Raw genomic sequence first — 62991 nt, forward strand, 5'->3', positions numbered from 1 at the left:
CCTCCTCTCCAGACCATCTCAATATATTATTTCCCTCTAAGTATGTAATAACGAAAATATTTTGTTCGCGCAATACAAAAAGAAACTATTTCGCTAAAACGAAGCAATGGTGATAAGAAAAAACAGAAGACAACACAAAGTTTTGTTGGGAATCGAACCACGACCTGCTATTTACAAAGCAGACGCTTTACCTCAGAGCCAACATACTACGTTGATTTGTCTTTGTTCTATTACTCTTAACATACAAAGCACATAACAAGGCAGATCAAGCCAAATCAACAACATGACAACATAGCATTCAAGATTGCGACTTTTCCAATAATTTCTTCACATAAACTACACTACATCCTTAATAATATAGCAAAACCTGACTTTCCTACCGTGAGCACAACTTACAATTTTCATGGTTACAAACATTTGAACCGCCATATTGAATCGAAGATGACGACTTTTCCCACATCTCCGATTTTTTCCCTTACTTACGCTGCAATCTACACATATCAACGCAATTTCGTGTTTCCACCATATCTACAAGTTGTCTAGAATTAGACGCCTCCCTTAAACATTCCTAGCACTTTCTTACACCGAAGGTGACTATTTTTTCAAGTTTAAGCACGGATTCGTAAACTATGCATCAGAATAAACATCAGCCTGAAATTTCGACGTTCTTGCAACAGCCATTACAAATTTCACGTTTTCTCGATTTGCACCGCGAAACGAAAAATAATTTTAATGATATTTTTTCTAACACAAACTACGTTAATATTTATTTTTACAAAATTAATATTTACAAAAAGAATAGGTTGCAAAATAAATATTGAATAGTGGTGGCAAACTAACCACATAAGATATTATTTTCAGCCGACACATCTGGTAACGCTGACTTTTATCCGCTGTCTTTCTGTGAAATAAGATAAAGAGATGGTTGTCACACTGTATTTTATTGTTGTTATTCCAGCTATAATATGTTGATACGCAAGTTTTGCGTTGACTGATACGGCATATTGTCTATTATTATATTTATGTTTGTATGTCTAAAGTTACCTTAAATGTGGGTAATGCAGACACAAGAGACAAATACTGTAAATACGGTGTTCTATTTACATCCAGATTACAAGTATCAGGTAAAGTTATGCAAACCAGCAAGATCTGCAGATATATTCCCTCCATGTCTACAGTTCCCACTGGCCTAATGGGAGATTTGTGTTTTATGTCAGTTAGTAATATGAAGCTGTTATATTCGTGTAAGTTATATATTGTTTTTGAATATATAAAGACCTATAATGAGTGATTGAAATTTTGCAAAATTATAATACTAAAAGGAAGAAAAAACAAATCATCTTTATCGACTCTTTTTGGTTGACTCCAAATTCACTTCTTTTCATAAACATTTAATAAACAAATGACAAGCTGAAATTGCAGATCTATTGTTGCTAGATACCAAAGGTAATCACATACCCGGGTTTATTTCCTTATTATGAGATACTTATAACATATTGCGTTTTTGTCATAAATTTAAAACCTCATTTATTTTTAGGATCCATATTACAATGAAACCAACATAATAAACTGAATGCGAAATATAATACTATGGTAAAAATTTATTACATATACGTTTAGACGTCTTGATGAAACTTGGCAAAATATGAATCTCAGTATAGATAGAAAAAATATTACAGAATTTGCACCTTTTGCTCCTTGTCAGTGGGCACATTATAAATAGAGCTTCATATTTCTAATTTGAATAACTCTGAGATATTCAATTTTGGCATAAATTTTCAGCTTACTTTCTCATTAGTATATGATTTTTAATCAAAGAAATATAATGTACACGCAGTTTGAGTCAAATGACAATATTCGAGTCGTAGGTAGGTAACATAACATCACGTAGATTCAATTGTATAAATGTGCTACGAAGTTCCTTTGTTACCACCAAAAGTGTGATAATTCTGCGGTACTAATCATAATAGACATGGGTTATATTCCGAAACGTACCAAGAGGCAATGTGTTACAGTTTGAAAGTTATAAAATGTTATTTATCATGGAAGAAGATTGTGTAAATAATTTGAGACCCGACAAGAATCAATATCTACTAATAAATGTAATAATAACTTAAATTATTTTGTTTCTCTGAACACTTGCTATAATGGTAGATTTAAAATAATTACTTCTCTTTCGGTCAATATTTTCATTACATGATTGAATCATTGGATGATTGAAATTTTCAAACCAACATTCTACGTTTGCCCCTCAGTTTCCATAATGCAGTCTGTGCATTCATTTATGTTGAATTCGACAAACCATTTAACTTACCAAATGTAGCTCCTGTCTTATTCATACACATGTCACGATATTCTATGAACTCTTTCCAATAAGATTCAACTTCCAGTATTCTGTTCTCAACTGCTGATAATTCCAGATTCATTGTTGCTGACTCATCTGTCTTTTTAATGTTCTCAGCCGCCAGTAGTTGTGGACTTTGCGTTGTACCCTGCGATAATATAATAATGAAATTATTAATAATAAAACTAACAATTTTGAGAATCTTTTTAATTATTATATTATTATTATATTAGAAGAAGTTAATTATAATGAATTTGTTAAATAAAGCGTAAAATTATGTCAAATACCATATCATTTCCAGTGGTTTCTCGTTTAAAATAGTATTCATACAAGCATAGCTGCAATAAATAAGTCCAAGCTACATTGCAATCTTATAGCATATTCGAAACGGAAAAAAGTAATCTCGAAGCTAACTTTTCAATTAAACATTAATATCGGCAGAAATTTGCTAACGTAAATCATCGAGCATTTATCTCACAAACTATGTTGCTACTAAAAGTTTAGGCTACCCTAATTAAAGATTGATATATAAGATCTACGCTACCGATTAAAAGATTAATATAATCAAATATTGTTACATAATTCAAATACTCTGTTCCATTCCTCGCACATTCTTCTAACATACACAATTTAGTGTCCCTCAATTCTATCATAAAATTATTCCAGTCACTATCTGTTGAACGTTTAATTATTACCGATAATAATGTCCTTTCATTAGATTTTCCACTGATACACGCTACGAGTAATCATACTTCGAAATACAATTATGTTGTTTTAATGAGTATATGCAAATGCATCTACTCATGAAGCACTCAATGCGAATAATTCTGAATCATTTTCTAAACATGTTCAAAAACTCTCAATTTAAAATATCCATTATTTTAATTTAATGATACTATTTTAGGCATTATAGAGAATCTAATTCCAAGTAACTGATAAATTCATGTTTCTTCATCGTTTTACCTTTCAGCAAGTTACATAGCTTCTCTAGTACATAATTACTGAATTTTCTATAGAAAAATTAGATACTTAATTATTAATTATATAACCTAACTTACACAAGGGCATGGTAATTCAGGATTCACTATTGCTGACTCATCTATCTTTCTAATGTTCTCAGCATCCAGTAGTTGTGACCTTTGCGTTGTACCCTGCGATAATATAATAATGAAATTATTAATAATAAAACTAACAATTTTGAGAATCTTTTTAATTATTATATTATTATTATATTGGAAGAAGTTAATTATAATGAATTTGTTAAATAAAGCGTAAAATTATGTCAAATACCATATCATTTCCAGTGGTTTCTCGTTTAAAATAGTATTCATACAAGCATAGCTGCAATAAATAAGTCCAAGCTACATTGCAATCTCATAGCATGTTCGAAACGGAAAAAGTAGTCTCGAAGCTAACTTTCCAATTAAACATTAATATCGACAGAAATTTGGTAATGTAATTCATAGAGCATTTATCTCACAAACTATGTTGTTACGAACAGTTTAGGCTAACTAATTAAAGATTTATATATAAGATCTACGCTACCGATTAAAAGATTAATATAATCAAATATTGTTACATAATTCAAGTACTCTGTTCCATTCCTCGCACATTCTTCTAACATTCTTCTATATAACCTAACTTACACAAGGGCACGATTGTATGTAATATATACAAACTGACAATAAAATTGGAACCATCATCATGTTAAACATTTCCGCAGCACCTTTAACAAACCGTAACCTAACTCTGAAATGGAAAACTTTCGTGATGAGTGTTTATTGAAACGTTGCATCCCTTTATATATGAATCGAATTTTGTAAGCAATATTACTAAGTATATAACCTATCATTGTAGCTTTCTATAATTTTGATTTACTCGACATGAAAAGCACGTAAATCATTTACTTGACTGATGCATGCTTCCTTAAAGTAACTATATATTTTGAAATGACAATGATATATCTTTTAGTATTACGCAAATGTAAGTATTATGACATAAATTTATGACTGAAGTTAAAGCTTCTATCGATACATTTTAACATCTAAAACACTTAATCCTATTCGCTTCAGAGGCGAAAGAACCTGATTTATATTTTTTAAAGGCTACAATTGCATGCTTAGAGGTAAAAGTCTGTTTTGAGAACAACCATTTGAGCTGCATGAAATATAGCAAGTTGTAGTTTCTGAGTATACGATTGAATTTAGCTATAAGTTTAGTATCTCAATTACCAATATTATCTACTAATAATGAATTTAACCATGTGTGCAAATCTTATATTCCTGCAAATATGTATTTTGTAGGCTAGTCTTTGTAAATAACATTTTCACTTGTGAGCCAAGATGAAAAATTACTAGCGCCAACTAAAATTCTGCCTTTTCGCAGAACATTACGTAACATTACGTATCAATCAGTGGCGCCAGAACCTAGGTCAGGCCCTGTTAGACCCCCAAAATTGTCAATAGGGGCTGGGTTCTTCCCCTGAATGATCAATGCATACTTTAATTCATTTCCAGATAGGACTACTGTTAATAGTTTTAAAACTCAGCGCAAGGCTTTGTGTTTACTTTGAAAAAATTAACTAATTCATATACCGCATAATATATTCGTATGTTATTTGATACGATATATGTATAGTCATTTGAAGTAAGTGAACTTGTTTATATAATCCATCATTTGAGTTAATTGTAAGATTCTTTAAGTCTCATCGGCGCCTCTGGTGTCCGTATATTTTTTCTGGTACTGTGCTGTGGGCTGTGAGTACAAGTATGCAAAGACTCCCTTTTGTCATTTTGTCAGCCAGCGTTTTGCCTCACTCTTGCACAAAAACATTCTTTACGATTTGTTCTTTTAAGAGGTGAAGCAACTTCATGCTGCTGTTCTAGCTGCTCTACCAGCCGTAATTAATCTTGGAGCGGGCATCAGTTGGGTTGCCTAACTGTGGCCCACTGTACACCTTAATGTAAAGTTATAATGAGATGCAATTTCAAGGATAGGTTTACAGAATCCTAATATCGAAGATTTACAGCAGCCTTGATACAACCTTAAGGTTTACCTTTGCATTTTCCTTAGGTAGTTGGTCTACTGTAACTTTACAGTTGAATTTAATTAAAAGGCTAGCCTTAAAGTCATAAAACAACCTTTATAGTAGGGCGGGGCGAACTTCAAGAAATGTATACAGAAGCCTTTGTCTCTAGTTTTAAAAGTTGATACAGATTAAGATAATTTCGTATGTAAAATTTCAGATTTTTATCTTTGATTTAAGGGTCCCAACTTTGAGTTAACAATGAAGCTACAATGGCATATGATAAAAAGTAGTTTTTTTCTGTTCAGTAGGTTTATTATTCTAAAACATGCATTTATTTTTTTTAAAAGAAGTATTACTTAATTATCTGCTTTCAGAAACGCATGTTTAGTATCCAAATTTCCTTCTTGATTCCTCGGATGAAGCAATCGTTCCATGTCTGGCTTTATGACCAAAAACTTTTGTGGAAACACTGGAAAATTCTTTTACGACTAGTTCAAATGCTTGTGAATGACATTGAATTCCTGTAAATACCAGTTGTCCTATTTCAATCTTTGTCAGCAATTCTTCATCTGACATTGAGTTTACAAGTGGAGGTGGCGTTGTGACGGAAGCATCCCAATCAATCATCTTGTAGTAGTTTTCTGCTTCGAGATGAATCATAATACTTCATTTACAAAATTTTCTCACTCCAGCTTGATTGGTCGTTCTTGCAACAACAATCTTGTTTACTGCATCTTTTCTTACTTTAAAGTCTGGATTTGCAAGACGCTGGAACCTTCCGGTTCAATACCACCAAGGATTTATGGCCTTCCGAAGATAAACAAGAAAGAAGTTCCATTACGACCCATAGTTAACACCATAGAAGGCCCTACGTACAACCTGGCCATGAAATTAACAGGACTGCTACAGCCACTAACAGGAGAGTGTACACACCATATCAGAAACTCCAGCCATTTCGTAGAACTACTACACAGCATCAAGACAAACGCAGATGACATACTCGTCAGCTTTGATGTGGTTTCTCTGTTTACGAGGGTACCACTAGAAGATTCTATTAAACTCCTGGAATCGCACTTCAGCAAGGATATAGTACATATCTTCAGACACACCCTAACGTCTACCTACTTTAGTTACCAAGACAATTTGTTTGAACAAAGCGATGGTGTGGCGATGGGCTCTCCTCTCTCCAGTTATAGCGAACTTCTATATAAAGTATTTTGAACACAAAGCGCTAGAAACAGTAACATACAAACCTACAGTATTCTACAGATATATGTAGACGACACATTCGTCATATGAGCCCATGGCAGACAGAAACTCGACGAATTCCTGCAGCATCTTAATTCTATACACCGCAACATCCAGTTCACAATGGAAACAGAAACAGAACGAAGACTCCCGTTCCTGGACGTACTCGTATACAAGAAACCAGATGGAAGTCTAGGAAATTCAGTCTAGGAAATGAATTACATAAAATCCCTTCTAGCTCTCCAATCCATAACACTCAATTTATAACCGGAAGTGATTGATATATGCCACTTGTGCTTTAGTATAAAGGTTAGAGTCGAGATAGAACATATTCTTGGTACACTAAATGATTATAGAAAACCGCTTCTCCTTATCTGTTACCTTTTCTAATCTATTGCGATCAACACTAAAACCGGAAGTAGTTGGGTTTTCCTACTTCCGGTTTGGAGTTTAAGAGAGATAATAACTTACCTGTTCCCACAACGTTAAATTGATTCCATAAAACTGCTTCTCCCTATATCTTATAGTTTATGCTCTATTTAAATTAAATTGAAACCGGAAGTTATAGGTGATTTCTACACTTCCTTTTTACTAGGGTGTTAAGTACGAAGATGAAAGTTAGTCCAGGAACGCTTTATCGATTGCCGAAAACTGGTCCTTACTATCTATTATCGTTTTCGCTCTATAGTGATCAACGTTGAAACAGGAAATGGCTCAATTCTGTTACTTTCAGAATTTACTAGCATGTTAAATGTGAAAAAGGTTATCCTTAAAAAGTTTAATTGATTCCCGAAAACATCTCGTTATCACTTATCGTTTTTGCTCTATAGAAATGAGTGTTAAAACCGGAAATTGCTCATTTCTACCAATTCCAGTTCTACTAGAATGTTAAGAATAAGATGAGAGATTCCCTTGAAACGTATAATCGATTGCTCAGAACCGCTTTTCGCTATCCATTATCGTTTTTGTTTTTTATTGATCAACGTTAAAACCTGAAAAAACTCATTTCTACCATTTTGTTTGTCGAATCACCTCTATTAATGAACTATCTCGAGAAAATCACACTATCTACTTATTGAAATAATAATAATAATAATAATAATAATAATAATAATAATAATAATAATAATAATAATAATAATAATAATAATAATAGAAAATTCGCATCGTTTCAAATGTTATCTTTCGAAGTAACTGACGTATGTATGTACTACGTACTAACATTACGATATTACAAGTTCCACTACGTGATCCTAATAATAATAAAATCTTAAAGAGGATCATGTTATATTTTGTGTAGTGGTTTGGGAACCAGAAGCTCTAGTATATTTATTTCACTTCCGATTTGAGTACAGGGATCACTGCCGAGGTGGAATATACTCTTGGAGCACTTAATGAATTACGAAAAAAAGCCTTCTCGCTATCCATTCTATAACGCTCAATGTTATAACCGGAAGCGATTGATTTCTACCACTTCAAGTTTTAGTAGAAAGATTAGAGTCGAGATAGAACATATTCTTGGGACACTTAATTGATTTCTGAAACCCTCTTCTCGCTATTTTGTATCGCTTAAATCTGTTCTAATCAACACTAAAATGGAAAGTACTTGAGTTTTGCTACTTCCGACTTGATTAGAAGTTTAAGAGAGATGACGATATTTATTCCCACAACGTTATGTTAATTCCTAAAACAGCTTCTTCCTATCCCACTATGTAGGTTAATTTGAAGCCAGAAGTCATAGTTAGGTTAAATTCTATCTCTTCCGATTTTACTAGGATGTTAAGGATGAAGCTGAAAGTTATCCTTGATACCCTTTATCGATTGCCGAAAACTGCTTCTTACTATTTATTACCATTTCCGCACTATAGTGATCAATGTTAAAATCGGAAATGAACCATTTCTACCACTTCCAGTTGGCGAATCACCTCCACTAAGGAACTCCCTCGAGAGGAATCACTCTATTTATTTATTGCAAAAAGCAAAATTAAAAAATTCGCATTCGTCCAAAGTTATTCTGTGAAGTAACGGCCGCACGTATGTACGTACTAATATCGATAAGTTCCACTACGCGATCCCAATTAATACTTCATATACCCCCGCCACACACACACACTAGCATACACACGGAAGTATACCTGGTAGTATCCACACGCTTACGCCGGAAACTAGAAACACACACACACACACACAGACAGAGAGAGAGAAAATCTTGTTGTACCTTTATACTGAATGCACAATTACTCACAAAATCAATTAAAAAAGAAAAAGTTGTAAATGAAACTTTCAAAGATTGGTACCATTGCTGCGTGTAACATATGAAATTGTTCCATAATGATTGATTCGTAATATGATGTATATGGGTTTCTTAATGGTAGTATAACTAAATGCCTTCAAATTGACTACAAAATAAAAAGTTAAATTTATTTCTAAAAATTTGTAAAATCGAAGTCGGTGGGCATTATGGGAACAATCTACTTTAACAATATATGCAAATAAATATTAATATACTTCACGTTTTCCAGGGGGTGCAAGAAAGCTTCGAATAGTGTTTGATGTCATAATCATTAGCTGATGTATATATATATATATATATATATATATATATATATATATATATATATATATATATATATATATATATATATATATATATATATATATATTATTTCTGAAATGTGGTTTGCCTTCATAGCTGGGAGGCCCGTACCGAGTAACGAGCTCCTATCTAAATTTGTGGAATTGCGTCAATTAGCGTGGCTGTCTCGTAGTAGGCATCTACCCGACTTGTTAATGATATACATAACCCGATTATCCGGTGTTACGTGTGGAATTGCTGTATAACAGGATAAGAAATGTTGCGTACAACGGTAGAGGGATGTGTCCAAGTATTCATGGTCATGTAAAAGTGTAGACGTTGGTTTTAAAATAAAATGGCTGTGTTATTCTGTACGCGTGCGCAATGGCAGATTACCCAGTCTATGATCTGGTAAATATGCACCTCATTTATGGAGAGACATGAGGAAGTAGACCAGAGACGAGGCGTTTATATTATGACCGTCGCCCGCAAAGGAAAGTAAATTTTCCTGGTTTTTTCACTCTTCCATATTCGCCTTCGAGAGATAGGGTCTCCTCAATTTTCCCTACGTGAAATCGGAAGAAATCGCGCCATGTGCACAGCTGAATTTGAAGACATTAATTCGGGGATGATCATATACAGTCCTGAAACTAGCAGTATACATACGTAGCGTGTAAAAATCCGCATACAACTCCAGTGAACGATCAGCAGCAGAAATTGTGTGACGGTGAGGTGCGGTATGGTGGATAATTTTGTGGTAGGACCTTATTTATTGCCGCCCTCTGTGTGGGAGTATGAATGTTTTATTTTTACGTAATTTTCTTCCATGCTAAATTGTTAGAACATGTGTCTTTGAACATAAGACAACAAGTGTGAGCCCAGCATAACAGTGCACCTGCACATTGTGACAGGAGTATGCAGAGCTACCTAAATGAAACATTCCCATTTCGTTGGATTGGGAGAGAGGGGCCTCTGTTATGACCACCTCGTTCACCCTACCTCACGCTCCTTTGTTTCTTTTTTGGGGGGAGGGGGTATAAAACCCTTTTGTATGTAACACCAGCCACGACAACCGAAGAATTTGTTTTCGAGTTAATATCCCTACTGCAGTCATCTCCGAAATTTCTGTTGCGTTTGTCCGTACGCGGAAAAATTTCCTTCGCCTATGTCATCTTTTACAATGTGGTCAACGATCGACAATGTCAGACTGTGAACTTTTATTCTTCATAGTTCTATCTTGTATGCACACTCCATTGCACAAATACTGTAGAAAGTACCTCTGAGTATTTCACTGTTATCCAACTTTGTACGAAACAGAATAAATCGGTAGTTTGAAACTAAATTTCTTTGTATCATTGTACAACACGTGCAACAGTTTGTGTTTCGTCGAGTTTCATTGCTTCTGTGCTCGGAATTATTTCCTTCCACGGAATTACGTATTACGAGGAGAAAATCTTTTAATGCAGCTTACTTTCGCCCAAATTGTATTCACACAATTTGTGGAAATTACTGTTGTCATGTTTAGAATCCCTTGTACTCTCGTTCATAATACACGATCTTTGCCACCTGACTGTCTTATGCACATTCGTTATAAACATAATCTGGATTAAAGTTTTTTTTTTTTTTTTCAATTTTCACATACTCGTAACTTGGACAGGAAGCCGTTCATTTATTATCCGTTATCATTACCTTAGATGATTTGACTGTGATTCGTTAAAGACTTCTTTTCATTTAAATTCTTCTTCCGAAACTTTATTCTGTAGTGAGACAAAATAGATTAATCACACATGTGTATCTCTCTTTCTTTCGAATTCTAAATGTCCTTCCAACTTAAACGATGTACTACTATTTTTATTTGTTGAAATCTTGTACTTGATTGTTGTTCATATCCGTCATTCAAGGTTTGACTAAATACATAAAGGAATACTCCAGTTTCTTTGGAGAGCCATCCTCGCGCCGCCACTGCACTATATCCGATTTTCCAATAATGGAATCTACAACTAAAAATAATGGACATTCCCTTTTACCCGATTTCGATTCAACATTTTGTTCTCAAGTGTGGTTGTTTTTGCATTTTTCCGAAAATTTTCGGAGCTCCAAGGCATTTCTCACCCAGGTTTTTCTATACTTTTCTTTTTATCTCGAGGACAGTAATCATCTCCTGATGTTTACTGCATTAATTAAATTATACTCTCTCTCTCTCTCTCTCTCTCTATATATATATATATATATATATATATATATATATATATATATATATATATAGATAGATAGATAGATAGATAGATAGATAGATAGATAGATAGATAGATAGATATAGATATAGATATAGATATAGATATAGATATAGATATAGATATACGTATTCAAGTTTGTATGGGCGCCCTTTTGGTAGATTTGTCCACCGCCCTCGTTAGTATCCCAGCATGGGCCTGCTTTCCAGTAATATTAAAGATAAATATATCATACATATTGACCCTATGGGACAGTAATAAAATGATTTAAGAATTTCCCTTATGTACCTGTATGTCAACAGCTTCAGCTTTGCCGAACCTGCAAATATTTATAATTTCGAATCTCTCTCGCATAGATTAAAAGAGCGGAGCGTAAAGGTAATACCTACATGCATATTGTGTTATGTGCACATTAAACTCATATCAGCATATTAACCACTTAACTACTTAACTATTGGCGATTTTATATTTCATTAGGCACGCTTGTGCCAGGAAATATTTATTAATCCACCGGGGGAGAGTAGCACTCGTGGTTAGGGCACTGATGGCACTGTTGTGAAGTAGCTTAGGAATGTCATTGCAAGTGAAAGCAGGCAAATTGTAAGAGCGTTAGGATACCGAAGGTACTTAGCGGAGCGCTATTTAGAGTAATCTGGCGCAGTATTTTGAAATAGAGTTCATATTGTACTGCAGATCACACAACAATGACACCGTAATTGTGGTATTTCTACCTTATTGCTTCAGTTACAAGCATACTGATTGGACTATTTCTATCATATAGCGCTAGTAATTAATTTCCTTAATGTTACTCTTTCTTTGTGAAACTATAGATTTTACCCGTAAATCTTTGAAATAGTGTCTCCATATTCTTAATCTGCAGTTACAAACAAATTCACTCGTCCAAGCATAACCATAAAGGAGTTTCTAATATAATAAGAATTTTATGAAAGTTAAGAGATGGTTTTATGAAATAAAATACAGTATGTATGTTATACAATGGCTCATATTGTTCACGGAAGGAATTACTTTATTCATAATCGTTTCATTGTGAATACATTCATAGGATTATATGAGTTAAGAGGAATGTGTGAAATCTTTGATAAATGTGTAGAAAGAAAATTTTGACCTGTATTTCACTTTTAGTTAGCTGTCAAAAATGCAAATTGTAGAGTACTTGGCATATTATGCTCCCTCACATACAACAAGTGCAAGGAAGTATGGTTACTTGAAAGGAATTTATTAGTTTAGAAACAAAACTAGAAAATTAGGCATATCTGCCTACGAATTAAAATTTGAAGCTGGAGCTGTGGCCATAGTCTAATAAATAATCTAGGTATTCATTATTCTGGGTTAGTAAAGGGAAAAATCTTTTTCAAAACTCGTTCTGCTTTCATGCAGCCAAATTCCAGGTACTCTTATCACGTATTAAAAACTGGTGTACACTGTTTTAATTCTTACATTATAAGCACACAGTTCTATCTAGCAATTGATTTCGAAAAGCATGCTATTATTTATGAAAAATTAAGTACTCATTTGAGCAAAGTTTAAAGACGCTGTTTCCCTGAAAATAATACGTTAAACAACAGTACTTATTAATATTAATTTTATTATATTAATATTAATATTAATATTCATACAACATATTTATTAATTTTTTAATATAGAACAATAATTTCACTCCCAATGCTATATACAATATTCTAATTATATGAATTAAAGAAACAACAATAAACTGTAAAATTTTTATTAGCATTTTCACAATTTTAAATAATTATATTCAAATTTAAAATAAATTTACAAAAAAGGATGATAATCAGCCCGGAACTCTCATTAAATAAAGATTGAGTAAGGAAACGCATTCCTCTTTGATGATTGTATTCCGTGAACACTAAAATACAGAAGAAAAAGCATATAACATAAATGATTTTGAAAAATTGCAATGCATTTATTATCATACTTTTATTAATTTATTACATATGACAAATTTAAGAAAAGGCAATTAGGTTGTTTGAATATAATCACTCTGTTGCTGGTAAACAAAAGTACAATGTTGTATTCTATTTTACAATATCAATATTCATTTCTGTTATTATGTGGACTTTGTGGTGGACAAACACCGTGCTCGTGGGTTTTCTCGGGGTTCTCCCGTTTCCTCCCACTTTCTTCATTCCACCATTTCACTCATCTCTCATTATCACCGTCTCCTTTAGCCTAACCGGCATAACCGTGGGACGTAAAACTCAAAGATTTCATTTCATTTTTTTTTTCATTTCTGTTATTAGAAAAGTTTACTTATAATACGTCCTAGTTATATATATAGCTGAGGAAGGGAAGCTAATTTGCCTCAACATATTGCAACATAAATATCTTTATAATCAATGAATAATGCTGACTGACTGCCTCATCAACGCCTAAGCCAAACTGTTTAGGCTTAACTTGAAACTTGGACACTATACAGGACAAGTAAATTACCATTAACGATGGATTTCTCAAAATTAAACATAAAACAGAAAGAAATAAGAATGACAATCATTACAAAGCGATGCCCATATCTCAAAATTCAAGGCTCGAAACATGAAATTTGGTGTTTAGATCCTTCAATTAAAATAATTAAACCCGTATTTAGACGTTTTTAATTGTTTGACCATATGGGACAGTCATAAAATGATTTAAGAGTTTCTCTATATATGTCAACAGCTTCAGCTTTGCCATACCTGCAAACATTTATCACTTCGAATCTTCCACGAGCATATTAACAAGAGGGAAACGTAAAGACGAAAACTATATACATATTGTTATGTGCACATTAAACTCGTATCAGCATATAAACCACTTAACTACTTAACTATTGGTGATGCTCTATTTCACTAGGCACGCTCTCGCCAGGGAATATTTATTAATCCTACCAGTAGGACGAGAGTAGCACTCGTAGTTAGGGCACTGATGACACTGTTGTGAAGTAACTTTGGAATGTCATTGCAAGTGAAAGCAGGCAACTTGTAAAAGCATTAGGATACCGAAGGTACTGAGCCGAGTGCTATTTAGAATAATCTGGCGCAGTATTTTGAAAGATATTTCATATTGAACTGCAGATTATACAACTATGACACTAGTTGTGGTAGTTCTACCGTATAGCTTCAGTTACAAGCATACTGATTGGACTATTTAGACGTTTTTAGTTGTTTGACTTTAAACTTAGAAGAAAGTACTTGGGGGGTTTCGCCATAATGTTCGAATTTCGGGCAAGACTTCAGAGTTCAAACGAATTAGTTCTATGTAAAATGTATAGAATGACAGATCCAAAGTATTTCATGCAGTAGTGCGTGGAGGCATTTTCTAGTATTATAAACACTATCAAACGTATGTTGTATAATTGATATTACAAACAGAATACATGTTCCAAAAGTATAGCATTAGTAGTAATGATAATAAAAGAGAAAAACACTAATATTCGTTCTCAAAAATTATTTAATATCCTGTTACAAATTACAGTGTAATTCAAATTCATAATATCCGTCTTCCAAATGTTATTATAAACTCTTAATATCAATTTGAATGAAACTGTAATTTGTAGCCATGTATAATTGTTAAAATTGAAATATAAAATTATACCGATATGAAAATTAAAATTATACCACAATAATTCTGTAATAGATTCGTGAATTAGTAATATTCCAAAGTTAAACGCAGTCAATATGTTAGAAACTCCACTTAAATAAAATAAATATGAATAAAATACCAAATGCGTTACTTGTTGAATAATAAACGTCTCCGTGAAAATAATATGGAATATTTAATAGGCTTATAGCCACATCTTCAAAACACTATCAAATATCGACCAAGTTGCACTATTGACACGAGAAACGTATCTAAATGCAGTATGCCTATTAATCCTTTGGGGATCTTATGATACAATTTTACCATACGGGGTGTTTCATGGTACATTGCGTTATAACTCTCCTATTTGAGCTTTTTCGTCCGTTCTTTTTTGTTTTGTTTTTGTTTTGTTTTGTATTGTGTTTTTTTTTTTTTTTTTTTTTTTTTTGCATTGTAGAAGAGGCATTGTAGAAGAGAAGTCCAGAGGCATTGTAGAAGACATTACGTATGGTTTCAAACCTTCCTGCGTCGAGACATAGGGGGTGATGACGTCATAAGTCTAAAATTTATATTTTCGTGTAATACTTTTTGGGGGGGGTTATATAAAGTATTTTTGGCGGACTTATTTTTGCACGTAGAAGATTGAAATTTTGCACAAACATGCAGTCCACCGAGTAGTATTTACCAGATTTTTTTTTCAGATTTCTGCGTTAAAACAGGGGGGATCCAGAGGGTCAAAAATTTGAAAAAAGGGATATTTTTACCCAAAAATCCCGTTTTTCCTAATTTTCCCGCCTTAGATACATGATGGAGACAAGTGAATGGTACCGCCTGAAAGGCAGTTCTATTCTGAAGGGAATGATGTGCGACACATGGCCCTAGGGTAATTAGGGAAGTATCAGAGAATTTTTACCAAAATATACTTCTGTATAGGAGAATTTTGGACATTTTCGATATTATTTTTTGCGGGCTTATTTTTGCACGTAGAAGATTGAAATTGTACACAAACATTCAGTCCACCAAGTAGTATCTACCAGATTTTTTCAGATTTCTGCGTTAAAACAGGGGGGTACAGAAGGGCTAAACCTTGAAAAAGGGAATTTTTTACCAAAAAATCCCTTTCACAGGATTTTCCCGCCTGAGATACATGATGGGGACAAGTGAAAAATATTGCCTGAAAGGCAGTTCTATTCTGAAGAGAATTATGGGCGAAACATGTCCCTAGGGTAATTAGGGATGTCTCAGGGAATGTTTAAAAATTTCCCTCTGTATACGGGAATATAAGACATTGTCGGTATATTTTTTTTGGCGGGCTTACTTTTGCACTGGAAAATTGGAATTGTGCATAAACATTCAGCCCACCGAGTAGTATTTACCAGATTTTTTTCAGATCTCTGCGTTAAAACAGGGGGTCCAGGGGGGTGCTAAAAGTTAAAAAAAGGATATTTAGACCCAAAAAATCCCGTTTTTCATCATTTTCCCGCCTTAGATACATGATAGAGACACGTGCGTCATACCGCCTAAAAGGCAGTTCTAAGCTGAAGAGAATGATGGGCGAAACATGACACTAGGGTAATTAGGGATGTCTCAGGAAATTTTTACCTGAGATCATGGTGTTTTACGGTAATTTGCTGCATGGTGGGAATTAGTGATAAAATTTCTCCCGCCCTTGGTATTCAAGATAGAAACTTGAAATTTGGCACACACATTCAGTATACCAAGTGCTATTTAACAGATTTTTTTATGTGGCTACGTTCACACAGGGCCGCTCCAGAGGGGCCCAAAGTGCGAGAAAAAAATTTTCCCTCGGAAATTTTCCCTTTGACATAATTTTTCCCGCTCCTGGTATATGGTATGAGCATGCAAGTGATATCATTTGAAAGATAGCTCTATTCTGACGAGAATGAGGTATGAACCATGATCCTAGGATAAACAGTGACGATGCAGTAGCTGCTTGACTGAAAGCCTAAAAAATAGCCCAAAAAACCAGGTGCCGGAAAGGGTTAACCCCTTCTTTTTACCGAAAAATGTTCAAGTTGCATCCTTTTAGAATTATAAACAATATATAGAAACAGTGTTAAGAATTGAAGGTTGCAATGATGACACTTTCATGTGTTTGTAATTTTGGTGGAAAAATAGTAATATGCTTCATTTACTTATATGTTTGTTATTTCCTTTGAAAGGAACAACGGTAATTTTTCAGTTCACAATAAATGAAAATTATTTATTTTTACACTTTATTCTTTCTAAAAAGAAATGTTTTGTTCTTATATTTCTATTTCTAATTCAGTGAGAATATTGTGTTTACTACTAATTGATAATAAGGGGGATTGTACGTCTTTGGGGTCAAAGTTTCGATGTTTTATTTATTCGTTTTCTTAATATATGATACTTGTAGATTATTTTCTGTAAGTTTGAAGTGTGTATGTCTACGGAAACCTTCTCAAAACCTTACTTATAATGAGATATGTGTTATTTTTTTCCGTTTCTTTCTTGATATATGTCATATTTCAATCCAGTTTACTTGGACATTGAATGTTTTTTTTTTTTTTTCTACATTACCCAACTATGTGCGTAAGTTTATATTGTTCACTGTAGAAACGGGTTGCCTGCGAAATTTTTCATCAATATTAGTATATATTTTGCTGTTAGAAGTAATTAATATTTTGTAATACATAAAATCGCACATTGAGTTCACATGTGAGTTCACTAACAAACAAGGAAAGTAATTTCTTACAAGTATACTATGGCAGGACTTTAAGATAAGATGAGAATGTAAATGATCTGTAGGATATATTTTTTCATAAGTCTTCAACTGACGAAAATCAAATGCACATGTTGTATCCAAACTACAAAGAATAGTATTGTGGATGCAACAGAGGACAAAAAACTGGAGAAGTATATAGTCATGGACTCCAGCAGTAGTGATGAATACGATAAAGTCTACTTTTAGAGCACTTGCAGACCAAAAATTTATAAAACAAAAGTCTACATGGTAAAACACAGAATCTAAATGAAGGATTTCATTTTTTGATCTAGCAACGTTGCCCCAAAACAGCTTTCGCAGGCTCAAAATTTCCACAGATAGTGGTGTATGATGCTGCTTTATGTTTCAGCAGTGCTTATTCAAAATGAAGTAATGTTTTGGAACAATTAGGAATAACGCCAGGATATTTCACAGTGGAAAATTTAAAGGATATAGATAAGAAGAAACTAGCCAAAGCAGAGATGTCAATGAATGTGCTCTTAAAGGAAGAAAGACTTAAAATAGAAGAAGAGGATACACAAGATGACGGAGTCTATAGATATGGACAGTTTTAAGAACACAGAAATGTTCCTGAGTGCAGACCGCATTGTGTATTTTTGTTTCAAGTTTTCTCAAAACTACATTTTCCAACATTAATGTACCTTTTTCTGAAAAACTATTCTATTTTATGCTATGAAACTTTGCATAAATGTTGCTTACATTTAGTTGTATTTATGAACCAGAATCATTATGTTACCCTCTGTATTATACAGTCGGATATATCATAAATAAAAGAATTAGAAAAAAAAAACTTCATAACTCTGCCACAAGCAACTATTTTTTAAAAAGATCAATGATCTTAGTTCACTGCAACCACATTAACTACTAAAATAAGTGGTTCTAATTAAAACAAAAAATCAGTATATGGTTTCCGAGCAAAAGGCCATATATATTCTTCTGTTGTCGTAATTTAACTAGCTTGTTATATAGACCAGTGGTTCTCAAAGTGAGGTCCGCGAGACCTAGCCAGGGGGCGAGACCTAAAAATTTAAATGTATTATAACAAAATGGAACTCACAACGGTTATACAATAAACATTTTTAAGATTAAGGAACTACAGCTGTACAAAACAATAACTATTCCTCATTTCCAGTGCTCGAGGATTTCATTGATTCTACAAGTGAAAAAATTCTGCTGAAATGTACAAAGCACCTGTAGAACACTTGAAAGCATTAGCTGTAAGTTTTCGTGAGCATTTCCCTCTCCCACAACCTCGTAAAGGTTGGATTGAAAATCCTTTCAGTAATGTATGACATACAAGGTATCAATCTCCCTAATACAGAACATGAACAGCTATTATAATATCCCGCGATACTTCATGGAAAAACGTTTTCAAAGAAAATTAACTTTGTAGGTTATGGTTGCGTGTGTGCTGTGAGTGTGAAGAGTTGTTTAAAAAGACATTGCAATATTTGATACCTTTCCCTACTACTTATTTATGTGAGCAGATCATTTCAGCTCTTTCCAGTATTAAAACCTTAAAACGGAATCGTCTTAATGTGAAATCGGACCTAAGATTGCTGGTGACAAAACTTATTCCAATGTAATTATGGAAAACACAAAGAATTTCATTCCTCACATTAGTGACCCCACATTTAAGAACTGTTTATCAAGTGGATTTCCTTGAAAAGAAAAGACATTGATTTTCAGTGTTGAAAGTTACTGTATTTTTAATTGAAATAATCATTTATCAATTATGTTTCAATCACGTTTCCAATTTTCAGTAGGGAACAATCATGTATCTACAGAACAAATTACTTACTGCATTATTTTTCTTGTTCTCTTTCTTGTCAGTGGTAATTCTAATTAGTAGCTATATTTTGAATGTCATGTGAAATTTCAGATAGCATTGCACGGGGGTAGGCAGATCACTTTCCGAATGAACACGGGCCGCGTTATCGGAAAGTTTGATAACCACTGATATAGACAGTAGGCAAGTGTATGACCAGAAAACTTTTACAAATGTAGTATAGTCCATTATGCATGTACAGACTAAAACTTGGATGCGTATCTTGAAACCAAAGCAGAATATGACCCATAGAGCCTGACAATACGAAAAGCCGTGCATCCCCATTTAAAAATAAGAATATTACAGAAAAATACGTTTTAGGACAACATGCAACTAATAATCTTGCACTTACAACTGTTAAGTTTATTACGGTTTACATAGCTTTATGGGACAGCAAAGTAACATTTCTACTATATTTCGAATTGTTCCATGCAGATAAATACGTATTAAAAAAATAATCATTTTATTTCAGGCATGTTGTTATTCAAGAAAGTAGTAGCATACGTTGGAGAATAATATAATAAAAGCATGTCATATGCAGCTCTTCAAAGTTCAAATCTTACTTAATATTCGATTCCTTTATTTTAATTAATTTCTGGACTAAATCATTCTTATCTGAAGAATTCACCAGCGTATTCTAGATAAGAACACATATTTCACATATTTCTACCTATAGTGCTGCCTCCAATTATTCGAGAATCATGTAGCGAACGGTCGTCGTCAATATATTCTAAGAGAAATAATATTTTATTCTGATATTGCTTGACTTAGTCTACCTTCTTGATTTGATTTGATTTTAAGTTTTAGCGTCCCTTGTAGTAGCGGGGCACATGATACGTGGACATACAGCTTGACGTGGGATCCGAACCACCTGAGCTCCCGCCGGAAATCAAACCTGGACATCTCATGCAAAACGTGTATACAGTTACCCCTTACCCATGATGGAGCTTGGTCTAACTTCGTACTACAAAGTTCCTTCAACTAATAGAGATTAACAGTTTTCCTGTGGTCCACCTGTTAAGTTACGAGAAGTTGTCTTCCAGCACGAACACGCTGTTTTCATCTGCGTTAAGTTATAATGTTATGCGGCTCGTACCTCATTTTCTGAATGAACTAACATTTACAAAAAGCATATGATCGGTTTCTTAAGAATAAGTGGTTATAATTATTAGCATTGTATTAGGATATTCTACAAAGCCAAATCTTCTGTTGTACTCTGTCTTTTTCTGACTCTGTACTTTACTGTCCTTTAATGTGGTTTCTGTAAAAACTCACAAACAGATGTATCTACTTGACATAAACTAATATAGTCTCAATATTTCTGAGGTAATATCGTCGGGAGTTGCTATTGAGATAGTTAGGATTTTCGGTTGATACTACTTTAGTTTATAGTGTGACACCTCATTAAGTTCGTGTAAATGACTATCTCCAAAGTAAATTTAGACTCGTTGATCTTTAATGACTATCAGATCCCATGTTTTTTCTGTAAATTCTTTAATTAAATTCGACACGCCTTTTTACTTTTCCGAGCTCTCTAGTTATAAAAATGATAAGTGTTCTTTCTTTTATTTTATTCGCAGACAGTAATTCACGTCAGTTTGCTCATCCAAAAATAAAAATCACATAAGAACTACCAAAGGGGACAATAGTGTTAATTTTAGTTATGCCTTCTAGAATGTTTCTTTACGACCTGAGCCAATATAAGGAATTCAGCTTTGAAATTTGGCTGTATGGGATATCTAATTGTGTGATATGGTAAGGATGTATGGTAGGCATAACTCAAAATCGCGATTTTTTAAGTTATTCCGCTTCACCGACCATATATTACAGGGTCTTCAGATCTCTTTCTGTATATATATATATATCCAGAGAGAGGGGGGAATTCTCTCTAATCAATTTTCTAATTTACCAAACGGGCAAATATTTGATACCATAATGATGATTTTTAAATACAAAGGTATAATGATTTTTACTGTACCTAAAATGGTTCTAACGTAAACGTTCCCTTCTTTATAGGTGTTACTTAGCCTTAAGTAGAAGTAAGTGTAAGAATGGCACAATTCTTTAGAAGCGTTAACTAAATAAACTTTCAATTCTACTGAATTTTCTTGTTCCTTTATCTCCAAGTACTTCGAATATTTCCTCAATAAATACAATACAACCGGAACGAACACTTTTTGTGGTTTCTAATTGAAGATTCAGAATATATTTAGAATGAAACCAAGTTATATAAAATACCAAAATTATCATTGGAAATGTTTTACCCCGAATCATATGGACACGTAGCAATATATTTCCTTCCTCCCAGCATTGGCCGTTAATTATACGAACAGTCTTTTTTCTGAATTTAGCTTCCTAAACTTCAATCTTTTTACATTCAACTGATACAAATAAAATTAACTTTACATCTAAACTGCGCGGGAGAAACAGTATAAGTTAGAAATTGGCCAAAATGAGATAAGTCAAAATTGGAAATCTATGTGTCATGCTCCACCTCCGGTTGACTTGGTGTAAGTTAATTCTAACGCGAGTTGAATAATCGCTAGGTAAAATAATAAGTTGTCCCCTGAAAACCTGTGCTTTTTGACTTATACTGTTTTTCCTGCGCCGTTAAGGTATAATTTTTGTTATTATTTCAAACAAATACTTCAAAATTAGCAAACCACTTAAAAAGCAAGCGATAATGATGGTTGTTGAATGAGAATTCATGATCTTTTATCGTAAAGAAAAACCTCCGAATTAAAAGCAGTAATAGCTCTCTTCAAGCACACACACACACAGAAAAAATACACACAGATGACATCTTAGGTTAATACTTGTCAACTCGGATGAATTAAAAGTCCTGCCTTGAGTTCTAGATAGAGGCAATAAAATAATCACATATTTCTATTATCTTGTGTCATGTACACATTAAATTATATGAAGAATAATATTTTTATTCTTGCAGAAAGCAGAGAAAAATATTTATTTTCTCTTCATATTCATTGAGAAGTTGAGGAACTAGCCGCATAACATTATTTATTAATGTAGATGAAGACAGAGGCATCTACCTGCTGGAAAACAATTTCTTTTGAATTGACGGGTGAGCAATAATAAAACAATTGGTTGAAAACACTTTATGGCAAGAAGCTAGACTAAGTCAGTTTCTACATGCTAAGTAATATCACAGTACAATATTCTTTCTTTTAGAATTTAGTGATGACAAACGTATTTTATATCATGTTAGAACAGTTGAAAAGAAACGTCATATGCAGAAATATCGAATTTGTCTTCTTTTGAGCAAGATAGTGATCTTAGATATCTCAGAATATGCTACGAACTCATGAGGTAAGAATCATTTAGTTCATAAATTGGACTAAAGGAACGAAATACTAAATAAGACTTGAACTATGAAGAGTTGCATGTGGCGAAATTTTCAAAGTGAAATACTGTGTTAAAGAATGTTAAATTTCTTGCTCCTCAATTTATACATAAAATAATCTCGGTAAAACTTATTAGAGAAAATTATTGTTTCAATCACTGGACGATTAGACAGCGTTCTTTATTCCGAAGAAGTTGTTTATTGTTGAATACTGTATATTACGCTATGCAGTTAAATCAACATTGTATAGTGTTGCAAACATATACCTGAATCAACATGCTTTGTGTTTGCAAGTTTTCAACAACAAATTCATGTGTTTCGAATTATTTAAAAGACGTATGTTCAAGATTACTTGATCTAATTTACAATTTGCATATAAATTGTGATTATGTAAGACATGAAACTTACGTTTTGTAAACATCTCGCTCAAGTTTCATGCACTTCAACATTTCATAAGCCACATCACACTCATCAAACAGGGTGTTACCTGAAAAATAACGTTTTATATCATATATATTCTTGATATGCATTTTAGACTTTCGAACTACCCGTAATATACTAGCGTAATCATATGTTCACAGAATGTAGCGCTCTATATTTCAAACTGTATATGCACTACTTTAATGTTATTATTCTCCTACCTCTACCTAGCTTTCAAATACACATGACTTAGCACCCTAATGCACTTCGAACTGATCTAGTGAGTCCTCTTATAGCAACAATTGGAAGTTTTAATTATTTTTCCTTCCCAAGAAATGTCATCTCCTAAGAGATGAATCGTATTTTTCTTACCTTCCCAATTTTTCAGTTATGTTTTACCCTCTAAATATTTCTACTGGAAACATAAAATTTTAACTCTGTTTTGTGTGTCTGATTTTTTTTATATTATCATAATAAAGAGGGCTTTTGTTTAACGTGACCATACGGTTACGGTTTCACTAGGCCTTTACGAGTACATTTGTTCATTATCTTAGGCATCAATACATTTATGTTCCTAAAGTTTCACAGTTTCTCAAAGATTTCATAGTACACAAATGAACACTTCGGAAAACCAATAGCACATATGTTAGCTTTCATTGACAATCTTCCAGCATCACTAAAATAATTACTCTTTAGAATTTGTTTCTATAATTTGTTTACGAACATAAATTTATTATTCATTAGAAAAACATTAGGTATGGTGCAACTGGTACTTCACTCGAAGATCACATCCCAGAAGATGGTTCTGTAAGTAATCCCAATAAACGAAGAAAGTAAAATTTTCGAGGAATGTTTCACTATGTAAATAACGATACATGCAGTGACGAATACAGAAGGTAAAAACTGGGGGTACAGCCCGAACCCAAACTACGATAGGTATATCATGAGCTTAGTATAAAAATTCAGATGTATAAATAATTGTTTAAACTATTTTTGTCACACAAAAAGCTGGGGGCCTAGTCCCCGGAATAGTGTTTCTTCCAGATACGTTTCTGAGAGACACTGCCCCCACAGGAGACCAAAAATAGGTCTATAATATAATTAGAACGCCAGCAGTGGGAGATGTACCCCTCCGAATACTAACTTCGCCCCAACGGAATATTTTTCTGAAAGAAACACTGCCCCACTCACTGCTATATCCGCTACTGGAGAAAGGCGTAATTGTAGTAGTCAAATGGATGGACAATTCAGCAGTAACGATTGCATCAATTGTCCATGCAGTATTCCGCACAGCTAAAAGCAACCGTTAATCTCGTTTACAACATAAACTGGTGAAGGTGAGAGAGTATAAGAAACGGAGAACATAAATTTATGAGTGGAACTGTCCAAATAAACTCAAATATTGGTGGTTATACAGTTGGTATACATGAAAAAATGTATTAGTGGCTAATATTTCTATGGTTTATGCCATAGTAAATAATGCTTGGATACTTGTAAATTGTCAAGTAAAGAATTTCACAACTCAATTTTCGAAAAGACATTGTTCAAACATATCTTCTAATATATAATTCACGAAAGAGCTCCAGTCGTTCGGGAAATGATGTTTGAGTATTGAGTGATATTGGTTAGATAAGGGGCATCGCTCATGTTGTGGAGACTGTGAAAGATGAAAAAATATATGCAACGAAACTTGTACCAGGATTGCCTGCACATAACGCAAAACATGTAATGTTGGACTGTGTATTCCCTTCCCCCTTCCCCATCATATTGTACAAATCATTTTGAAGGTAAGAAATACATGAGATACAATGTAAGTAATTAATAATTAATAATCATTTCATTCTTAATAATTGTTCCCACTTGAGAAAAAGGTATCACTTGAAATATAGTTCAAACTATGGATATATACTTTGCATTTAAAAAAGAGTACATCAGGATTCAAACAAAAAAATAATTTAAATATCTACACTTTGTAAAGCACTAGTGTGACCATATGGTCACACTCCGTAGCGCCCATAATAAATGATTGACATCACAAATTTGGGTAGTTCAGGTTCATTTCATTCCTAGATGACACAAAAATGACAAAAATTATATTTTCTGAAACGGAAAAAATTCAGTCTCTAACGGGTTAACCCTCTATTCAAATCGAAAGTGATAGAAATCTACTATTCCGTGTTTCAATGTTGATTGCTAAACAATAAAATTGGTACTAAATAAGTATGAGTGTGCGGTTCTGTGCAATCGATACAACGTAACAAAAGAAGATTCCATTTCCACTCTTTTATTTCTTTAACAAAACCAAGTGATAGAAATGTATAACTACTTAGGGTTTCAATATTGATCGCTGTAGTGCAGAAACGGTAAGATTTCACTTAAGAGTTAGTGTATGTTCTATCCAAATATCCATGTTTCAGAATCCTGCGATACTTCTGCAACAGGTTTTACAGAGATAGTTAGTGAGTACTTCAAATTACATGCCTTTAGCCAAACTCCCTCTATAAAAGTTGTTGCGTAAATACCGCAGGATTCTGAAACATGCATTTTTGGTTAGTGCACATACCAGTTCCTAAATGAAGTCGTGACCCGACTAGGGTAGGTCCCATACTATTGGAGCTATGGACCTTTAAAGTTCATTTTCTCGTGTTTTCGGCAGCCTATAACATTGAAAGGAAGCATTTATATATATATTTGTATATTTATATATATATATATATATATATATATATATATATATATATATATATATAAGAGTGAATTACCCGCTTCACTGGGTTAAAATAAAAGAAATAGCAATATGTTAGTTCAGTCAGTCACTTTTTACTATTACTGAAGCGATTTCCGATATCAAACATTTTCGATCATTCCTCTCCCCAAGTTACGGGTCTGAATTTGGATTTAAATGGCATCCGGGATGTCACTGTTCATCTCAGCGACTCCGGAAACTATGTATCGATACTAATATCGGTCATTTTCGATCATTTTTATATTTCTCCCCCCCAAATCCCCTAATATGTACCATCAAAGTGAAACGATTAAAAAAAAATTCTCAGGTTCGAACTTCATGTTTGTCATGTATGTTGAAACTTTAATCGAGGGAAAATTCTATACGCCGATCCTAATCGATGATAAGGTACTGATGGATTTTCACGTGTTGCGATCAACTTTGTTCAACTACTTCGATTTGCAGAGCGAATGGACTCCAAAATTGATCCTTCTATTTCTAGTTGTTGCTGGAGCTTGAATTGGATATTGAATTGATTGATATAGCAGAGCATTTCCTTGATATGAGTGTGCGTTGGCGAGAAGATAATTATAATTATTGAGTTTAGCTTTATGTATACTGTTGAATTTTCTGATTGAAAAACTAAAACAAAATTACGGAATAGAGAGGAAAGGAAAGAGAGGAAAGTAAAGAATAAAGCCTAATTTTGTCCCTGTGTTGCTTCATTCTAGTGTGTTTTGCCTTTAGTTTTCCCTTTTTCAAGCACAATTGAAGATTACAGGAAACTTCTAATTAATTTTTAAAATCGACGGGTTATATTAAGACCTTGTAAAAGTCAGTAAAGCTACATGCATTTTATTATGCTTTAAACTTTAAATATGATTTGTGGACAAAATGTCTTTAAAGTCACATCCTGAGACGACTTGTCGAACATTCAATAATTAAATATATTTAACATTCGACTAATAAAACAAGTTCACATGCACACACACATACACTTTCTTCTTTAATGCATACATGCCACTCGATCTAACAGAATGTCTGTCAATTAATCGTTCTCATAGATTGTAACTAATTCTTGCCGTTAAGCAATCTCACCACAACTGGAAAAAGAAATAAACAAGCTTATTGAAAATTTGCCCTAGGAGTGAAAATTTTTGTTCTTTCTTTTAAGGACTATTAATAGGATTTTGCTCGTACTGCATCAATCAATATTTTATTACCAGCTATATAAAATTTCATTTATCACTTTCAAATAAACAAACCTGCAAGGGGGGGTGTACTTTGAATATTTTTAAACGGCTATTGCAATTCTGTTCACATCTCATAAATAAAATTTATCACAGACAATAATTCATGATTCTTATGGCATGTTATAATTCAATTTAAGGAACGGAAACTTTACAATGTGCAACGTAGCTGCCAGCAACTTTTTAGCAGTTGTATTTAAGGAATAAATACTTACTTTCAGCAGCGCATATATCAATAGAGTAACAATAGTCATTATCCATTTTTCCGCTAACTAAAGGTCGAAGACTCTGTTTTATCTCATCGCTAGCGATCTTTTTCTTTATAATCTGCAAAACACAATTTCAAACAGAATGGTTAACCTTTTCGTAATAAAATGAAATATATATATTGAATAGAGAAAAAACGACATTAAAATACTAATCTTTAATATACTCCACATATTAATGCACGATGGCTAGTAGAAATTTCTTGGTACGATAATATTTACATCAAAATTTGTTTTGTTTCCACTTGTATTGGATTATTAGATCGGTTAGAGAACATACAAATATAGTTTTTTTCTTTGTTGTAGAGCGTGCTTCGATTTGTGATATATATCATAATCATCATAGGTATTCTGTCATAATTAACAACTCACTTGCCGCAACTGAGAAATGTCCATGCTCCACGATCTTTAGCTATCTCTTCGTCTTCACGCACGATTTTCTTGTTTTGATACCGTCCATCAATTGTAGGCTCCTTCTCCCCTTCCATCTCTTTCCTGCTACCTTACCTTCTAGCACATCCCTCATGATACAGTTCGTTCTTAGCCAAAGACTCAACTTTCCAGCAATATCTAAAATTGTTCTTTTTTTCCCCAAAATGTTTAATATCCTTTCATTCGTTTTCCGCTTTATCCAGCTGATTTCCTCCATCCTTCTAACATTGCACATTTCAAAAGCTTCCAGTTGTTTTTTAAAACTTTTGCGTAATGACTATGTTTCTGTTCCATACAGTACAATACTCCACATGAAGCATTTTATGAGTGATTTTCTCAATTCTTTGTTCAAGGTTCCACAAAATAGACGTTTCTTCCTTCTAAAGGCTTCTTGCACCATCCCTAATCTTTATCTTCATGCTCATTTTCTCAATGTTGTAATCAGCATCAACAATATAGAACATCCCTTCTCATATGGGCATTCCAGTGTCTTTTCTGAACATGTACGGAATTTTTGACATGGTCCGCATGACGTCAATTTATTCATTGCTTGAGGGTGGTTTTTCATCAGACATAAAATTGGATATTGCAATCGCACCAACTCAATACTTATTTACTGTTTTGACAACTTTGAGAACCACTTATTGCAAATGAATTGTAGAAAGGACATTCATATCATGCTAGTTTTTATTGCTTACATAATATTGATTTCTTTCTAACAGCTTGTGTACGAAGTACATCTTTATAAGCATTAAAGAAAGAGTTGTTGTATTAAGTGTAATGTTATTGGAAGCTGTTATTCTACAGAAATAGTTCTATGAGCATCTGAAACTAACCTTCACACATCAACAATTTACCATTGACTAGTATCACCTACGTCAGTTTGTTTTTTCCTTCCTGACAATTACATTATGGTAAGTTCCTACTTAGAAAAAAATAAAATAACTACGAGAAATAGGTCATCGTGATTGGGAAAGGGAAATACTTGCTATATTTTCCAACTGTGAAATGAAAATAAATGAATTTTGAAATTCTTGCTTCATATGTATGCTTTAGAATTAACTAATTCATATCGGACTTCCGAAGAGAAACATCAAAAGAATTTAATGATCGTGTCTATAGCAACAACTCCCAGTCACGACCCCTCTTCAGTTTTATTAGAAAGAGGAAAGAAAGAGTGAGGAAGAACAGAAGAAGGTAGGAGAAATGAAGGAAAAGAGGAAGAGGAAAAGGGGAAAGGAAGAGGAAAACGAGAAAGGAAGGAGGATCTAGAGATAAAGGATTACTGGATAATTATAGGAATATGGTAAAGGAACTTGAATAGTTATTAAACTGTGATACATATTCGAAGGTTATTACTTGAGGATCAATTTTGAGGTGATCCGTAATAGACACATGTTCTCTCATACGATCCTGACCTGAATCCAGGCAACTGAACAAGTGGGAGTTCCTCTAACCCAGCCCAGGTGAAAGAAGTTTTAATTTAATTGTTTGTCTGTTATTTTGAAATGTTAATTTACCTGTATCCAGTATCTGAATTTTTTATAATGGAGATCTAACACACATTTGAATCAGCCAAGAAAAAAATAAATTAAAGTAATGTATATATTCTTCACCAATAGAAATTTTGAGATTTCTGAAAAGACTGTCATTATTCAGGCTCATCCTGTTATTTTGACTTTTCCCCCAGAGCCGATTTAAACTACTTTAGAATTGGTTATCTTACATGACCTCCGTCATTAACTAATATATATAGCATGATTTACACACTTATTATAAACACTATCATAGTAAATTAATATTAAATGATACCACTTGAAACTAAATTTACCATTCATTCACACACACTCATATACATACAGGACAGCGCATCTTCACGGGTGAAAATAGTTTTAAAAGAAACCATCTAACTACAATTTGGTGAACATTTATTACATCTACTAGGAAATTAAACACATAATTGTATAAACATGTGATAAGTATACATATAAATGTATCAATCTACACATGAAATTGAATAACAGCAATGTAATAGTATATACACACACATATATACACACAAACATACACAAATACATATTATTATTTCAAAGAATATAATTCCTACTGGGTTATTAAAAGCTTTCACATTAATTTTGGTTTGAATAAGGAACAAATGAATATACTACATGGACCGAAGAATATATATTGAAAAATCTACAGTATGCACTACGTTCAAGATATATTGGGCCCCTCCAAATAATAATTTCATTACCCCGATTGTAATGGTACATTACATACGCCTGCAACATTGCAACCTTGTTTCGTTCGAAACTTAACAACTTTTGGCCTCTCATCAATCCAAGGAGAAATAAAACAAGTGTACCCAAGAAAGTCAACTATGGTGATAGCACTGTTACTGGAGAACAAAGAGGTGAGTCACTCAATGATTGTTTTTATTCTCCAGGCAGATGGTACCTAACCCCCTCCCGCTTTTGAAGCTGCATAGTCACATTCCCTATCCTCGATTTCCACTACGTCCACTAAAGTCAAGTCATTTTTGTCAGCTCTATTTGACCATCGTGCTCTTGGACCTGACATTATTTATACCATATCAATACAGGCGCATCAATTGCTTATAACTTGTCTTGTAATAGATGTTTTAGAGAATGTTTTTCCCCAACTTTGGAAACGGTTTAACACTATTAGAATACATGCATTTCGCATTAAAACTAATGTATATTCTATAAACCCTTTTCTCTTCTTTCTCCGTTGTCAATTTTTTGCGAGGGAATCGTAAGGGATAGATATTAGAAATTCACTGTCTCTTACTTGAACATTGTACAGTAATAGAAATCAAGCCTTATCTACCTAGCCCATTACTTCAACATTGTATAGCAACAGAAATCACGTCTTAGCAACCTATTACAATTTTTTATTCATGCTATAAACTATGTTTCAGAAAGTTCTCAACTGGATGTAATATATTTAGGTTTCTCAAAAGCTTTCGATTAAATGTACATCCCTCTGCTTCTTCACAAGCAAACCAACAGATTTAATGTTCATGACAAATTTCTGTCTCTGACATAGATCTATGTATGAAACATTTATAAATCAAAAATAAGAAACTTTTCGAGCACAATTATCATTTTATTAAAACGGCGTTCCAGTTTCAAGTATAGGATGATTACGTATATGCTATCTAAAAGTTAGAAATTTTGTACTTTACTATTTTCTATTGAATTTCCTGACACAGTCGAAGTTTCGAAGACGTTTTATAGGGTAGATAACTAGACTTATATAGTAGGGTTAATAAATACATGACTCGAATATAAGTATGGAGATTATGTTCTCAGTAATTTAAAACTCACTCACAGATTACGCCAAGTGCAGAATATAGGTACGTATGTAAGCTGTTCTCGGGATACTTCGCTGGTTTCCAGCTTTCTCACTGGAGGCACTGCTTGCATTGTCAAGTCTAGGCTAGGATTATTACGTGCTTGTGGACGCAAGCACGGCAAGTCTTAGTTACGGGCGAGAGAGTGAGAGAGACTAAGGGTTTCACCCAAGTGGATACTGCATTACCGTACACACCAGTGTACAATATTTTTGGAAGCGTAGCTTCATCATTCATACATCATTTCTTCTTCTTCATCATCATCATTATTTCCACTACACTATACTACAGTACGAAGATTATCATCAACCGAGACGTGCCTTATGGCATCTCAACCTGTGAGTGGCCAACACTCCGGTTTACCACCAGTTGTACCGCAACCCTCTTGTTCTTCCGGGAAATCGGTGCGCCGGAGATGTCATTCATTGGAACGGATCTCTACCAGCCAGGGCTCTTCAGCTCGCTCCCGTTCACCAGTAGCTTCAACAAAACTGCCGCCTGCTAAACGTCAACATAAAATCAGTGACGCCAGTTCTGAATCTTCCATGAATATTGATATTCGAGACGATAACCAGTTTCCTAATCTACCTCCCCCGGGTCGACCTACTATATATTCTTATTTACTTCAGAACTTTGACCCGAAATTCACAAATACAAAACTTCTGTTCGTTCAGATTACTAAATACCTGCCTCGTGTCAATATCACTCAAATGATAAAGACCAGGAACGGAATGATTATCAAGACACCTGATCCAGAGTTTCTCCGTACGATTCGGAACAAGTTCAGTTTCGAGATTTTCGGAAAACAATCTACAATGACCAAGCTCAGTGACCAACGTATCAAACAGCCACCTCCGCCGAAGAAAACACCTACTCTTTCTGTAGTTATTCGTGGGGTAGATCCGAGTTATACCGACGATGAAATCCTCGAAGAACTTAAGTTAGAGGGCTACCTTCTCATCAAATGCATCCGGATCAAAGGCGACCATGGTCCGACATACATGGTGCGCGTACTTACAAATTCACAGCAGACTATTGATGACCTGCTAACTCGTGGTGCATATATCTACAAACAGCGCCATCGTGTGGAACCATCCAAGACTTCTTCTCCATTACCTCTTCGCTGTGAGCGCTGTCAGGTCTATGGACAACACTCTACATCTCAGTGCAGAAACCCATTTAAGTGTGGTTACTGTTCCGGTCCACATCCTACATGTAGTTGTACTAACTTGAAATCACCTCCGACGTGCTCCACATGTCAAGAAAATTCACACCCAACATATAGTTATAAATGCCGATCCAAACCAGCTCCTGAGCCATCAAAACCAGAAACAGTAGTGCCACTGCGCATACCTGAACAAATCCAACCACCTACAAATCCCGCTCTTCAACAGCCTGTAACTGTCCATCAGATTTTAACATTTCTTACTCTGTCTTTACAAAACATTCACCCATTCTTACGTAACCACATCGCTCAACAAATTCAGTACGCAGCCAAGGCAATTTTCAACGTTAACATCTCTCCCACATATTCTGGCAATAATGTTTACTATCATTCAAATGTACTGGAAACAGAGGTTTAAAAGCCACCATGTCTCTCTTCATTACATTATGGCGCTCTCCTTCTTGTTTTTGAACATACGTTCTCTGGCACAGCACAAGCCGCTCTTTGAAGCGCTTTTGCTTGAAGAAAAGATCCATGCCTTTCTGCTTAATGAGACTCATCTCTCACACAACATGACATGTCGCATACCTCGATTTCAAATGTTACGGCAGGATAGCACCATAGCAGCCAGGCGAGCCAACGGGGGAGTAGCGATTGGGTTTTCTCCTTCCATCCCATTTCGCAGTCATTCACCCGTCTTACAAAATATTCCTGAACATCTTATCACATCTTTATACTATAAAGATCTCTATGTAACAGTTGCAACTTTGTATATCCGTCCGGGTCATGATATTCCATTCAGTTTTTTCCAATACATCTCTAATAATTTTCGCACCTATATAATCATGGCAGACGTGAATTTACATAGCCGTCCGGCGACTCAGCGAGACCAGTTTCTCAATTATATCACTAGCCATACTACCGGTGTGACACTACCACTGCCGAAACCTACCAGGCCTTCTAGCCAGACTACCCCGGATATAGTTATTGTGTCGAGCAACATATCTCATCGTAGCTCTGTTGAGGTACTTGATCTCATTGGCAGCGATCATGCTCCTATAAAACTCCTTATTACAACTCGTTCTGCTAGTTCTCAGGATATACCTCCACGAACTACCTATCGTTATGATAAGGCAAATTGGACTGCATACAGATCGCATCTCACAGAAAATCTTTCTGAGCTGTCGCCACCAAGTACCGAATCAGACCTCTATCATTGTCTCGAATCTCTGACTACTGTCATGCGAAATGCAACTGCCAAGTACATTCCTACATCTACTACTTCTGCCTTTCGACCATCTTTGCCTCCACAATACCTGCCGTTGATAAAACGTTCTCGTCAATTTTATAGGGATTTCGTTGCTACTGGCAACCTAGACTCCTTGCATCACCACCGACAACTTCAACGCACCGTTCACAACTATCTCAGAGCTTATAAACTACGGAGCTGGATCAAAACTTGCAACCATCTAGGCTCTCTTTCTCATCCAACGCAATATTGGAAGCGTTTTCGGCAACTCACTGGGCAAAATACTCGAACAACTTACCCTCTTATTGACAATAATACGCCTCTTCATACCGATACCGACAAGGCTAATGCGTTTGCACAGTACCTTCAGGAAATATTTACACCACTGACACCTGATTTACCTCATCGTCCTCATCCCGTCGACAGGCTCAATCTGGACTCTCCACATTTACAACCAAATATTCAACATACTCTTCCCGAGAACAATCCTCTTACTGAGCCAGTCTTGATATCTGACATTACTTCTGTTGTTGCTCATAGACGTAACACAGCTCCTGGTATAGACTCTATTACATACAGGCACGTTCGAGAAAGCCCCTATATTGTTTTATATTTGCTTTCTCTTATATACACATTTATTCTTCGTACTGGCTATGTCCCTGTCGACTGGAAAACATCCAAAACTCTCATGTTTCTCAAACCAGGCAAACCTGCTCACACTGTCAGCTCTTATCGACCCATTCAATTAACATCAACATTTTGCAAAATTCTGGAGCGTATCATTCTCAAACGTCTTCACTGCTATCTGGCACTACACAACAGCCTTCCTCTTGAACAAGCTGGTTTTAGACCCTCTTTCAGCATCAACGACCAACTACTTCGCCTTACTAATTCCATATACAACCATTTTAACACAGGACATCCATCTTGCTTAGTCCTGTTTGACTTGGAAAAGGCATTCGATAAGGTCTGGCATCCAGCTCTTATTTATAAACTGAAGCAGCTCAGATTGCCTATTGCCTATCTTCGCTTCATTTTTAATTTTCTCACTTGTCGCCTGGCCTACGTCTATATTAATTTCAGTTACTCCTTTCCAATTTTTCTTCATTCTGGGGTTCCACAAGGATCGGCTTTGTCACCCTTACTGTACATTCTATATGTTGCCGACTTTCCTGCTGTTCCAGCTACAGTAAAATTCTTCCAGTATGCAGACGATACTGCACTGCTCGCCACTGGTAAAACTATCCACCAACTTAATTTGGCTTTACAAGCTGCTATCAATACCTTTGTCGATTGGTGCTCTCACTGGCGCTTGAAAATAAATCCGACGAAAACGCAAGCTATTGTATTCCTATCACCGAAATACCGCTCTCGTATACACCGTAATCCTAGTCTCTTGAATCTTACTGTTCAAAATGTACCTCTCAGACCTTCTCGTACTGTCAAATATCTTGGTCTTACTTTCGATCACCGCCTTACATGGTCGGCCCATTTGCAAGCTATCGCAAAAAAGGCATATGGTCGTCTCAATTTGCTGAAAAGTCTTACTGGAACAACCTGGGGTCTCTCTGCGAATACTATCCTGAACACCTATAAAGTTTTTCTGCGACCTATACTTGTTTACGGTTTTACCGCCAGGTTATCTGCACCAACATCATACTATGAGAAACTACGAATTCTTGAACGACATGCCTTGCGCATTGCTTTTCGAATTAAGTTGCCCAGTCCAACTCGGGACCTCTATGATCGCCTCACATTTCCACACATCCTCTATCATCTGGAAACACTTCGCACAAAATATATTACCCGGCGTCTGCAGTCCAACCATCCACTTTTACAGCAAACATTTGAAGAACACGCCCGTAATCTGTCCCCCTCTGCTGCTTTCATTCCTCCGCTTTCATTACTGCTTACTCTCTACCGCTACACTATTCCACCTGACCACCCAGACAGTCGTTACTACGAACCATATTCTTCAGATGCTCATCTCCCACATATCTGGCCATCATATGCACAGTAATACCTACCGTTCTAACAGGGCACCCTTGTCTTCATTAATGCCTAGCGTCGCCCCTAGGCGAGAAGATAACACGCATTTGTCATACTAACAAAACCTGTGTGTTGTAATGTTAACTGCACCTCATTCTCATCTGCTCTCATCCACCTGCTTTCCATCTGCTTTCATCCATTCAGATGCTCTTTCACATCTAAACCTTAAACCAACCTAATGATTATGGTTATTAAAACCATAATGACCTGAATTGCTTGTTAATAAAAATGCTTCTTTAACTACCCATAGCCCATCTATTGTTTTCCAATATATTGCAATAGTAGATCTACCTCTCTTCCCCTACAGAGGGCGTAACCCTCTTCGGGTAGTTGCTAGCAATTGCTAGCAGACAAAAAAAAACTGTTCTCGGTTAACATTATCGCCTTTCAAATTTATTCGATAGGAACCCAATCGTTGGTTGAGCGATGACAAGGTGTGTACCTTGAGCCAGAGACTACTCACAAATCATATTCTATGGTTTTCATTTTTATCACCTTTGAGAAAAAAGTTGTGAACATTTTTACTTATACCAACGTAACATTAATAACTACCTTTGATATCAAATTGTTTGGCGTTACTTTTTCTCGATGTGATATATATATCTTAACTCTGAATCGAAATGCATTAGCTTCCAGTACAAATCGAACACTAGCCTATACACTTTAGAAACTTGGTTACAGATGGATATTGGGTTTTTCGTTTGAACTTCGTTAGAAGTATTTTAAATACGCGTAGGAGAGTAATGTTTAAAAGTATATTTACAAAAAAAATAAACAAAAACAAGCACCCCTACATAAAGTGATAATCTGTAATCCATGGAATTTAGTACAACGTATTCTGATTCCACAAAAACTACGCCTCAAATACTAAACATAAAGTCATATGGTAGGACAAATATAGAAGTTGGAGAGGGACAGTTCGATCTAGGAAAGATTAGGGTACAAGAGATGCAATTGGGTTATTAAGAGTAATTAGTGAAAGGTTTATAGAAAAAAGAGATTTGTGTTGCATTTACTGACCAAGAAAAAATATTTTGGAAGCTGGACTATCAATTATCGATAGTAGTTCTGAAAGAAAGTTGGATTGGGATGGAAAGATCAAGTGCTCATAAGAAACTTGTGTGATTGATCCTACATGTAAAAGAAAATCTTTGTATCCGCACTTCTTCTCTTTCTCGCAAAAATTCGTAACATATCATCTCTATATGCCTTACGGTTTCTAACTACTTAAATCTCCCGAAATTAGAACTTTTTCGGCTATTATCTGAGGAATGATGGCCAGTTAGCCAGTGGCCACCGGTTACTATTTGATACCAAAATGTGCATCATCCTCTTAGGTATTGATCAACAGCAATGTGATCTCATTATGACTTATGGTTCCCGAATATGGCTCCTTAAATCTCCCGAAATCGACCACCTTTTTGGCCAATATCTCAGGAATGGTAAGATGACGCGAAAATTTTTTTTATCACTTTGTCAGATAGTTTTTTGATGTACTATCGAATGGAGGGCTCAAAACTGAAAAAATCGCAAATAACAGACACACGCAGAAAGAGAGAAAGAGAAAGAGAATTCAGTAACAAACTCTCTAAGTACATTGAAAATAGGAGGTGAAAATTAGAAGTGAGTAGTTTTCGACACTTGTGTTATTATTAGTTAGTGATTAAAAGTGTGAATGTGAAGTAAAGACATCAACAAAAATGGCGAAAGAAGCATTTAGAAGGAAAAAATAGTTTATTTAGAGAATTCATGCATAATGTGTTGAGAAAAAAAGATTCATAAAATGCTTTTTTAGGAGTATGGAGCAGATACAAGGGCATTACGCAAAGTAACTCAAAAATCTAAAACATCTTCAAATGTGTGTTTGAGTGTATAGAAGAACAGGAAAAAATTAGAGCGGTAAGTGAATGAAAATGTGTTAGAAATGGTGAGAGGAATAAATAATAATTTTAGATATAATTGAAAAAAATAAAGAGAAATTGTTACGACATTGGTTAAACAGGAACTGCATCATGAGATAGTGCTAGAGGGTATGATGGCAGAAAAGAAAGGAAAAGGCAAAGGAGACTACAGTTGATTACACTACATCAAAACAGAAAAAATAGACTTAAAGACAAATTGATTAGCTGAAGACTGTGATGCATGGAATTTTCTCAGTTGTGGCAAGTAACCTACCGATAATTGAAGAATACCTAGGATGATGATAACCATATACGAAATTCCGAAGATGTGTTATCACACAACGGAAGCTTTTGAAATCAACTTTATTAAATAAGTAAGGATAGCAGAAAATGTATAGGATTTCTTTTTGATGGGAGCATAAAGAGTGCATAGGTTTCTTTCATACTAAGTGTTCAACATTGTTATTTATGATTAAACTTAGGCTTATTTTTATCTATATACGTAAACATTATTAAATGTGAATGTGAAAAATATACTTTCAATACATTAAAACATTTTTGTTGGTTTACCTTTATAAAAGTCACTTTGTGCCAATACACTATCGACAGGATTATTGTACTCAAGCGTAAACTGTTCGTTTTTTTAATGTTTGTAGGAATAAATAAGAATGACAGCTAACAAAGTAATGAACAAACATATACCGGAAACATAACCCTTTCTAATATACTTATTTTCGTATCTTTATGTAGTTTTTGAGATTTTTTCAGTTTCTCTCCAAAATAAGAGAAATGGTCGTATCAAAACTTAGGTAAACATCTTCAAGAGTCATTCACTTGGCAATGTATCTTTTTCTTAATGCTTAATCCTCCGTGTACTACTACTACTACTACCGCCGAAATAATAATAGTAATAATAAGTATTATTATTATTATTATTATTATTATTATTATTATTATTATTATTATTATTATTATTATTATTACTATTATTATTATTTAAAATAATCATACATCGAAAACATTAACAGAACGTTCGTCAGACAAATTAAACATTAAGATAAAGGATGTAACTGGCAATACCGATTTTATTGTCATTATGTATCTTCAGCATGTTTCAACTAATTTCTTATGATAGAAACATGACAATAAAGTTATGTCAGTTCTTTGGCTGCTGAATGTGTAATTTTGAGAAAAGTTTATTAGTTCTTTTAAATGGCAGTTAACGGAAGCTTTAATCTCTTCTGAAAATGGCATATTAAGAAATTGTTTTTATTTCAATTTTCCTTTTGAGAATAAGCTTTAACTTTGAAATTTGAGTATTTTAGCTTTGAGATTAGTTCTTTAACCTGCTTAATTGGCATTCTTTTATAATTATTAGATATTATACTAGTTTCTGGTGTATTGTAAATGGCGTATAATAGTTTTCACAAGATTCTATATTTTTGCCCATGAAAAATTAACGGCACTAAAAGTAAAGTTGATATTATTATTAACACACATACATGCATAACTTATTTTACGTGTTAGTATAGCTACTTACCCAGGTAAGTTCATCGAAAATGCAAGCAACATAACACTAAAATAGAACGGAAAGTACATATAGTTTATTCATATTACATATGTATACAGGGTGGCCTAAAAGTAGGTATAGAGTCCCGTACTGATCAACTAATTGCTTTTTATATCGTGTCTTATTGTTATCCATCAGGAAGACTTAGATTCTATTTTATGTGTTCTTAATGTCTTTTTACTTATATATTAAGCTCGAAACAGCCGAAGCAAATAAACTTATAAACTAGAATGTTATAATTGATCAATGCAGGGGTGTATACCTACTTTTGGGCCACCCTGTATATAAAATGTATTTTATAAGCCATAGTTATACTCGGATCAGATAGCATTATGGGATGTACTGATTATAATAACTCTGTCATGTTGCATTCCTGATAATCTTACTAGCAATCTCTCCTCCATATATTTGTTTCAGAGAGTTGTTTGAGTTATAACGATATATCTGAACTCGAGTAATATTAAAATTGTTACACTGGTTAAGATTCATAAAAGTCAGGACTGTACGTTAGTCTAGTTTAGGTATGCTTCGATCAACATTTATTATATATAGGTTACCATTTCGTATTTGTCCTACTTATATAAAATTTAAATTGTTTTATAACACAGACAATTAGACCATAATTATTTAAGTAAACCTTTAAGTTCCATTTATATGTAAAAAAACAAGTTACATGTTTTAATAAGGTGTCCGGAAAAGAATGTACCCTTTTCAAAAATATTCTCGTACTCCTGATGTGATATTATAAACTTTTGTATACCAAGAGCAAGATAATGTGTTAAAGTCTTCTTTATCTACTTAAAAGGACTTAATATGGGCGCCTTTCTCAAAGATATCCATTTCCTGTCATGGTCGAATCAACGTGTTTATTGTAATGGCAGCAAAGGCATCTGTGATCAGTTCTCGCAGCTCCGTTAGATCTCGATACGACAGTTGAACTGAAACCAGGTCTTTGACAAAGCCCCACTAAAAGATCTCGGGTTCCATCTCAACAACCCATCATCATCAGGTGCAGTGCTACCTATGTAATGCTGTGAGAGCTGTTTATCCAAATAACATTCCACTTCATTATGGAAATGAGGTGGACTCAATCCTGACGGAAAATGAAATCTTGTGGAATGAAACCTGGAGCATGTCAAGATTCGTGTGACCCATAATAGTTCCTTCTACAAAGAAGAATGGCCTATGAAACTTTGTTCTGCACATGGCAGCAAAGATGTTCAACTTTGGGGAATCTCTGACATGCTCGATGATTCGCTGAGAATATTCTGAACTCCAGACTCGAACACTATGCTTGTTGACTTTGCCGCTGATATACAAGTTCGCCTTATTACTAATGACTACCTTGTTCCTAAAATCATCCTTTTCAGGAATTCTAACATCTTTATACCGAAGACAGTGGGAAGTTTTTGTCATTTTCAGTAATTGCCTGCACAAGTTACAGCTTCTACGCCTTGAATTTCAAACGTTTACAAACTACATTTCCGTCTCCTGAGCGGGGAAAATGCTAACTCACGGCCTGCTTTCCGAACTACCTTCGTAAGGCTGCATTGGAAGGATTGCCGAACTCTATCCACAGTCTCCTCTGAATGTGAAGGATGGCCGTTATTTTTGCTTTTGCATAGGCAATCTATCTCAGAGAGTTGTCTATTCTAACGCTGAATGTAGCTCATGTCAGGTGGAATAACCCCATACTATCGCCGAAAGTTCGGCTGAACTGTGATAAAAGATGTTGCCTTTGTATATTCCACAGCACAAAATGCCTTCCGTTGTTGTGTGAGTACAATCTTGAAAAATCTGGTCTTAGGAACGGGGTGTATTTCAATCAATGCTTAGAGTATTTAATAGCAATCATTGTCGTGGACAACTCTCACTACATATTGAAAAAGTAAAGAAATGTTACAATTTTTCGAACACCTTGTACTATATTCTACAGGTATTTTCATTTGATATTTGCTTTCCATTTAAATTACCCTAAAAGAGAGTAGTTAAATTCCTTACATTTCACGTTAGACTTTTCTAATTAATATCTGATTTCAAATCTAATACATAACTGATATAGAGCAATATTGGCTCATATTGACTGAATATATGTAAAAAGGCAAACGGTTATCGCGCAATTTAGATACAAACACACGGCGTCTATTAGCCATGAAAGGAACTAGAGACCACTAAAATTTAAATTGCTGTGGACCATAGAGAGCGGAGTTTGAGACGAGTAAACTTTGAGTGTCAACGAAATGCAGAAAGACAGTAATGACTGCTAAACAAAATACTTGCCAAGGATGAGAGCAAAGAAATCAAAATTAACCTACCAGCCATATAAAGTTATATTCTAACCTAACCTAATCTATCAAAATTAACACTGCCAACCATAACAATTCAAAGCAGCCAACATACAATGGAAAGCTGTCCTAAAACGAAATAAAATATGGAACCAGAAGCAAGAGATTTTGTAGTGAATGTTTCATTGTGTATAGCAAATATGACTACAAGAAAGAACACCCACAGTTTAGAGCGAAAATGTAAACAAAACCAGTTGACGTCTGTACTACAAACTAAAGAGGGGTGTGGTGCAATGTGACATGCTATGGACATGAGCAAACGGAAGCAGAGGGGTGTGCGAACGTAGAAAATGTACGGAAAAGGTGCTGTTTAAAGGTACAACACGAACCCACTGCTAGTAGATGGGGCGGTAGGAGCAAGTGCGATCAAATACTGGTATCTGCATTTATTCATTCACTGCAACGGGCAGGTAGCTCTACTAACAATGGAAGCAGAGTGCAATGGTACTTTGGATGCTGGTATGTAAACGTGCATCATATATGTACAAAATGAGACTGGCAGCAGTTGTGAAGTTGTTAGTGGGTGTGTTCGAACCTTGTAGGAAATTCCAATGCGAGTAGAATGTTTGCACAACAGATTAAAACTAGCTGTGTGAGGAAAACGTTGTTGTGGATAAGTTTAACACACTAATAATAGACAACGAAAGCACAGATTATAAGGAGTTAGAAGGTGATTTCGGCAATAATGCAGGTTTACCAGAAGGAACAATGCTGCTGCTAGAACGAAGTCCAACAATCGATGAGCGCCAGGAAAAAGTAGTTCATCATACGCTTCATCACCACCAAAGAAAACTTGCAAAAAATTCGCGAATAATTACTTGGTCGATGCTTACAAGATCTGTACCAAGAAACCCAGAGGTATGGAATTTCCACATATGTGTTTTCTTGGATTAGCGAGTGATTGAAAATCATTACTATTATGGAAAAAACGCAAATAAATAAATAAAATAAAAAATCTTGCACATATGTGAAAAGACACTCACAACTTCTTTCACATTCCGGTATTCCTTACTAGCAGGACTTAATAACGCAATACGTGAGCATTTCATTGCAGTGAGACAACAGCGTGCAATTATTCACAACCGCACAATGTGCAACTGGGCGATGAAGATTAAGAAGCAATTTGATCTACACACATTATTCAAGCATCCAAATCATAGATTAAACACTTCAAATGAAAATCAAAATATTCTCTCGCAAGGCACATTACATTTGTACCAGAGTTGTTGATGCCAGAGCTGTTGAAACAGCCGCCCCATACTGTTTTAATGAAGTCAAAATTTCATTACAGAGCACGAGTTATTTCCAGAGTAGATCATTTTAATAAAGATCACTCCAGACTTGATAAAGAGTTAAGTTCTAGTAAAAATCTTGCCATTAAAAGCAGTAAGAACCTTTCTCGCATGTATGATCAGTCTTTATTCTTGTCTTTTGTGTTACGCATGCACTTCCCGGTGTCCGAACTTCTTTCTTATTGTGTATTCTAACATATCAACTAGGTAAATCTGCGGAGTTAGTAATAGTGCGTTACAGATGACAACTCTCTTTATGATCTTTCATAGTCCTTGCTGTCCTTCCTATGGTTGGTAGGTTAATTTTGGTTTCCTTAATTTATCTCTTTCCAAAAATTCTGTTTCATCAATTTTTTTCATTTAGCTGACATTCAACGTTTTCTTTTCCCTCCCTCCGCTCTCTATACTCAATAGCAACCTAATTTTTCTGATCTCTACTTTATTTCATCCTCATTCAGACGCCCTACCTTTGCATCAGAATTGCATGACAACCTTATGAACCTTTACTAGAGAAAGATGTGAAACAGTATCAGTAAAATATTATGTTTGTTTCATTTGCAGTAGGCTTTCTACTAAAGTTTTCTTTTGTAATACACGAAAAGAAAACTTTTATACAATAGTGTACACCCATTGCACTGCAAAAGGCATAAATCTTCTTTCATTGATCGTTCCGTAACGAACGTTGTAGGACGCTCAGCCGTTAGAACTTCTCTTTGCTCGGACCTAGATCCTCCCAATAACGTCACCATCTTCTAGAATGCTCGGTTTTCAAGAGGTTCTGTCGCTTCGACGCCTGGTCCTCGTAAGATCTTACCACTCGCTAGAACGTTTGGTCTTTGAGTTTTACCTTTCTTTCGGTCGCTGAATGGTACGTTACATACATTATTTGGTCATAAGAACCTTAGATTCTATCTCGTGACAAACCATGTGTCAGTTCACCCACTTTGATGATTTCTGCAGTGAAAGATCAACTTCTGTGGCACCCACTGCTGCGATCCCCTTTGAGAAGTAAACTTCTACGATCTATTTCGTTTCAATTATTCTCTATCAATTCCTCTTATCTCTATTATGATAAGAATATCCTTGAGAATAAGATATCTAAAACTAACAAAAAATGACTATCTGCTTACATTCCAATCTCTTCTTTCATATATGACATGACATTCTTTCACAGTTTTGTGACTACATGTTTAGCGTACGCATCTTTGGTATGGCTTGAGTTCGAATACTTTCAGGAACTCATGTTTTTCAAAATCCACGTTAATATATGAATGTATTTCTCATATATTATAGCCTCGATGCTGAACTAGAAATACAATCCAACCATCGAACAATCGTCTTCTTTGATTTCCAATATGTGTACTTCTTTTTTAAAAAATAGTTGCCTGTGTTGGAGTTTAACATCCCTTTAAGTACCGATACATTATGAGACTGGGAACTGCAGCATAACATGTAATTTGAATTACATCAGCTCCCGCCGGAAATCGAATACAAACGTTTCGCACCGAAAGTATGTACGCTAACCGATTTCTGTAAAATTTAGGAAATCCATTCAAGTTCTTCAAATATTTAACAAAACATCAATAAGGATTTTAGTACAAATATGGAGCTTAGCAAACTTAAAGGGAGCCAGGACCACCTCGCCCGTATAATCACGAGGAATATCTCTATTTTCATTTTTGAAAACAAAATCTTTTTGTATGTAATTTTCACACGATAAAATTATAGATACCTTTCCATTGCCTGAAATCGGAAGATCGTCATTCAAAATCATGTCTTTCTCTTCTGAAATAAAAAAATTGTAATAAATTTTAATGTCATCTATCATTACAGTTCGTTGAAGTATTTACCAACTGATTTCTTTAAGGAAAGGCAACAAAAAGATGTATATAAGTATACTAGGATCGCTCACTAAATGACAGGATATGCTGGTCTCTCAACAATATGCTCACTAAATGACAGGACATACATTGAGATGGAAACTTGACGATGATCGTCCAGATGATGTTCATTTTACACAGTCTATCATAACGTTACTCAAAAAATGGAAGCATAGCGCTCCGCCCTTCAGAAAGACAAATTTCATTTGGAACATCGCAATAATTAAAGGCTGCAACTACGTAGTAGTCAATTCATCACTCCGTATAATTCTTAACCCTTACTGTACATTTCCAGTTAACCCCGCCGTGGCCGGTCCCAAACCCGTGCTGAGAAAGAGTGAGGGACCCCCGTGTTTTTGCCCACTTTCCCATCCTTTTCCGGGAGCGGTTGCTGCACGGGGGAGATAGGGTGACACTGGGTGCCTAGCTCGCTGCCGGTACTTTAACTGCGATATGGCAGCGTGCGCTTTGCAGGGTCAACAACCTACCGGCGGAGGTGAGCCCTCGGGTAACGTCATAAAGGGGGAACTAACTCGTGCCATTGAATTTGGGAGAGTATGTGTGACCCCATTACGTCCTCTGTGGGATAGGTAGTCTAGGCTGCCGTACCTACCAGCGGAGGTGAGCCTTCGGGTATCCCCCGAAATGGGCAACTAGGCCGTGCCCTTGGGTCCGGGAGATAAGGCTGCGTGGTACCCCAACGCGCTAAAAAAAAGAGTGGGTAGCTGGTGTGACCAAGGGCGTGGGCGGATCCAGCGCCCTACCGGGAGGATGATGTAGGTACCGCCCTCAAAGAGAGTGTAATGCGTTCTCTTCGGTCCGGGATGGGATACCTAGTATCCTAACACATACTCGTACCTCAGGAGCGCTGAGGAAGTGGGTCACTCCTTCGTCCCAGTAGTGTGAGCTGGGTGTAGGTGCCACGACCCTATCAGGGGAGCCGCCGCTCTCAAATGGCCATTGTCTTTAAAGGTAGACAGTCTACATCAGCCATTGGGTCTGGTAATGTACGGAACTACCGTAATCAGAGGTAGTTCCGTATTGATTGAACGGCCCTACCGAGGAAGTGTGTGGGTGTCCCTTCTAATGGTGGTTTACACATACCATTGGGTTTCGGACAAGTAGCTTTGCTACAACGTGTACGTGGTACCTAAACACGTTAAATATAGGTAGCCCCGTATTGTTTGAGGATACACGGCTCCCTTGGGAGACACGGCTCCTAAATGACAATGTCTGCCTTTGAGCAAACGGTCTACATCAGTCATTGGCTCTGGTAATGTACGGTGTACCTCTACCGTAATTAGAGGAAGTTCCGTATTGCTTGGACGACCCTACCGAGAAAGAGTGTCGGATTCCTGCCTGCAGGGGTGTCAAACAGAGGTGGGGGAGAGGACAATCCCAGGAATCTGGGTAACGGTTCTGATCCTGTTAAAGGGAGGAAAATCTGTGGGATATGGGCCGGCACCAAACTCAAATGGTGACTTAACACGTACCGTTGGGTCCGTGATGAGATACGGGAGTATCTCGACGAGTGCGTGGTACCTCTACACGACAAGGCGGTTGCCAGTTGAACGACAGAGGTAGGCAGAGCCGGGATTGAACAAGCCCTCTCGGCCATTGCCTGGGCCCCCTGATTGGGTTGGACTCTGCCGGGCTGTGGTCATACCGTGGGATTTGGTGGCTTGTGGGAGCCAATCCCAGGAATCTAAGTAACGGTGAACACGGGCGGGTGGTGAGCTTGCCTTATAACGCTCGGGCGCCATGCCTGCAGAGCATGGTAGGACTGACTCGCTAGCAGTCTGCCTCAACCAGTAGGCCAACTGGTAGGCACTCAGGAATTCGGTCTGACCGTGCAATGGGCGTATCCCACTCCCTCAGAGAATGGGGTTACATCGCTTAGGCGAGTCAGAATTAGGGGACAAGTTATGATGGTGCACAATGTGCACGTGCATAAAATGGCGTATAGAGGAATCACAGGCGGGGAGCATTACATTCTTGCGGAACCCATCCATTAAATAGACCGAACGGTTGCGGGCATGCTCTTCATGCATGCAACTAAGCGTGGACCAGTAGACCATTAGCATCAACGTGTACATTTCCAGCATACCAACGGCTCATTGATGGTCTGTGAATCTTTGTTTTGTGCCCTTCCTGAGCTTTGCAAACTAGACCAAAAAGGAAGGTGCACGTTGTAGGATATGGAAATTGAAGTGGGCATACTGTTAAGAGCCTGAGAGGCACATTGATATGTTGGAAGTAATTATCAGCGTACCATGGACATAGTTAAGAGAGCAGATGGAATGATGGCAATGCCTACTAGAAGTAATATTTAATTACTGCAACTTTACAAATCACACCCGTCTTTCGTGAGGAAGTAAAGACATAATCCCATGCTGGGCGTAACATTGCATCTGATTGTCAATATACTGCATGATGAGCGTCCTGTCAGTAAGCTTATTGTCAAACACTTTGTACCTCTCTGGAACGGTAAGTTATCCTATATTTCTCTATTGTCTGTTCTTAGAGGAATCAGTTGCTGAAAGATTTACATACCTAAGGAAATCACCCTGTGTGTATATATATATTTATACATAATAATTCAATAGCTTATAAATTAGGAGTTTGTGCACACAAATTAAGGATTTCAACGTTTTGTTGATGGATATTGTGTGGTTTCGGCTCCAGAAGATGAGATTGTGTTTTCGATTTTGACTTAATATCATAAATTAATAAACAGATAGTGAACAGAAGTATATTTTTTGTGTATGGGGTCCCTGGTTTGATCCCAACTCGCGCCAGGTGAAGTTTGTGGGGTGAGTTTTCTCGCTGTTCTCTCATTTCTCTCCACTTTATTAATTCCACCATTTCATTCATTTCTCATTATCACCGTCTCCTTTAGAATAGCCAGTATAACCGTAGAACGTAGAACCTAAAGTTTTCATTTCATTTAAAAAAAATAGAATTAGTGAATTAATATTATGCTACAATAAATAGACACGCGAATTAAGACTAAACACATAATAAAATAAATCAATAGGTAGACACGTAAATAAATATTAACTCCTTAATATCATGAGTTCAATAAATAGATAGGTGAATTAAGAGTAGTGATTTTTTATGATTAGTCAATAGATAGGTACTTGAAATAACAGTTGTGACTTAATATAGTTATTTTACTAATATCATGATTCACCGATTTTACAAAAGAACTAGCAAATCTTTCTAATGAAGGATTTTAAATTACTTGTTTTAATTAACCTTAACATTACAAGTAATACCCTGTATTACTCTGAAAACATTAATTAAACGTATTTATAACTAAACTTTAATAGTTAATAAAAACGTTTACTTATATTTATGAACTGTGGCCTATATTGTCCTTTTGTCAGTGATGTCTTATTAAGCCTATTATTATCGTCCACGACTTACACATTTTATTACAGTAAACCCACCCTTAACACGAACTCGCTTAAGCCGAACACTCGGTTAACATTAACAAAATTTCAGTCCCAGCAGTGACGCGCTTTATCTTATAGGAAGTTTTATCGGTTATTACGAATTTCGGTTAGCACGAATTACAAACTCACTTTTAGTCCGTTGCGTCATTACAGGTTTTCACTAAACACCAACTGTCAACATTCCTTTAATTCTACAGCTCAGTTTCTTCTTCAGGTTTTACTCCAGATCAGTTTTTGCAATACAGTATTTATACAGAAGAAAATTGCCTTGTAAATAAGAGAAAAACCAGAAACGCATATTTTTTCTGTCCTCCTTCAAGCGCTGAACACCACAGCTGCTTAGCAGACAAGCTGGATACAGCACAAGACAAAACAACTTTTCTACTCACCCTCGTGGCTGCAAACTGGTGACAACAGTCTCAAATATGTAAATTTCCATTATCAGCAGAGTTGCGAATTTTATAGCTGGGCCTGGACTTCCTGCGTGAAAATTCCAAGATTTGGAGTTCACAGGCGTGCTTTAAGCTCGCTGTTTCCACCACTTGATTTGTCGGGTGTGAATAATATTGACGTTATTTTTCCTATTAAATTTCACCTCTGAAGTTAGGGTGAGAACATTCGAACATTTTTTGAGCGAATACAATAACAAGTGCAAATCTGTGTTCAAACTTGCTTTCCTATTATTAAAATTGATCTAATACGAGAGTAGTCATGGCCAAGAGGAAGCAGACAAGTAAATATAGATCTGCTAATAAAATTAAAAATCCTAGTGCTCAGCGAGTTTTGCGGAATATATTATACCCTGGCCGGTGAACGATGATTTCTGACAGCTTTGCACAAGGCCACGGCGAGCGAGCAGAAAACAGCAGGTCAACCAACCTTAGGCTCATAAATGTCGCGTCTCTATGGTAACCACCGCACATTGCCAAATTTTCACTCACCCTTTCCCACCCTCAACGAGGAAGCAGACGATTCTCCCCCTGCGCGAGAAGCACATGACAACATCGCACTCCTCAGTCGTCCTCGCGAGCTGAGCTGGCAGAAATCATCGTTCACCGGCCAGGGTATAGTACAGTTGGTCTTGAAGTTACCAGACATTTTTGTTCCAGTCTGAGACAGTGCAATATACAGGTATTTTTCCACCAAAAAATGAATTGTTAGGTTATTTTTTCGAGTTACAGTACAGTTACAGTATTATTGTAATATATTTTTCTCATTTTCTGTGATGTTGTACACTGATGCTAAAAAAAGGATTGATGTATGCGTTAACATAAACCTTCCTTCTGGTCTGCCTTCCAAGAAGAGAGAATACAGGTAATGAAGTATTTTTATGACGACATACATGATATACTGTAGTGCGCATGTATAGTCTACATACTGTAGTCTGTATACTAATATACTGTAGTGCGTATGCATGGAAAAGACTGTATTCCAAAAACAAAATTTGGGTCGTTCGGTTAACAGGGACTCTTAACTTTGAGGTCCCTTGGGATTATTGTTGACGATGATTTACTTTATTACTATTATTCGCTTTTGTAGAATTTCTCAAAAAGTTTTCACAATACTTTACTCTTATACATACTTTTTTCAGCCCAATATTCAGCTCTGACCGATTAACAAAATTTTACCCATTATTCGTTAATATAATTTAGGGATTCTTTAACTGAAAGTGGCAATTATATAACAGTAATACAGGGTGGAGCGGAGCGAACAGATACATTTAGAAACTGAATATTGTGAAGGTGTGATAACTTTGAGTGCTAAACACATAGTTTAAAAAGAATAGGACGCCATTTCAAATATAAGCACTGTAACAATTATAATTGACTCATTACAATTAAAATTACAATTGAACATCGTGCTTTCTGTATTCGTACTTATTACGAAATCAATCTAGTTAATAAAGTGCAGCAATTGTTCAGATAACACTTCACTATTAGCCGCACTGATGGCTCTTGAAAGAAGCCGTGTTGGTAAGAACCATCAGACATTGATCTATCGAAACTGTTGCAGTGTTCCTAAGAAATAACATCCTTTTCCTATGTTCCACTTGCAACCCTCTCCAAACTTTCGTGCCTATGCATTATTCAAATATTTGAGTCAACTCTGCGACATTCTATGCATTGCGTATCAGTAAGAGTTGTTAAATTTATTATTTTCATTTTAGTTATTTCTAAACACATTTCAATAAAAGATTAGAATATTTACTTACTTTCGGTAACATTAGTACGCTGCTCACACCAACTTCTCTGCAAGAAATAAATAATGTTAACAAGTATTTTTTGCATTACTGTATTTTCATTATAATGTTTCTCTATTGTTAACTTATATCAAATGTTTTGTAATCCGTTATACTTTAAGACTTTGTATCATCTGTCTTAGTCATTAAATCCCATGATACACTGTTTGGGAAACTATTTATTTCTGAATTATATCGAAAATCTATTGATTCTATTCAGTAGCCAAATATGTTACTTAACCAGAAAATTAAAATATTATGCATGTTTCCTTGAACTTAAATGTTACGCTAATTTGTCTTCAAATATATTTCGTTAAAATGATCTTAAGAAAAAGAGCCAGTGGAAATGGTACTTGATATGTGTGTGTGTTCCTTATAAGACACCAAAATACAGAAACATAAAAAGTTCAAAATTAATTGCGAATTCGATTTTTTTTTCAATATATTGTTACTCTTAGAAAATCCACCGCTGCATTATATATAGCCTATGCTTCCAATGTATGATATTTCGCGACAAGCGAGGATGAAAAAGCTTCAACGGACTGGAGTAGCTATGACCAGAATCGACAGTGTAGTAATATTTAATGAACCAATTTTCATTCAAACCAGCAGAAGAATGGGTACTTTAAAATATGGAATCATTTTAAATTATTTGTCGCGCATCTCTAATTGCCACATCCAGGCAAAAAAAAAAAAAACGATGCCGTATATTCGGTGAACTTGACGATGTGGCACAATTGGGAAATGTTAAAGCGGTTGAATCTGGTATCCAAAGATTCCATGTCGGGTCCCGATCCAAAGAAGAGCTCGAGTCAGAAGGGCACTGATCGGACTAGTCCCACATAAAATGGCCCTCGTCAAAATGACCCAGGTCAAAAGGACCTTAGTTCAAAATAGCCTCTTGTCAAAAAAAAGTCTCATAGAAAAGACCCCGCGTCAGAAGTGTCATGGTCAAAGGGCACCACGTTCAAAAGAACAGGCTCATCCGGAGTGAAAATAACAAATACATTGTCACTGCGTTGCCGTATTTTAAAAATCAGATCTTCTATCAATATTTGCTTATTGACATGGTTTGGATACAAAAACTCGCGGTCGAATCCTCAAAAGTAGGACCTCGCAGGACGAAATTTCGCCTAGGATGAAATCTCTCCAGGACAAAATCACGTCATAATAATGTGTCCAATAAGCAAAGTACAACTTCTTGCTGTATGCACATATACTAAAATATAAAATAAAATTACATCAAAATAATGGTGAAGGACAATTTCCAATGCATCTGTTAAGTAACTATTATTATAAATAATTTTACATTAGTCTTATTAATATTCCCCCAACCTTAGGCAATATACTTATTGGTTGTGGTCAAAATCCGTGCAGAAAGCGGGGATAATAGAGGAAAATTTATCTCATCTTACAAGTTCGGTAACATGTAGTATAACAACCATAGACTTTTCAACTATAATAAAAGTAAATAGAAATTTTAGTTTCATAATATAGTGTATATTTATAATATATTGATAAAATAATTTGATAATATAGTGTTTGATAATACAGTATAATATAGAAGTTTAGAAATAGTTCACTTAAGATATATTTTCTTTGGAATACTGCTCAGTCATTAGAAATTTGCTGAAAACACTGTCTATTTCAAGCTATATCGTGAAATACCTCTAAGTATTTTAAAATATACTTCTTTTAATTTTTAATTTAATTTAGAAAAGTAAATAAGCTACGGATTATTCTACCATCCTCAAGAATTAAGAATTGACGAAAAAAATAAGTTACTAAGCTACCTGGGTGTGTTATTTAATTACACTTATCAGCCTTATGTCATAAATAAGATAATGTTTAACTTAAATTTCAGGTTATTTTACTTTACAAACATAAGAGTTAAGCCAAGAGATATGAAAGGTACTTGATATGTAAGAAAATAAATAATTATTTGGAAATCTTCCATTTTTAAACATGACGTATTAATTATGTTAATGACTATGCAACTAATTTTCGAAAAAAAATGTAACATTACTTACCCCATTCCCTTTTGGTACTGATGTTAGAAGCATACCAAGAATCACTAATAGCATTATAAACTTAGTTACTTCCCGATAGATTTTTCCAAGCTATTCAGAAGGATAAAAATAGACTTTTAGCACTCTAATTAATCATATATATATATATATATATATATATATATATATATATATATATATATATATATATATACAGAGAGAGAGGTGAGGAATCATATAAATTACAAATATCGTATTTCCTATCTCATTTTAATACTTACATGTTCATGTTATAGTTAAAGTATAATATCTACTCTTGGTTCACATTAGCTACAATAATATGCACATTAATGTGAACATACTGTATATCGAATCCTTATTTGTTAAGTTCAAAAGTTCTTCTTCTCGTATTTAATTTTAAGACGCATCCTCGATATTTAATAAAGGAACTCAGAATTTGATAATACAAATTAAATCACACTGTTTTATTTGTTCAAACTAAACATTTAAATGTCAAGGTTAAAAAGATGACAAAGGTACAATCTTACAAGTATGACGTCACGGGTGTGACCACAGAGGTATGTTATGTGCATTCCGTGAAATGAACGGCGAGACACACGTTAGTCAACCCCGTTGCCAAAGCGCTTTTATATGCGATTGAAGACGCACCTCACCTATTTTGTACCTGAATTTTTTGCAGAGAAAGTGCGCCTTACAAGGAGACTTACGGAAGTGTCACTTACCGATTTCAATAAAACTTTGCATACTTGTAGAACATCGAAAAATAATCGACACGTATTTTTTGTTTCGGCAATGGTGAAAACTTAAGGGTGGAAACCACCTTTGAATGTTAGAGGTGGTTTCCAAGCATAGACAAAAGATAATAATAATATAGAAAAAACATACTGCCAGTCCGTTTTAGGACAGGTGATACAGAATCTGATGTCAAAATTACAAAATTCAAAATGGCGGATCCAATATAGTGATTACAATTACAAAATGTCTTCTGGTTTGAAATTCTCTGCACTTAACCAAGAACAATTATAGTTGACAGGAGTTACTACGAGAAGGTTGCAGCCCAATTTGAAATTCTTTTCTATTGATTTGAAACCCCTTTATTTTAACGGAATGCTTGATTAAAGTGGGTCTCTGCACCTCTCCCTATTCGGGGTGTTTATGTATAGTGACTCCCCTCGCATCTTACTATTTCAGAACTTCACATATTCTCAATTGTTATAATTATGAATTTTTGAGAAAACACTTTATACTAATGATATTTCGTAAAAATAAAAGTTGGCATAAACATTGGAAAACACTTCACACTAATTATATTTCGTAAAAAAAATCTTGGCATAATGATGCATAAACATTCTTTACATCAAGCTTATCTTGTTACAGCAATAACTGTGACAAATCGTAAAATGCAAAACAATCTTCTTCCCAATAACAGTTTTTGTATCACGCATATCTAATAATATTTACAAATCTGGTAGAAGAAAATAGATTATTAATCGGTGATTTGGATCTAAATTAAATTATTACAGAGATGTAAATTTATTATAGTTGTAGAGGACAATATCAGTAAAATGTATCAAGAAGTATTTCCACGGCTTAAAGACGAACACATCAAGAGACTGAATTCTACCAGTTGTTAGTGCAGAATGGTTTCTATTTTGAGGTACTCTTTCGTTCGTAAAATAGGTTGAAAATTCGATTAATTGTGACCACTCCACGAATCTAATCACAAAATGGTCTTTGCATTACACGCTGGGAGGAAAACCTCTTGAAACCATGATCTCAAAGGACCTGATGTTAATTTTCCCGAATTTGATGTTTTCAGAAGGATATTTTCACATTAAAAGAGGTTGTTTTGGACCATAGGGACAATTGTTCCATTCTTTTCCTACAAAATAATTAACAACGGTGATAACAGAACACTATTTTCAGGAATTAAAGGCTGTATGGTGTAGCTGTGAATCATAGATTTATTGACTGTGTCGCACTTTCTACTATTTGTGTCTCTGTAAAAGCTATAGTGAGAGATGCAGAGCCTCACTTTAATCAAGCATCCCATTAAAATGAATACAGAAAGGGGTTTCAAATTGGTCTGCAACCTCGTCGCAGTAATCTCTGCCAACTATAATTGTGTTCGGCTAAGATCAGAGAATTTCAAACCAGAAGACATTTTGTAATTGTAATCACTATATTGGATCCGCCATTTTGAATTTTGTAATTTTGACATCAGATTCTGAATCAGCTGTCTTAAAAAGACCCTGACAGTATGTCTTCTTCTAAATCAAATGGTTGTTTTCGGTCTATGCTTAGGGACCATGTCTTGCGTTCAAAGGGTGGTTTCCACCCTTAAATCTTCACCATTGCCGAAGCAAAAAATACGTGTCGATTATGTTTCGATGTTATACAAGTATGCAAAGTTTCATTCAAATCCGTGAGTGACTTTTTTTGATAGACCGTAAACGAATAATAATGTCACCCATAGGGAATTTTAGGTGATTATTTTAAGTTTATTCTTGTTTAAATTATATCAAAATTGTATTGTATTAAAATTCAAACTTACATCTGTTAACTTGATGAAACAACATGAAGAAATTTTGTAGACAGAAAAACATTTCAAAAACTCATTACGTGATGGTTTGTTTACATTTATGTAATAGTTGGATAACATACACGAGACAAGATACTGCAAAATTAAGTAACTGATGTATTGGGAAAAGAAATGGAAACTTTAACTAAGAAAATTCGTTGCAACAAGAGATTGTAACATCTTGTAAACACAGACACAATTTCGGATATGGCATAACAGTCAGATTTGCAGACACAGGCTGTCTGGGGATTTCGGTCATCGCGTGACAATGTAGAAACTGAAGTTTCTTCAAACAGATGGGACAACAGAGAGATTTCCAGACATGAGGTTGCAGATCCCACCGTGTGGAACACGAAATAGAAACCTTGTGAAGGATGGAACCAGGAGGAGTTGAGATTGGTGGATCAGTGGAGATTAGTCGATCAGTCGAAATTAGTCTTAGTTGAAAGACAGTTCATCGTACCTAAGACTTGAGTTCAATGAGTAGATCAAACGAGAAGCTACAGTAACTTACCACATAGACAGCACAGTTATGGTCTGTCTATTCTTCTCACTTCAGAAATTAAACCCAAGGAGAATTATAACGTTTAGATGGTCAACTATAATCTACGGAGAACTCATCATTGAATCTGTGGGCATGTGAGTTCCAGGATAGATCCAGAAGGTGGAAAGTCCCAGTCATAGTCATCCAGGAGCAGAGAACATCAACAGGTATGTGTTCCCAGTCTGTATTGTTGCCTGTGATTAAATCATCAGATATGCCGTTCCTGTGATCTGACTGCGTATGACATACTTATTAGTCAATACAAACATTACACTACACCTGATTTAAAGAATGGAAACACACGAATATCCTAGTGAAATTGGAGTTATTGATTTAACAGTTTAACCTCTCGCAAAACAATATTACAATGAGATTTAAATTCCCATCCATTTCAGATAATGGATGGAAGGTGCTTTCTTGCGTCATAACGCTTCCATCCCCATAACTAAGGCACGACGCAGGGAAGTTCTCAATAAGGCAAACTCGAGTAATTTTGTTACTCGAATAACTCCGTGATAATTACACAGTTGATGTTTAAGAAATTATCCTAACAACGAGACGAGGTCAAATGAATTTCCATAGAGAGCAGATGAGTATTGAAGGAACTAATTGGATATTAGGTTATTATCGCTGTCGCGGAGAACGAAGAACGGTCTATTTATTTTGTAGTGAAGAGTTTTGTATTTAGGTGAATTTGTAGGTGGAATTGATGAATGAAAGGACCACTGTTCCATATATCAATGTATTGTCACCATGCTCACCGACTACGTGGGTGCTCCGGGGCCCCGGCACCCACACAAATAATCTTGTGGGTGCACCGAACCCACAAGATTTCTAGGATGGCATTTGGTATCTCCCCCAATTCGTTTCACAGTTCCAGAACCGAGAAGCTTGTTTTTGTCTAAATTGTGATAAAGGTAGAAGTACAAGAACCCTGGGGGCTTCTAACTTCCTTCGCTAGCTGTCCCTAGCTCAGCTATATTTTGTAAAGTAAGTAACACCGTTGTAAATCTTATATGTGCAAGATTCGAGGAGATACTAAATATCAGTCGATTTGTAGTCTGGACCCGCGTTTAAACTCATTTCTCTTGCGTTTAAGTCAGCCGTGTTACCCACTGAGCTAGGGCAGCCCCAACTTATCGTTATAGTACCGAAATATTTTACTTTATCGCAGCACGTGCCTTTATGATAGTGTTCATAATAGATTTAAACTAAAATCAATCAAACATTGAAACTTCCCTGAAAACATAAGGCTAACACGTCCCACCATTGATATACACGCACATAAATTTTGGAATGTCGGCGTCGTTGATTGTTACACATTCTTAAACAAATGCTTCAGTTAGGTGCTTGTTGTCACTCAATTTCTGTTGCATCAGTTACGTGATTGTTTTCTTTTAGCACAAAATTCTGCTGCATCATCACTGAGACGATAAATCATGGGAACTTACTTATTCAAGGCGATCTATGGCTTCAGTGAGGAAATGCAAATCTGAAGCACGAAAGCAAAAACACATTACAAGAAACCTCCACATCCAAGCACTACTGGAAGCCAATAATAAATCTTCCGTACAAGCAGTAGACAAACAGGTTTTAACAGGACGTCCAGATCGCTGTAAATATCAAGTGAGAAAGGGTAATAGCACGTAGTACGTGATAAAGAAGCTGTGTGGTAACGTTCTTGACGACTTGTTTTATTCCTTCCTGTTCCTGCTCTAAAGACATTATTGACACACTGAAACATTCAGTATTCTCGATGTGGTTCTTGCTTTGATCTTTACGACAATTAGTCAAAAGGTGAAAATGGGGTACAGTTTTGAGAGTATAATGAGTGGTTTCACCAGGAATTTAGAACTGTGATATAACGAAATTACCCGTAGTTACAAAATGTCCAGAAATTTGTAGTCTTTTGTCAACGTTTATACTATATCTATTACCTCTGTAAACTTTGCACTTTATAACATACCACTCTTTAATATGAAGGGTCCAGGGGAAGAATATAATAAGTCACATTTTGCAAATTTTACAGTACAACAAATTTAAAGTTTGAAGTTGTATATTTTTCAAAATGCCATTACAATGCAATGCTTATTGTTGTTATCATTCATTTTAGTTATATCTTATTGTGATTGGATATTATAAAGTATGAAAAGTAATATAGTAGTAATAATTTTTTAACAATAAAAAAGTACTGTGCTCTGTTTACCGGACGTATCAGAGTTTTCCTTAAACAATCAGTACTGTCTTGATACTGATGATTATTTTATTTACAAGATTGCTGTAAGAAACGTAATACAAACACATATTTGTAACACTTGTACATATTATGAAGTCTTTTCAATGGTGGTTTCTTGATTTACTGTGCCTTTGGAAGGTTTGTGTAGTACTCCACTGCCTTTAAAGAGCAATAGTCTTTCAGTGGCTGCAGATTTGCATATTTTACTTGAGATATCTCCAGGAACTCTAAACAAATGATAGGCCTAGATGAGTTATGCTTTTAAAATTAGTTGAGGTAAAAACAAGATAGGTTATAGACAGTATATAGAAGTAGTGCTGTCAATCGGGTCAATTCAGACCCAAATTGGGTCAGCTCTTTTCAAGTCACTGGTTGGTCAGCTCGGGTCAGCTCGGGTCAGCTCGGGATAGTCAGCTAGGCTCGTGTTACGGGTCAGTCGAGTCAGCTCTGATCTGGTCACGTGTCAGGTTGGTTCGAACATTTTTGTTTCGTGTAAGGTTCCGGTCGGATTTTGGGTCAACTTGAACCGACCCGAAACAAGAATGTTCGACATAACCTGACCCGAGCTGACTCGACTGACTCGTAACAGGACCTTAGCTGAATCTACTCATAACCCGAGCTGCCCAACCAGTGGCCCGAAAATAGCTGGCCCGGCTCGAGTTGGAATCGACCCAATTGAGAGCACTGTTTATAAGCTAAGTTAAACATTTGTAGGCTAGTTTACGTTAGGGTAGGTTACGTTAGTTATTCTGTAACGTGTAATACGTTAAAACTTGCCATCATAGGCCGAGGATTACCAGTATTTTTCAAATGTTTCGTAAGATCATCAACTTTCCCGCGACCAATACCATAAGGTGAAGCGAATGCAGCCTTTACAAAAAGTGACCTCTTCTGTCATTAATGGTTTACAAGACCAACGTTTTAATTAAACTATAAAAGCTTATGAAAATATTATTTGTTTTGTTTTCTTGTTTTTTAGTTATCCTTCTTGTACCACCCACAGTCGGTATGAATATGATGCATCGCAATAAGACGCTTCACTCTCGTTTTTCCTAGGCCTACGTCTTTGCACAGGTACTATTACAATTAAACCTGACAGGTATATGTTAATTTCATCATTTGAAACCATTTCGTTCATTCGTCTAATGATTTCTTGTTTTCCTAAATCATTAACCTTCTCGAAACGTCGTTTGCAGGTGCACTCTGGGCCGGTCTCATGGCTCTGTCGTTTTAGTTTTGCATTACATCTCGAATTCTTCCATATGGAGGTTTTTTGTTAGATGTTGAAGGTGGAGAAGATTCTTCTTCACTCAGGGAATCATAATTGCTTTGTTGATCATTACCACTGACCACAACAACTAAAGAAACCCACGTTTTATTGTAAACTTCACGTTAACTAGAGCACGTTTCTGAACAGAGACTGTGAACAAGTAATTTCTTAAATGGCCGATATCAATGCTGCCAATTGGACAACACAACAAGAACCTGGACTTAACTGCGTTTTCCCCAGAAGGTCGTGGACTTAACATATTCTTCCCAAGGATAAGTCGTAAATATTTTCGGACTTATCATAGTGTTCCCCTCGTCATTAAATCAACAGAAACGTCCGTTTTCATAGAACAACACTGTATCAAAAACAAAAAAATATCGATTTTTGGACTTATCAGTTTCTTCCCCTGGACCCTTCATATATATCATACATATCCAGTGTATTTCTATATTTCATTTCCGTCTTAGTAGGATTTGAACCTTAATATTATAGATAGAACTAAGATTACCTTACATTTTATACATTTTATTTTAAAGTTCTCATCAGTGGATTTGGAGTCAGGATGCCGAGAGAGTGATAAAAAATTCCTAACTGTGACACGAAGCAACATAATTCACATATATGGAGACTCATTGATACACAAAATACAAATAATGCCGTTCTCCAACAACTTCACGGGTTTCAAACCCGATTTTAGGTCAGGTTTGACGTTAAGACTAGGTCTTGCCCTTTACAATCTTGGTGTTTCATAAATTCGCAAAACCCACAACCTTCAAAACTCCAACTCCAATTTAAGGATTTTCGCTGCTATTGGCCCAACTATTTCTTTTTTCAATTAATGAATAACTTAAATTCAATGGAGAACATCAAATATTTAGAAAATGTTCCAGAAAGTACCTGCAAAATATTATTAAATGAATTAATTGATTTGTAAAAGAGATTTTTGGAGCAGTGCAGTCAGTATCTACCCCAGCTTTAAGTTCTTGAACATACGGAGGAGCAAGACATTTCCAGAGACAATTTTCCGGTTTTACTTTTATTCTATTTTTTTTTTTTAATAGAATAATGTAGTTTTACAAGATTTGATCCATATTACAACCCAACATGTTTGGGGGACAGCAGGGGAGAAGAATCCCACCGGGGGCTTCCTTCCCTTTGATACCTGTAGCATTGTTGCTGAGTGCGGGCTCTGTACTTTATAACCTTTATATTATCTTTATAACCTATATAATCTTTATAACAACACTAAGCTCAAACTCAAAATATAACACCACTTTTCTTGCTACATTATTTTTTAAAAAAATAATAATGACATTTAATACAATTAATAAAATACGAGCAAATTCTGTACCTTAAGCTTGAAGTTGTTCTTTCCTTAGTAGCTGGTATTTCATTTTAACTAGTGAAACTCATACTCGATAATAGAATCCTTACATGTTTACACCTTCTGTTTACTATAGAAAGGTGATTTGTACAGTTATGACGTATTTGTTGAACAACAAAGGTAAAACTAATTTGAAATGTAGATTTTCAATTACAATGTCTACAAAATCTCTAGTTTTTAATTGTCATGAACAATACACTGTTTACTTGTTTAAATAAAACATGGTGTATTATATTCGCCTATATACAGATAGGGACTTCATCACATTTTACATTATGTTTACACTTGTTTTCCTTCAGTGAGAAATTACTAACTAGAATTTTTTTTTTTTATGAGGAAAGAGAAGAATTGAGTATATACTTTAGCAGCGGCGCAAGTCTTCAATATTGGGGGGTAGGGCTAAGACGTTCATATATATATATATATATATATATATATATATATATATATAATTATTTTAGTCATATTAATTATTTTCCTATTTAGATAGGGTAACTGTCCCAATAATTGACAGTATAAGAACAGTCTTTGACAAATTGCATGTTTTTTTTGACCCTTTAATTGGGCCTGTCTTACTGATCTCTCGTATAGTTACGAAGGCATCCTTCCTTCATCCATACACACCACCATGATAATAATAGACTGATAATTATTATTTTTTAATATATGTATGTGAAAGGTTGTTCATTGCACCAGTAACTGACACTGTGATTTGAGAGAATTACCAGTAATTGACACATCGTAACCCAGTAATTGACATCTCTTCCAATGAACCATATAATTTTCTATCAACTTTCCAAGTTTTTATTTACATAAACATATATTATTATTTCTTTCTCTAATAGAGCTATTACAATATTTTTGTATAGAACGGATATTAATACTGAAATAATACAAATATTTATAGCACAGAAAAAGAAAATTTACTGAGAAATTCACTTTAAGACTAAGAAGCCATGAGTAAAATACAGAGTGAGGCAAAAGTCTGAATATACCCTTATAAAAGTCAAACGGTGTGAGGAATCATAATGTCGTTTGGTATGGGGTGTCTATAAGTGGATGGGGCGACAGCGGCGGCCATCTTGAATTTGGGTTACGTTTTTGAAATGGGGAAGGGGGTCATGTCACATATCATTTTACACTGTCTTTTTCTGGGGAATACACCTGTGCAATCCGTTTTGCGAAATCTTTATTTGTGTAGGAGTTATGACCGGTTAAAGTTTGGGACACTTGTCAGAGTCGGCACTACAGCATATGCTCAATATGACCTCCATTGCGCTTTATACACAACTGGAGTCTATTTTATCAGTCCTGCTACACACGCCACAGACTCCAAGGAGATACGCGGTATACAAATTTCTACTGATATTTATTGAGCTTAGGCAAATCACTAGTAATTGACAGGGGATGTCAATTACTGGTTATTGCAGATAACCTGTGACCAATAATTGACACCCCCCTAAAAACTTGGCTTTACTTTCAAAAAGCTATATTTATCGGTTTAGTCTGATCTATTAGTTCTTCAATTACCTCAAAACATCTTCAACTCGTCAGTTTTTATTATGATCTATTTTATATGCGCCGGATGCAGAAACGACCTACCTTAAGATAAACCGTTACTAGAAGTCTAAAAAAACAGTTCACTTCTCACTTTCTATCAATGTTCTGCTACCTTTGAAGTACTACTACCGAGTGGCAAATATTAGCAGTAGTGTAGGATTGACAACACTACAAAGGAATAAAAGATGACAGCATTTGCTCGTACCTAGCCCCGCAGTCTTGTTGTGGCGGGAAATAGACGACAGTGTCAATCACTGGGACAGTTACCCTACATGCCGGACTGGATTTCTTGTTGGAAAATAAATTACGAACAGTGGCGGATCCAGGAAAATACTAGGTAGTTTGAGATGGGCTTCACACAAAAAGGATTCGTTTTTTTTTTCTTTTAAAGAAATCACTAGACTTGGGGGAGCTTGAACTTTATAAGCTTAAGAATGACTAACATTAGATTTTTTTAAAAGAAATGCTGCAATTTGGGTGGGGTTCAGCCTAAAAAGCCCAAATCTCGTAAATCTTCCACTGATTGTGATTGGGATTATATTCTTGGACATAAAGAGCAACCAAGGTAAATTAGTTCACGGGGATTTTTTTTCTGTTCCTGAATTGGCATTTTTGAGGAACATGTGCCAAACTATCAGCATGTAGTTACTGCGCCGGTACCAGAAAATACTCGGACCTAATTTTCTTTTCAAATATCGGTAATTCATACTAAATACCGGTATCACCTTTCTAATATCAATATTTGTAGACTGCGTGCAGTTTTGTGTAAGAAGAGAAATGTACAAAC

The 62991-nt window shown here is 35.3% G+C and overlaps 1 protein-coding gene across 1 annotated transcript; it reads right to left on the reverse strand.

Moving 5' to 3' along the window:
- Positions 1 to 13159: 13159 nt before the first annotated feature.
- On the reverse strand, positions 13160 to 60660 carry LOC145694175 (uncharacterized). The gene is made up of 8 exons (XM_081770292.1): positions 60612 to 60660; positions 52630 to 52719; positions 50573 to 50609; positions 44755 to 44807; positions 39356 to 39391; positions 27593 to 27704; positions 23391 to 23469; positions 13160 to 13317 (listed from the first exon to the last, which is right to left on the reverse strand). The coding sequence occupies exons 2-8, from the start codon at positions 52681 to 52683 to the stop codon at positions 13260 to 13262; spliced, it is 429 nt and encodes a 142-aa protein (XP_081626418.1). The 5' UTR covers positions 52684 to 52719; positions 60612 to 60660; the 3' UTR covers positions 13160 to 13259.
- Between the last annotated feature and the right edge of the window lie 2331 nt (positions 60661 to 62991).

Source organism: Thermobia domestica, chromosome 9 (genome assembly GCF_964235325.1).
Source record: "Thermobia domestica chromosome 9, izTheDome1.hap1.1, whole genome shotgun sequence".
Classification (NCBI taxonomy): domain Eukaryota; kingdom Metazoa; phylum Arthropoda; class Insecta; order Zygentoma; family Lepismatidae; genus Thermobia; species Thermobia domestica.

What these genes read in the sequence shown, in the direction of transcription:
- LOC145694175 (XM_081770292.1), bottom strand. Translation starts at nt 52,683, where the DNA reads ATGCTATTAGTGATTCTTGGTATGCTTCTAACATCAGTACCAAAAGGG. An exon ending in GCGTACTAATGTTACCGAAA is followed by an intron (nt 44,808 to 50,572) that starts GTAAGTAAATAT and finishes TTTTTATTTCAG; the next exon opens with AAGAGAAAGACATGATTTTG. An exon ending in GAGCGAGATGTTTACAAAAC is followed by an intron (nt 13,318 to 23,390) that starts GTAAGTTTCATG and finishes TCTGTATTTTAG; the next exon opens with TGTTCACGGAATACAATCAT.